Source organism: Corvus cornix, chromosome 18, assembly GCF_000738735.6.
Source record: "Corvus cornix cornix isolate S_Up_H32 chromosome 18, ASM73873v5, whole genome shotgun sequence".
In the NCBI taxonomy this organism is placed as follows: domain Eukaryota; kingdom Metazoa; phylum Chordata; class Aves; order Passeriformes; family Corvidae; genus Corvus; species Corvus cornix.
In genome coordinates this window covers 6,949,806-7,021,894 of record NC_046347.1, presented here as the reverse complement: position 1 = coordinate 7,021,894, position 72,089 = coordinate 6,949,806, and the positions used below count along the sequence as shown (strand labels likewise).

The 72,089-nt window shown below is 41.6% G+C and overlaps 1 long non-coding RNA gene across 1 annotated transcript; it reads left to right on the top strand.

Annotated features, from left to right (window-relative positions):
• Nucleotides 1-43,466: 43,466 nt before the first annotated feature.
• Nucleotides 43,467-53,935, top strand: LOC104694274. The gene is made up of 3 exons (XR_752707.3): nucleotides 43,467-43,773; nucleotides 47,274-47,397; nucleotides 53,198-53,935. It is a non-coding gene; the product is annotated as an uncharacterized LOC104694274 (long non-coding RNA).
• Nucleotides 53,936-72,089: the final 18,154 nt, after the last annotated feature.

Here is a 72,089-nt window from a genome sequence, read left to right as displayed (position 1 = left end):
TGTCCGTCCCTACGAAACTGAACAATTCTTGCCAGCAAGAAATCATCTCCACGTAACGTCAGCCAGCAGAAATACATATTTGTTCTGCTTATACTGTGTGTTTTCTCTTTGAAGAGCATAAGAAAGGCTGCAAGAATGCTTCACTCCAGTCTCCATGCTGGCTGGCAGTGGGGAAACATGCACCCAGCATCCTTTGGAACCACAGAACTCTGGAAAAGTTTGTTATTTCTTGGGACACTATCTTCTTTTTTCATGATAAAACTCTATGCTAACAATCTCTTCCAGCCTGAGCCTGCAAATCCCTCACTGTGCATTTAACTAAGTGAGCAGAACGTGATACTGCTGGTGGGCAGAGTGCTTCCCAGCCAGAGCCACCAAACAGCTGCTTGAGGAGCTCCCAGCAGCCTTGTCCTTAACAGTCAGGATCAGCATTGGAGGAAGGCATACGAGATGCCAGGCTCACAATTTAATGTGATGGAAATGACAACAGAGGCTATTCTGACACACATTCTTCATTCCAGTGAGTGCACCTGAATGCTTAATTGTCATCTGCTGTTCTCATTAGCACTGCTGTGCCAGGGAACAGGGCACTGCCACGGGAAGTGTGATGGATCCTGTGTATCTGAGTGGAAAATGCTCTTTCCTTGTCGCACTTCATCTTAGCAGCAGAAAAGCAGGAGCCATTTCGGGGCCTGAATTGCTAGGAGGAGGAGAGAGGACACAATCTCCTCAAATTCATGGGGATTGCATGTGCTGTGCACTGAAGCCCCAGAGCAAAGAGGCTTCACATGGGTCACACAGGGCACCCATTTGTGCCCTCAACCCTACCCAGGGTTAAGTGTGGCTCCATCAGGGCAGCACATGGACCTACACATTTTCTAACAGGAATCACCACTAAATCTATTGCCTTTTAGTGTACTCTCATTCTCCCTGCTCTCTCAGAGGGTTTCCCCCTCCAAGCCAAGCCGGCACCAAAGCAAATCACACACTGGCCATGTCTTTGCCTCCAGCGTGTTGCTGGACCTGACAACAGAGGCTCGTTCAGGAACAAGTCTCAAATGCAATCAGCTCATCATTCAGAGAAAATAATGCTTCAGAGAGGAGGGCAGGCCCATCCTCTAAATGTCCCAAGTTACTTCTAGCAATGACTAACAGAAAGCAGTTTGTCTCATTAACCTGATCTCAACACCCAGCAGTGTCTGCTGTGAGCTCTGGTGGAACCAGGCATCAAATGAGAGTTTTACCACGTAATCCAGATAAGCCAGATACGCAAAAGATCAAATACCAGAACATACTAAATATACATGCACTGCTTTCAAACATGCAACAGAAACATTGACCTGATTCATCAAGATTGTCTTCGTTTCCTACGTGAAGAGGTTCCAAAACCTTAAAAAGATATCTCTATTCCTTATTAAAAATTCCTTGTCCTTACGAAGGTGTATTACAGGGAGGGTATTCATGGACTTCATTTATTTCACTTACCCAGGGAAGATTTATTAAAACAGGGAGAGACTTAAGAATGTATAAAAATATTGAGCTATTTAGGAGTGTGGCAAAACTACCCTGCACTGCTTCCTCCTTTTACAAAGGCTATTTTCTAAATTTCTAATTATTATTTTTAACTACAGAAAATAAAGTGGGGTTCTCCCAGCCCCACTTCTTTATTCTCTTCCTGCTAATAGCTGTCATTGAGTCCAGTGGCTGCAAGGCTTCAGGAAGCAATAATCAAAGAAAATATTGGTATAAAAGAAGAAAGATGAACATGGAATTTGGATTGTATGTATCTGAAGGGTGCCATTATGAGCCTCCTACCTTTTAAATCACTACATTTTTGTTTAGCTGGTTTACCATACATTCTTCCCTAGAGTACCTTAAAAAAAAAAAAGAAAAAGAAAAAAAATGGAATAAAACCAGCCTAAAAAGTTACAGCATTATTGCATTTCTTTTTCAAAGTTGCAGTTTAAAGAAATTTATCTATTTGAGGATAGAAGGGGAGATGGAGCTTATTTTTCAATTATTTGGGTTGGCAACACCCTACCTGTTCAAAACACATCCAGGCACACTGAAACCTGCTGTACCCTGTCCTGATCTCTCCTGTAGCTGCTGACAGGTGACTTGACAGAAATGAAAGGGCACATAAATATTGAAGTTTCGCACTCCTGTGTCTAATACTGAGGTTTCTTATGAAAGAATAATGTGCCAAAGTTTGTATCCCAGAACTTCTAAGTGACATGGCTGGGTGCACCCCAATGAAGTTCAGTTTGGCAGTCCCAAACTCAGAACTCAGGTCTCCTGTAAGCCTGCTCCCTTTATGTTCAATCCTATGTGATGGTATGGAGTCTTCTGCAATTATTTCCTAGTCCAGAGATTTTTCTGATACACACAAGGATTAATTTTCATTGATAAACCCCTAAAATATGGCCTGCCCATACCACTGTGTGTAAACTACACAATTAACATTTTGCTGTTACTGTGATTGAGCTGAAGTCCTCTGGTTGGGGCTGATGCCCCCAAAACAATTTTCTTCTTATCGAATTAGTGAGAAAGTTGTACCTTGCGCAGAGTAAGAGGAAAAAAAACCCCACAAACAAAAAACTGGGCTGTTCAATGGGGATTCACAAGTCTTTGCCTCAGTTTTTTCCTGGTTGGCATTTAAACAGCAGAAAAATAACATTAACATTTCCATGGGCTATTATGTGCCCCCACAATTTAAACATGATTTAGCTTTTAAAGTGAAACTCTGCAGCTCTCAAAGCTTATTGCGTATGGCAACTTTTAGTGCAAAAAAGGTCAGAAAGAGCATCAGCTGTGGTTCTTAAGTCCCTATCACATGTAAAAGCTCTCAGTTCCCAAATCTGAAAGTGCAATGATGTTTTCCTCTTTCTGTGGTTGCCAGAATAATGTCAGTGTTCATTATTCACTGGAAACTCGCCCAGTCTTTAATGCCACCTTGGGTATCCTGCATTTTAAGATGCACATCCATAATAAAGGATTTACTCCTCAGGCTTTGTTCAGTTCCATCCTCTGCGTGTTTTACCCACTGGAAATCTGCTCATGTGCCTGCAAACCACTGATCTCAACCTCTGACCACAACCAACCATGGAGAAAACCAAAACCCTTCCCAGTTTATTTTGGCTGAAGGCAGGACTGGGAATCCAGGGCAGTCCCTGTGTGCTGACACACTCGTCGCATTAACAACCTAATCATTTAACATGCCTGAGAATGGCTTCTTGTCAGCATTCAAAACTGGGGTTAGATGGATACAGAACACAATAACTAATAAAATGTCACGTTTCCCCATATTTTTCTGGTGATTTCACAGGCAGAAGGACTCAGTGTTTCATCAAGAAGGCACACTCAGCTCAGAGTCAAGGCCAGTGGCATTAGGAGGACATGTAGGACATCCCAGGGAACCCAGACTAAGGGATCAGCTGCTTGGAGAGGTGTTTTCCCCTTAAAATGAGGCAATCTGCAGCTGGTTCCTGTACTACACTAGTACAAGAAGACTGTGATCTTTAAATATATATATATTTATATTTAAAATCCTTTCAGGTTTCTCAACAAAAAGTTCCTCTTCAAAGGTATTTTGTTAGAAACACACTTCCCGCAGCAGGTGAGTGTTTCAAGGCAACTTCCCTTCAGGACAAAAATAAGAGCATTTAGTAAAGATTAAAATGTTTCAATTTGGTTTCTTCTGAGCAAGGAATTTCTCCTTTACTTCAAGTACCTCTGTTCAGGTACTTCTTCTATGGTACAGCTATATTGCTGATGTTAAATATAGCAACAGACCTATAATTATTTAGGTTTGTTTTTTAGGTGATAGGAGATTCTTTGCTTTTTCATTCCCATTTGGTTATTTTTTTTTTTTAAACAATATCCCAGGAAGTGTTGATGCTGGGCCCTTTCTAACCTTCCCACTGCTGTTTCTGGGTAGGAAGGGAGGACCAAGAAGTAGCATTTCATGAAGCCACAAGTTCCCCACAGATCTGCTTCTGTTACTTTACATCATCCCTTGCTGAATAACCCTGTTTCTCTCAAGAAAGTGTTTGCTCTGACCTCCTACAACCTTAGGATAATCTGAGGAAAAAAAAGAAAAAAAAAGAAAGAGAAAACACAAGACAAAAATAGTGGGGAAAAAAGTGAAATGTGAGCTCTAACCTCAGCAAAGTCCCCACTCTGAATTCAGGATTACAGCACACTGCCTGCTCTAAGTATTTCGCTTGCAGGCAGCGCAGAGAGGGACATAAAAGCACTTTGAATTATTTCTTCCGAGATGATGTATCAGAACAAGACAACAATGACTTTAAAAGGAACAGTTTATCTCTACAAAGTATTAAACTTTTGAAACATTTTCCCCTCTAGAGAAAAGCCTTTTAAATCACTGAGTCACTGGATTAAACCCTGAGACCCCACTCTGCTGCCGCAGCTGATGAGCAGCTCCTCTTCCAGGGGAGTTATTCACACACTGTAACAGGGGAAAGGGCAATCCACAGCAGCAAGACTCTCTTATGCCTTCAAAAGAATTTATTTCTTGAGCAAAAATTGTGTGATATGGGGTCACTAAAATTTGAAGGGATGGGATGAGGCAAGGAAGAAAGGGGAAAGAACCTGAGCAAGAACAGAGAAGAGAGGAGATGATGTGACTGTCTCAGAAAATGTCCCTGTCCTGTATTTTACCACAGCCTGTCTGTAACACAGCTGCAAAAGTGCTGCTGGCAGGCACTCGTGCAAATAAAACCTGATTGCTTGAGCATACAGAGAAAGGAAAGAGAGTCACAAGTTGCCGAGCTCACCAGAGCAGGTCCAGTGCAAGCAAATAGTTAAAGCTCAATATGTCAGATTTTATTGCTGATTTGTTTTGTGTGTGTTTGGCTTGGGTTTTTTTTTCCACCTTCCTCCAGGATTTGACTGCCTCTGTCAAAAGCACCCTCCCTGCCCCCCCCCCCCCCCCCCAATGCCAAATTAAGGCTGTGAACAAAGCAGCACATCCAGATCCATTATTAAATGTCCTATTTCAATACATGGAGTGAGTAGTTTGGATCTCACTTTTCCCTCCTTCCTCCCTTCAACCCAGAGTGGAAAACACTGAGTATTGCAAAAACATATTTTTATTTTCAGAAACACTTCCAGTGAAATAAGCATGTAAATAGCAGATCCAGGGCTAAACCTGAAGATTTTAAGTTTGCTTGCACTCCAGCCAGCACAGTCCAAGCCAGCAGTAGAAAAAGCTTCCATGACCAAAACCGCTTCATAGCCATGCTTTGAGTTAGAGCGCATCTGCTTTACTCAGTACCACAAGCTCCAACATATAATAAAACCTATTTCAGATCTCATCCATGAAGGCCAAACAAAAGGAGTTACATGTACTTCTTTTGTTTATAGCAAACTACAGCGGGAAGGTTTGCACAGAGTCAGTACTGAACCTCATTTCATTTTACTCATTCTCAGTTTGGAGTATAAAATGAAATTAGCACAGCTCCATCTTCCAAACATAAAATTGTGTTGATATCTGAAAAACAGCCTGATTTGTAAATATCTATTATGCACAAGGATTTAATTACGCAAATTCATTCTGCATTTGCGCTCTTTGGTTGCCAGAAATCTTTACCACAGGAGCTGAAGCTGCCCCAGCTCACAGAGAGCCTGGGCTAAGATTTGAGCCCAGCTGTGTCACCCCCAGCCCCTTCCCTCCATTCCTATAGGATTTTATCTCAAACAAAATTCCAGATATGGCCAGGTTCAGAGATATTGCTGCAATTTCTCATCTCCAGAACCAGCATTAAATGCAATTTTTGAAAAACAAGAAGGAAGAGATGAAAAGTTAGATTGATTTTTAAGGTAATTCAAAGCACAAAACACTGAGCTTGGTTAATGTTTTCACAAACTACTATGGGAAACATGGTTTTCTGTTTAATGAAGGATGAACCAATCTGGCTGACTGCCTGGCTTCAGCCTGCTGCTGAATGTACTTCAAGCTAGGTTTCAAACCTCTTCATGTCAGGACAGCCCTTCCTATCAATGGGACAATTGCTGTGAAAAAACCAGTGTCTTGCAGGAGGCAGCTGCTTGGAGATGGAACACCACAGACCCAAGTCTGACTCCCAGCTTCCTTTATGCTCAGCAGCTGTGCAAGTTTTAAGTCAGTTGGAAGCCTAATTCATTCCAGTTCAACCTGCACTTTGGCTACCTGAATGCCAGTTCAAATTTGGTTTATATGGCTTTGAGCTGCTCCTGGCAGTTACCTCCAAAAACCACATGGACACGAGCAACACATTACCAGAGAAGCACATGTATGTAAAGGGGGAGGGGGAGGGATGGAAAGGAGGGTTTGTTGGGTGGGTAGCACTGACTCACACAGCTGGAGCCTGTTTTGGGTCATATATGGGGAAACAGCAGCTCCTCTTGTCAGTCTGGAAGCCTCTGAGGGTGGGTCAGGAGTTGAAGGGTATCAAGTCTGTGCACACCTACCTCTGCACGTCCCAAATTAGGATTTAACACTTCGTGTAGCTGGACATCTGCTCTTCAAAATGAGCGGCACTGTTTTGCACATGAAGCACTAACAAAACCTGATCTCATGCAGTCATTAAGACTAAAAGCCAAGTATCACAACTGGAAGGCTGAAATAAAGGCCTTTACATTATTCATGCCAGTCTTTAAAATGCCAGGTATGTCACTAATTATAACAACCAAGTACCAAAAGTGACTGTTAAAATAGAAAAGTAACTCTTGCACTTAATTGAAAATTTGCCATGATGCTCAACTTCTCTGAGTTACTCTTCACTGAGAAATGAAACAGCCTAATTGGCTTCACTTTTGTGTGTAACTAATCTTGGATCTTTTCCACTTCTTCATTCACATGCGCTTGCTGTAGGTTGCAGTGTTTGATTTTTGTATAGGAGAGCTCTCTCTCTCATTTGGGAGAGGAAGAAGGCTCCTAGTGCAAATAATGACACTGGAATTACCGAGCTGCTGGTGTTTGATTTCACAAATGCTAACTTTTTAAACAAAGAGTTTTTTGTCAAAATTGACCACATAGTTTGTCCTTTAAAAGAAAGAGAATGCAAATTAATTAAACATTGCAAGCTCCTGGATACATTAAAAAGTTTTTTGCTGGAGGCAGACTAGAAAATTAGGAAAGCAGAGATGTCACAAGGCTTATTCAAAGAAAGTTTGTTTTAAGTATGTACCTCTTAGTTAAGAAGTAATATCTCCAACAGTAAAATTCTTGTGTGTTAATTTGAGGGAAGCTCAGGGTTTTTTTTTATTTTAGCGCCTATCCAAAAATTCCCAGTGCCAGCAGATATTCCAGACATTCTAGTTCAGCATTTTTAATGTTTTGAATTATGCAGAGAGACACAATATCTTTTATTATAAAACACATTAAAATGCAGCAATTAACAACAAACTGCTAGATTTGCAAATTTGATGCTTTCATTTGAAAGTGGACCCAGTTAATTAAAACACTATTCTATTGCAATAACGTTTTTAACATAAATATATGGTCATCACACACAACAGTTCACACTGGGCACCACAAATTAATTCTGGCAGCAGCACTGATGCTCAGATTCTCATTTTTCACTGTCACATGTGTGACAACAACCCTGGAAAACACTGAGGCATGGATCTGAATATGAGTTTATGTATCACAGAGGTACAGACCTGATCCAGTTTAAAGCTCAGATCGACCAGTACCATGCAACACCCAATACCAAGCAGTACTCAAGCTCCACAAAGCTTTAGTTGGTAAGGAACAGCATTAAGAAACAAAAATTTAGCTTATGCAGTTTGAAAAGTGCCACAGCTAAACCCCAGAGGTACAGGAGCCTGGCAATGCTTCACCCTCAGCCACTCTGAGAAATGATGTAAAGCAGCTCCCTGCTCCAAATTCTCTGTCCAGGGGTGAATTGTACCTTGGCTGGATCCAGCTTAGGATCCTGGTGTGCACATAACTGAAGGAGCTGCTCTGGAAAATACAGAATTTGACTGCAGAGAATCTACGAGCAGCATCCACTCACTCTGATGAGCCGGGGGTTTGTCCCAGATAAGAGGAATTTTCAGTAGGGGTAGAGTTTCCAAAAACACAGTCAATGGAATTGTAGATAAGAGAAACCAAAGCTTCCCTAAGCAGCATAATTAAATACCACTTGGCTTAATTCATTTCCCTAGAAGATGTCCCAGTTAAGTAGATTTTTTAATTAAGGATGTCTTGATTACCTACTGATGTGTCTGTAGGTGAGCATTCAAGTGACATTAAAAATAAAATAGAAGAGAGACATGAGCAATGTGTTTACTAGGCCTTGCCCCTTTAGAAACATGGGATGGTTCAGCTGTCTATGAAAATTAAAGTAGGTACATGCTTTTTCCAGATGGATCTCTGTTGTAATTGCAGACAAAACAGGAATAATGATAACCATGAGGTCAAACCACTCTTCACTTTCAAAAGTGATTCCATATGAACTAATGAGAACTGGACCTGGTGGAACAGAGCAAAATTGCACCTTCAAGGACAGAAAGGCTTGAAAAGACTGTTTAATTTCAACAGTGTCAACATTTTCAGTCCATTTTTGTCACAGATGCTCCTGTGAAGATTTGCTTGCTTTAAAAACGTGGAGCAATTAAAACCCAACTTGTTGGGAAAACTGCCTTGAAAGACTAAGCTACAATCTAGCTTTACCAAACATAAGTTAGCTCTGGTCACTTCACCTCCCTGAATTCCAGCCCACATGCTGATGCCTTGGTGAGGCACAGGAATTTCTGCTCACACAGTTCTGCATCTGTCTTTAGCAATACTTGGTGTGACATTTTCTGTAGAAGACGTGGGCTGAAGCTTCCTGATACCAAACCACTAATTTGGAAGTATTTTCTTTAGAGTTTACTATGTAGCTGTGCTACAACCTTTCTAAAGGTGTGATGATGAGATGCCTTTATTGTATTTTTATATAAATTTTCTGTACCCCAGTGGTTCATCCCTACCTTCCCCACTCCTATTCCCAGTTGGTTTCCCCCAGACCCCAAGCCTCTCCCCCGGTGCTCCCTACATGGTTGTTCTCCTCCCCTTGTTCTAGCTCTTTCCCTATCAATCCCAAACCCCTCTTGTTGTTCCCGAAGGTCCAGTGTCCATCATGTGAAACCTCCCAATTTACCCTTATGTGGTCCCCATCAATCCCCCGAGACCCTACCCCTCTAGATACCTCCCCCTTTGGAAATCCCCTAAACCTCGATGCCCCATTGGGGCATGTGATCCCTTTCCCTCCTCCCCTTGAGGCTATTGGCCCAAGGAAATGTCTATCCTTGTCCATATCCCTCCCGTAGAGATTTCTATTGGTCCCCAGTTAAGCCATCCCCATTGTAACACCTCCCTTTATAAGAGGTTCCGTGGAGCTGCTCGAGGCTTGTCTCCTGTGAGTTGCCTCCAATAAACTTGGATTACCCCCTGTGGCAAGCCTCCTTGCTACTTTTTATCCTCTCCCTCATCCAGACTGCTGAGAGCCACTGTGCCTGGAGCTTCAGCTCCCCTGGGCAGAGCTGAACTCCTGAGGAGCAGCTTTAAAGCCAAGAGCCTCCAGCTGCTCCCCACTCCTGTCGCATACCGCAGGAGCTAGCCTGGGCAGTGGTCAGTGGCGGTCATTGCGACATAAAGGCAAATGTGGTATAGCTCTATACCCAAGAACACACTAATCCTAATTTGGGCTGCACATCCAAGATACAGTGTTTGACATGTGCTTCATAGGACTTCTCTACATTTTCTTTCCCATCTAATAATCAGCCTTTCAATAATATTATATCAACTGAAAACTGCAAATAATTTTTAAAATGTTTCTATTCTTTTAGTCTTTGTAAAATACAGGAATACAACCACTAAGTTTCTGCTGGCACAACCCATTGATCTTCACTTCTTCTAAAGTACATTCTCATTACTGTGTTTCTGCTCCCCAAACACCAAATCTGAGACCCTTTACATCTTTGGTAGTGCCAGGTAGATGTGTGCTGAAAGTGTGAATAAAGACATATCTCACACAAAGATTGCATAAAGCAAAAAGTGTCCCAAGGTGTAACGTGCAGGGGCCTGAACAATGCTACCAAAAGCTCTTTAATGTCATGGATAGGTGACTTTCTTAAAATCCATCATGACTTTAATGCCTCCTTAGTCTGTGGGAGCTCCCCAGTAATGAGAAGCTTTCCAAGACAAAAGGGAAGAGACTTACGTTTTTAAGAAAAGCTGCCAAGAAGTTCGGGTCTACATTACAACCATGTGAGAGAGGGTGGGCACAGATCACACAGCTCAGTTAGGAAAGATCTTGACAAGCCATGAACCATTTGCACAGCAGGCAATAATATCACCAATTATACCAGATAATACCATCATGGCCAGGCTAAGACAAATTCAGCATTCTGAAACTTTCAGAACAATGCCCCCAAAGGGCACATGGCCATTCAGAGAGCCACAACACTGCTGACTTCCACAAAGTCTGGCTCAAATTCAGCATAAGATCCACCTATAACAGCTACAAAAGGCACAGCAATTCTGTCCTCAAGGAATGGGCAGAAATGAGTTAAAAAATAGGAAGAAGCTATAGAAAGTTATGAAGCGTTTTATTCTTTGATGTGTTTTCTTGCAACTGACACTAAGAAAACAGTAAAGATAAAAGTAAAAACTCAGATTATGTTCGGAAGAAATCAAATCAGCCAACACAGCAAATTCTTACAGATGTCTGAGAGGCAGCAGGCTCCAGCAGTACTGATCGCTCAGCAGCACCATGAAGTGATCTAATGCCACTTCAGAGCTGCTGTGACTGATCTGGCCCCATTATCTGACCTGGCACCTGGCATTAGTACATTAGTCTGGTATCTGAGGGATAACAGATTTGTACAGCAGGTACAAATTTTTATTTAAAAAATAAAAATGCCCTAAGCCCTAGGCCCTATCACCGTGTCCCACAGCCGTAGAGAGGAGGAGAGAAGATCCAGCAGGCAGGAATTGTACAGCAAGATTGATTGATTTAATTATTTTACAAACTCTTTTATAGACTTTTTTCTTCATAGTCTAATTGGACAAAGGATCAGCCACCCCTTGGGTGATTGGCTAAAATCCTAAAACATCCATTGTCAAAATATTTTCCTACTGTACTATAAAGAAGACTTTTCAAGGTTGCAGGTGTTTGGTTGTTTATATAACTCTGCTACCTCTTCTGTGAGAGAGAAAAATCTCTCACGGCTTAGAAAATAGCAAGAAAATCCTTTCTAGCAGCATTTTTGTATCCACAGTCACACATCTAGGAGATGACTTTAAAAAAAAAAAAGGATAAAAAATCAATCGTTGCAAATAATAATGCTATGGAATAGAAATGAATAGAAAGAATACTTAGGTGGCTTAGCACCCTCTAAAAAAGGAATCATTGCTGGGTACTGTGCCTCACCACCTATTCCACTTGGCAATGCACACCAAAGCAGCAAGAATCATAAAGAAAACAGTTTCTGAGAGTTTCTGCTGTCTCACCCCCGGGTCAGGGTGCATCCAGTCCCTCAACAGTCACATGTACAGAGGAACCACCATGATTTGCATTGGTTTTTCCGCTATGGTTTATCTTTCTGACTAACCAGTAATGAGCTCCAATCCCTTGTTTTCAGCTTGAACAGGGATGGAAGACAAAAGCAATTCTTTCCAGCCTTAAAATGTTGCTCTTGATTCAGAATTTCTCCCTCCTGTGATTAGTGTGTGGCCATGATGCCTTGAAGTGGCTACCTGAAAACAGAGGCTAGACAAGATTAAGAGAATAAAAGCAGTTATTTATTGAAGGACCTTCAAAGGTACACCTTGAACAGTCAAGAGGCTACACCCAAGATGGATGCTTGGTCACAGGTTTTTCACACTTTTATAAGTTTGGTCCATTTGCATATCAGGGTTAATTCTCCAATTACAATTTCAGTCAATGAAGTAATTACCCCAAGTTTGCCCCCCCATTCAGAGGCTTTAGCTTATGTATTTCGGGGTTTGGGACAACAAGGTGTCGATGAAGTGCAAACCTAAAGAGGGTTTGTTACGTCTAACCAGAATGAGAGAACAATAGCTAACAGGCTATATGAAGTTTCAGCGTTGCATACTAAGCAGTACAGGATCTGAAAAATATTAAAGTTAAAATCTAAGGCCTGTGTTTGCCTTTCAGCAAACTTTTTGACCAGCACCAAGGACTGCTCTTGGAAGAGCTGATTTGCTTCTTTATTGTATTTTGGGTTTGTTTTTCAATACGAAAGATAACAAGTAGTTAAGCAGAATGACATATTGCTAAAATCCTCTCCCTATGGTTTATCTCTCAAGTGCAGACAGATAAACAAAATAACAACCAAGGAAAACCACCTACTGCAGCGACAGATTTACAATGAAATGATTTAATTTTTGGAATTAATGACTTCTGAATCTCTTTTTCCTGTGAGCAGAAAAAAATCTCAAACTTGTTTTTTCCTTCTGTGTAAATGTGCCTTAAGGATATGCCTTAAACATGACTTAAGGATGAAAACAAACCTAAATTCGAAACACGTGTAGAGAGGACAGGGCAAATGGATCTTTCTTCTTGCATGCACAAATTCAAACACTGAAAATATCTTGACACTGGTAGTGAAAGATATGTCTCTCCCTGCCTAAAATAAACATTGCTAGAGAACCACTTGCCTTGAAGGATAGCCTAACCATTAAAAAAAAAAAAAAAAAAAAAAGCAAGCTAAATTCTAAGACCTGGACAGGACCATGAGAACAGCTTATTGTATATGGAAGGGACAATAGCAACTTCATGCACTGCAACTTCTAACTTTGCATAGATTTGAATAAAAAAGTGGAAGAGAAGGTCATGGCATCTCTGAAGGAAAGAACTGAGCAGAGCTGTGGGCTTTTTTTTTTTCTTCTCATACAGGAAACACTAAGAGGAGGATGGCAGGTCCCTGTTTTCCAAGCTAATCCTACTGTAACATACAGAGGATCTTCTTATCCACAACCTTATCTCCAGAGACATAAATATGTCCTTGGACAAGCCTTTCTCCTGTACTCAGGTTGAATTTATCTCTAGAGATTTTCCTGGTGCCTTGGAAAGAAGCTCTTCCTAGAGCAAAGCCAGAGAGTTTTCCAAGCAGACAAGTCATCTCTCCCATCCTCAGTCCCAACCAAGTCCTATCTCCCCTCAAACCAGGAAAAACTCAGCTGTCCTAATCATCTTTCATCATAAATGCAATTAGCAGAGCATGACAGAGCTTTGAATGTTTCTGCTTATTCTTTTTTAAAATTCCTATTTTGAAACAAAGGCAGGCCCCAAACCTGCAGCCTTTATGAATGAACATGCTTATAGTGGACAGGTTTTCCCAGCTGTCAGGATAAAGGCTGCTGCTCTGGAGCACTGAGGGATGATTTATTGCTGGGGCAGAGATATTTATGAATAACAATTACAGACCTCTGGGGGGGCCAGACACATCTACCACTTGCTGGTCTGGACCACTTGGCACTCAGAGCAGATCAGTTTAGCCACATATTACACTGCTTGGGTTTCATTTTATTCTTTCAGCAGCTTAACAATTTGCAAAAATCATGATTCATTTTGTTCTTGTTCATTTCTGAGTGAAGGAGATTGTCTTGGTTTGAAAGACAGGTGTCTGCCAAAGAAGGCAGGAGCCTCCCTTGAAATGAAGAATTCAACCCCCTTCCCTCCAAGTTATTATAATTTTGAAATCAAGGGGCTTCCAGGCAAAGATATGGGAAATAGGAATAACAGTTCCTTACTATTATATATCTATATGTGTATAACAAGGCAAACAAACAGCAATAACCATGGCAGTAACAGCAAACAATCACAAACCCAGTGCCAGCCTTTCGGCTGTCAGGCCCTTTCCCCTCGGGTGCAGTTCCGCTCGCAGCCGGCAGGGGCGCTGGCGGCTCCCGGTGAGCAGGGCAGGTGCGATGGTTCCCCCGCGGCTGCAGGGGGCGCTCCGGAGCGAGCTCGGGGAGCACGCGGCTCTGGTGCCCTGGGATCCCGGGGAGGGATGGAACAAAGGCTTCACAAACCCCTGGGGAGCCGATCCCGGTGTCCGGCCGGACCCTCGGGAACAGCAGGCTGGAACAGCAGGGGCGAGCACAAATCCCGGGTGGCAGATGAGATGTATCGAACTCCGGAGCTGCAGCGGGAACCCCGGGATGTCTCAGCAGGCAGGACGTGCGGGGCCACAGTGTAGCGAAAGCTCGAAGCAGCAACAGGGGCAGGGCGGCCACAGCCCAGCTCCCAGCGGGGCAGGGAAAGGCGGGCTTGGGAATCCCGGGGTTTCTCCCTGAGGCACCCGAGCAGATGGTGAACAGGGCCCTCTTTTAGTAAGGTGGGGTGTTAGGGTCCCGGTGCAACAGCCGCTCCAGTGAGCAGGCTCCACTCACTGTAGAAGGAAGGCAGTTGAAAGCAGAAGCCCGCAGCAGACGAAATCCCTCCACAACAATGGATGGCAGCCTCTCGCAGCCTCTCTCTCCATCCCAATGCCAAGAACAACAGCCCACAAGCCCAGGTGAAAGAGAGTAGCCCACTAGACCCCTCCTTCTGTGGCCAGGTCTTTTGTTTCTCCCAAGCACCCAGCAATTTGTCGCCCTGGCAACATATATGGGAAAAATTCCTCAAGAGAAAAAAGAAAACAGAAGAGGAACTCCAAAACCCCCAACAGAGATGTATTGATCACTAGCACACTACATGCAAAGACTTCTTCCCTGTCTGTGGTTTCTTGATCAGGGTCAAATTGGCTGCTGCCAGAGCAGGGGGATCTCCAGCAGCCATTTCTTGCACAGGTGAAAGGCGCAGAAGTAAACTGGGGCATCAGAGTCCTTGGGAGACTCAAGGGCATCAGCACCTTGAGAGAACCAAACCAAATGATGAAATAAAACAGCCATCAGAGATCAGGGCGTGGAGCCAAGGCAATGTTGAAGCTCCAGCTTATGGCTCTGACACCGTTGGATTTGGGAGTAGAGAATGAGCCTGTGAGTTGTGTCTAAAAATACCTATAAAAGAAACTCACTCACCCTTCTCACCCTTATGTTAAGTGTTCTGTGAGGCTTCACATTACTGCTATGTAAAACTTGCTGAGATCTTTATCTGGAGTGTGCTGTGTACAGTGAGTTCCAATTACTGATAGTATCATTAAAAAATAATTAGTTGGAATAAAAATGCTGTTTGTTGGCAGACCACTTGAGTTGTCTGTAGCATCTTCCAGTGACTCCATTTGAATTTTATGAAATTATCTTTCCAGTAAATCTGCCCGTGTTAATTAGAGAGACTGAGAGAAGCTTCATTCTGGGAGCAGCACAGCAGAGTCTGACCCATGGTGAATGCTCTCAACTACAGCCTGAAGAACCTTGCCTCTGGTTTTTGACACCTGAGGTAAAACTAGGGAAAAAAAAAAAGTGAACACTAATGGCTAATTAGGGTGCCTTCATTGCATCTCTGCCAGCCCTGATACATATTTGCAGAGCTACAATGATGAATAAAGAGCAGTACATAATGGGGGGAAGGGAAGTGTGCTAATGGGGTTTGCAAAAATCCATGCTAATGAACCCTTCAGAAGGCAAATGGGAAATAAGGAGAAGCATCTGCAGCTGAAGTTGTGTTTTGCACATCACCCAGGAGCAGGTCACAGACTTCCCGGCATGGCTTCTTCCTGGAAGTGTTCACCAGCAGACATCTGGCTTTGGTTCTGGTCTTTATCCAGATGTGAAAAGGGACACACTTTGGACTAGACTGAAGTTACCTGCCACCCCTGACGACATACTTCCAAGTCCTAACAGGTCAGACTTGGGAAAACTTAAATTTGTTACTTTGTAGGGAAAAAAAAAATCATATGAACACATTTAAAAGTCTCTAAGTACTTGGGCATATGGGGATGTGCTGTTAATTCCAGACTAGCAACAGCGCAGCAGCCAGTGCAGATGTTTGAGTATAAATTAAAAAAGCAAACCACAAACACTCAAAGTTTCATTTTAAACACTCACTTGAAACATACAGTTTCTGAAAGTTAGTTTTCAAATTATGCTATGACCTGTAGCCTTACTGTGAAAAGAATCAATTTGGGGAAAAAAGAAAAAGAAAGAAAAAAAGGGTGGGTGCATGGCAAAGGTGTCACTTGGAACAAATTCCAAACTTCTGTAAGAAGTGATTAGGAGGGTCAATACATTACAAAGGGCAACAGCTGTGGTTGACCAATTAATTAATTTGCTAAAATATTACATGGGGAAAGTAGAAAACAGAGTGCAGAGAAACAAACAATCATAATTAATTTAAAAATCCAATTCAAAATAAAGAAGAGAGATCAGTCAGTATTCACTCTGAAAAACACTGCTATGGAAACCACTACTTTTTGTGCTGAGGTGAAAAATGGCAATTTATGCTGCAAACCAGCCATCATTTTACAGGTCTGCTGGTTTAGTTGCTTTCTTACCCCTTAACAGGAGCAGGGCAAAGAGGCATCATGTGAGAAAAAAAAGGTCATGAGTCTCATTCTAAAGAGAATTCACAGCACTAAAATAATTCACTTCAAAGAGTTATGTGGTTTCCACACAACACAACTAAGCAGCATCCAAATTTGGGTGATAATGACTATGAAAGTCAATAATTTCAGAGCACTGTTAGGAGAAGACATATAGAAGTAGACACTGAGCAGGGAGTAAATTAACACCAGCTCTTCCCCCAGACTGCAGCTTCCAGAAATGCTGGTTTCCCACCACAAATCTCAGTGGGAGGAGAGGAGAAAAGGGTCACCAAGACAGAAGAGATTTGTCATGTAACCAGAATTGCAATTCTTCATCTCAACTGAGAGAAGCTCTAGAAACCTTCCATGGCTCAGCTTTGCTGTTTGCAGATCACATGAAGTTGATTTGATTAGCATGAAAGTGCAAATTGAGTCGTTCAGCTCAACCTCCCAAATCCTAGATTCTCGTGGATGCTGCACAAACCCCACAGGTTGCCAAGAAACACCTGAAAAAAATGTTTACATCAGTCAGGTTGGTATATTTCTACCTGCTGGAGAAAGGGAAGCAATACAGCTTCTGAACTGCCTGGTGTTACAAGTCCTTGTGCATAAAGGAAGAGAAATAATCTAAACTCAGGGATTTAGCTGTTGGTTTGAATAGTGCATTGTTATCCTTCTGTATGTGAGTATTATTTATCATTCACATTGCTCTCACAATACACCCAGTGCTTTACAAACACCTGTAACAAAGGATGCTCATGGATTAGAAAGAGGAATACACAAGTGATGACTTGTAACTACACAAACTACCATGATATTTTTATACTAAATTTACACAGCAAACACAGCTCACACCTTTTGCTGAAGGCTTAGATAAAAAGTAGTAATTAGTTACTAATGCCTTGCATATTTTGATACTACATGTCAAAGGCAGGAAATGGGTTTTTTATGATTTGTTGAACAAGTCTTTGCAGCTATCACTGTGCCAGGCTGGCTGATTATTTTTCCTTTCAGAACAACCCAGCCAGCACGATGCACCAGTGACAATGGGTTCATAAAAGCAATAGTCTGGAACCACTCTGCTGGAGAGGGGTAACAGGAGCTTTTCAGAAGTGCCCATCATCATCAGCTTCAGACCCTGAAGTAGCAAAGCACAGGAAAAAGTAATTGTAGCTTCTGAATTGTAGTGGTCATGCTCCCAGTGAAATTCTCTGTTGGACCAGTGTTAGTAGGGCACACACCATCCTGTCCTTTTGCTTTTGTCATGAACAAAATACAAACCCTTGGAGTTTACCAAAGTCAAATACGTACTTCCCATAGGAAAAACAATCTGCGTGTGTCTGTTTCTTAAAAGATTTCTCATTATGGCAACAAAGACTCTCTCAAGTCATTTTTCCCAGAACATAATTCAGAGCAGCTGCTGATCTAGCAATGAGTTTACTGGAACTTTTATTTAAAAGCAAGTCTCAAGGAAAACCCTTTCTGCTCAAGTGCATTTTCTCAACCACTTCTGTTCTCCCCACTGTTTATTACTGAACTTCCTCAACTGGAGGCTTCAACACTGTTCCTCTGGCAATGAGCTGACGCAAAGTGGAAAGCCTTTCTAGGACAAAAATTATGAAATGGGAACCAGAGGGGAGAAAATAAAGAAGATGTGATGTAAAAATTAAGTATTTTACACCAAGTGAATCTAAGTATTCAATCTGGACCTTGGAAAACCGTTTGGAGCAGGCCAAATATTATTGATATTGAAGAAGCCAGTGGGATTTGGATTAACACAGAGAAACAGAATTAACACAGAGGAAGCTGAAAATAATTCAAAGACATTCTTACCAACCTCAAAGAATTTCTGATGCACCAAGTTTTGTCACAGGGGACCCTCGTGCCTTATTTTTGTACAAAAGTAGACACCAGCCTTCCCATCAAGACCAATCAACCAAGATCCACAGTCAGTACTGGAGGTAATGGGTCTTCTCATGTCTGCAAAAACCAGATCCAACATGAACCAGGCAAAACTGTGAGGATTTTAGCAGCCAGTTCTGAGGCAGCAAGGCAAGGAGGGGCCAGGGGAGATTTGAGTTTCTCTGCGTTCTTTGGCAGTGTAAGGGGGAGTCAGAGACAGCAGGGACAGGAGAGACACCTTGGCAGCACTGCCAGCTGGCCTTGCTTGGGGAGCACTTTAACCTGCACAGCCACTGCACTTTAACGTGGCATCATTTGCATTCCTAATGCTTCTCTTGAATAGGAACGAACAGAAACACCATAAGTGCTCCATTACATTCAAGCAGGTGTAGGCAGCAACTCCCCCCTTCTACAACACCCCTCTTCCCTCTCCAGCTGCGGCTCCACCGCCTTTCCTGGTGTCCCCAACAAAAATATTTGATTTATATGAGCAAACCAGACACTAAGCCATGCTTTCCAGGATCCTCCTGCCCCCTTCACCACATTGAATGTATATTCTCATAACCATTACACCATGAGCAGAATTCAGGTGTTGCCCTGCAATCACCTCACCAAGGAGGGAACAAGGGAGCACAGTGCAGCAGCTTTTAACATTAAACCATCTTGTGTCAAGGCTGCAATGCAAGTAACGTTTAAAAGCGATTGCCACCGTCTTGTTGATTTACAAGCTTCTACCAAGCTAGATAATGAACAAAACAAAAAGAAGTGGCTGGTTTAACTACAACCAAACACCAGGATATTAAGCAGTGTCCTTTGAATACATTTGGACTTTTTCATTTTAATAATTTCTTTGCAGTAAGAGGATTTCTGCAGCTGTTTACCTTGCAATCTAAAACTATCTCAAAATTTGCTCCATAGAGGCTCTTCTATTTCTCTTCAGTTACCACACATGCAAAATAAAAGATCTTTTTGTTATATCATATTTATTGAATGTCTCTGAACTCAAGGACTGGAAGAAACTATGTAAAATTGAAAAACCCAAATGGTTTATAACTTGAAATGACCTTGCAGGAGATTTCTATATGAAATGCATAATAATCTTCTTTTACACACCTGGCTTATACATCAGTTGTTTGGCTCTAAGCTTTAATTCCTAAAGCTCTCAAGACAACAGCTCTCTGTATTTATGGCTAAGTCTTCACATTCATCTTTCAGCATTTATCCCAAACCTCAAACTCCAAAAATGGAGCTGATTTGGGCATCAGTCAGTGACCCCTTGCCTTGGAAGTGTTTGATAGCTTTGCTTTTTAAAATTGTCTTTATGAAACATGCTGGTAAAACTGGCCAGGAAGCCTCTTCACCTAATCTTGATTATTATATTTACTCATTTTCTGATTTAACCACTGAACTCTTACAGTACAGACATGAAGTGTGTTTAGACTCTTCTTGGTCAGGAAGCCTGAGCAGCCTAGGATAAACTTTAGGAACAGTAAAGTCATGGGGAAGTTAGGAAGGGAGAATTTAAAAGAAAACCCATTTCTTCATTGAAATTTCATGGAAATTTAACAATGAAACTGTGATTTGTGCTTTGAAGAGGAGAACAAGAGGATAAAAAAGTTATCCAGAAATGATAGGAGTGGTTCATCTCTTTTTTGGGGATCCCTTTAGAATGAGAGCACCACCAGTAGTTCCCCTTCCCTGGTCAAACACATCCTCACTCACTGCAGATGGGCTGGGGCTTCCCATGGACCGCCAGGTAGGTCTGACAGGATCTGACACTGCAGATGCTCCCCCAGGAGATGTTGCACCAACACTCAGTATGTGAACATGAAAGGTTCCACATCCCCCTTGCAGCCCTAAGCTGAGGCTCTGCTCTCTTCCACACTGCTACATGTAGTTAGAATTTAGCAAAGAGTCTGTAATTGATTTAATTGCTGCTGTTTTTCTCTTCAGGGAAACATCTGAAACCAGGTCATTAACCCATCATCTTTCTCTGCTGTCTGGGCTTATTCAGTGGCATTTCTCAGAAGTTTTAAATTTTATTTTGTTATATAAATGCTGAAATCTGAAGTACTACTTGTCAAGGTGCTGTGTGTATATCTGCATTGAACAGGGTTCTGTTCAGCAGTGACAGCACCTGAAGTTTTTGAAATGGCTGTTAAAAAACAAAAAAAGAAAGAAAGAAAAAAAAAGAAAAAACATAAACCTCCCCCTTCACAGAAGCCCTATCCCCAGCAGCTGTTGCTCTACTTGTGGAGTAACCATTTGAACCTACCTCTTCACTCCCTTTTCTCCTCCAGAAATTCCTGCTTTTGGCTCTGTGCTACCTCCAGACTTACTGTGTCAGTGGCCAGATGTGTATTTCTTGTCCAGCACTAATTCCCCACCGAGATATTCCTGCAGAAATGTGAGTCCCCATAGGAATTAATGACTTGGACAATAGAAGGGTAACCCCTCAGCCGAAACTCAATTTCCTCCCTCATTACTCAAGCATCAAAGATTGAATCTTGGAAATTTTCACTAAAAGAGGACAATGAATGGGTGCAAACATAACTGAAGGGAACTCATTTAAGACTCTGAATGAATATTCATGGAAAAATATTTCTGCATTGTTTGCCTAGCTCTAATTGTGTTCATTAAAGAAAAGCTTCATTAGTGAAGGCAGGAACACGTTGGGCACAGCAGTGAAAAAAATACAATCCCAGAAATAGCACTTACTGGTTTTTTGACACTGTGCACAGGTTTTTCAACTACTGGTAACAAAGGAAACATTTCAGAGTTATAATGAGCTCAGATGTTCATACTAACAATTCAAATCCCATAAAAGGGATAGGCACAGTTCAAGCTTCTCACGAAACAAACAGTCGCACCAAAAATATTGACGCTGAATTTTGAGGGAAAAGGTTAGATTCTGGGAGCAGCTAATGGATAAATAATAGAACAACTGCCATCCATCAGGGTAGATGTGCGTCATTGCCCAGTGATGGGTGACTTCTGGGTGCTTGTGAATATGTTTCCATCTAATTGCTGAGGCGCAAAGGTACAATTTCTTGTCTTGGTGGCAGCTAACAGAAGAGGGCCCTGTTTTTCAGCAAAAACACCCTCAGTTCCACAAGCCACTAGCACACAGCAGCAGCCTGGCTGCACACTGGGGTAGGCTTGAAACTGGGTACTTACTGAGCAAAATCAAAGTTTCCTTTCTCTGAGAAACGCTCAACCCTTTCACTGCCATTAGCAGGGTATCAGCATTCCCCCTCTGGGTCACAGTTTGGGGACACTGCTCAGCAGTTCCACACCAAGGTCCTGCATTCCTCCTGTAGGCAGTGAATCACCCCAGGAGATCTCCCTCCATCCTGAGGAGAGGATCTGGACCCAAGCCTGGGGTTGTGCTTGATATTGGGCATTGCAGTGCTGGTGTTGCAATAATCAGATTAGTTTGTGGGCTGTTTTAGGGGAACTCAACTCAGGGGACGTTGCAGATCCTTCATCGATAAACAAAGCTGATAACACTTGTCTTCTTCATGGGCCTGGGGGGATTAAACACAAAAGGAGGCACTTTTACAGCCTTAGAACCACACAGGTACCCCAGTGACAGATCACCTTTGATAAATATTTAATGTGATGTCCGGGAATCCAGCCAGGGATTTTATGTAAAGCGCAGTAAGTTTTGACTGGAAGCGTCTGCCTCAAGTGCCCTCAGCCTTTAACCTCAAAGGTTTAAGTGAGGAGTGGCTCACTGTATCCTGCACATACCTGAGAGAGGGATAAGGGTCCTGAATCCAAAGCTGCAACTCATTTATACAAAACAAATTTTGCTACTTCCTTCAGTTTACCAAGAGCATCTCAGGGAGGACCATCCACTATCATTAGCAGGTTTCTAATAAATGGGATAAATGCATTGCATTTTTTTCCTTCTGTCACATATTTCCCCTAGATTTATGTTCCAGTTTTCATCAACACACAACTCAGTGCAAAAAAACCCCTCATTCAAATAGCAAAGTAACATTTTTTGGAGTAGATATTTGCTCACTGTATGTGTGTACCTGTTATATTAATGCGTATTTTCATGCTTTTATACAATTTCTGTGTGTAACAGAAATCAGGCCTCTCTAAAGAATGATACAATGTTTTTTTTCACCAAAATGGCTTATTGTCTAGGACAAACACTACCTAGTCAAAACTTGTCCCTACCCATGGCAAGGGGTTAGAAGAACTTTAAGGTCCCTTCAACTCAAGGCATTCTATGGTTTCTCTCCCTTCTTCATCAGTTTTCCTGCTGAGATTCTAGATTTTCATCTTTTTAGTACACTTGCCATCTTTTTCAGGATTTGGATGCTTTACTTACATTTGCTCACAATATTTCAGGTTATGTCAGTTATGCAGTAATTTGGTAGTGCTAATACCACTTTTGTTTCTCCTCCCTACAATTACCCTAACAGAACACGTCTAAAGCCTCTCAGTGATATAGAATTTACACACAACAGTCCAAAAGGTTCCTCTCAAATATTTATTTATTTTTAGAAAAGCTGTGAAAGGAATTTAAATAAGGACATTACAAAGTAGTGCTACTGCTTCTCCCTTAATTTCTCTCATTATTTTTCCTCACATACACAGGAGGTTTGATCTGGAGAAATCAGTATTTCTAACACATCAGGATTTGGTGGCAGTACCCTAACTCTGCCTGTATCCAACCCCATCACTGACACAGGGCCAGCTTTCCTTCCAGCCCACTTCAGCAGGGACAGAAAAAAGGATGAAACTTGAACATTTTTAATAATATTTTTTACATACTCTAACAGGTGAGAGCTTTCTCTTCTCCCCCCCTTTTTTTAGAACTATAGATGAGAATGTCTCTCTTCAATAGTTCCCATTCCTGACAAATGGCAAAGTTCCCATTTCAATTTATTTTGATGTGTGTTAAGTCGTGACAGGTATCCATCCTTGCCAACTAGCTCTGGCATGAAAATAAGGAGACCTAGGAGAGTAACAGCATTTCAAGAGGTAAATAATACCAATGAAGTTGGAAAGAAAAAAAAAAGATAAGTCTGTCCTTTCTGTTAAAGAATACCCAGCTGGAAGAAAGCATTCTGTCAGATGCAACACAGGCTGAATTAGAGCTCTTCTAGTTGTAAGAGCCAGTCAGCTACTAATAATGAGCAAAGAAACCCAGCGTGGTAGATAGAATGGAATTAATGAATTTGATATTGCCATTTTACTGACTTCCAGAAATAAAGTCTGAAGATCCTGACCTGCACTACCATCTGTCCCCACAGGCACTCAACTCACCTGTTCCCCACAAACCTGCTGGCACTGGCCAGGTTCACAAGGAAAAGATAGCCTGGGGCATGGATCTTGCCCACTGGTGGATTTTGCTCTGCATCTACCAATTGCAAACAACACAATTGAAGAATAAACCCACCAGTGCTACAGGAGAACAAAATGTAGAGGAAATCCTGCTGCTCCCTGCCTGCCTGGACAAGTTGAAGCCAGAAGCAGAAATTTGGTGAAAGCCGGAGGAAAAGTCTCTTGAAAGTAAATGACACAATTTGGGGGGTTTATCTACCCCTTGGATGCTTCAGGGCACTCTCAGATGCCTTCTAACTCCACCAAATGTGAGGAAATCAATAAGGATGTCTATAAAATCAGCTTATGAGGGGGATTTGGCTTTCTGATGCCTATTCCAGGATGTTCCACTCATCTAGGAATTAGTGTTTTATGGGTATTAATGCACCTGGCTCCCATTAATCACCAGGGGGTCACATATGTGGAAAGAGCACATGAAGATACCCTAAGGAGCACATAAACACCAATAAAGAGCACATAAACACACCAGTAACACGCAGGCTCTGGGGCACACAGGACTATTTGAGCCCTCCAAGGTAGTGAAGAGAAGGGAACCCACACTCACAGCACAGTACATAAATATACTGACTGCAGATAAGGAGTTTATAATTATTTTTGCCAGGGTTATACATAACACCACTTTAAGTTGGATTAGGTGTCTCTTCCTGACAGAAATATCACCAGATAAAAATCAATAAAGCTGTTAAAGACCTCAGCAGATATATCACCTAAATATTACACCTGATATTTTCTCATGGCCCCCTCTAAAGTGCAACCTTTTGTCTACTGGCATTTCCCAAATACGAGAAGCTAAAAAAAATTCAAGCCAGCACTGCAGGAAAAGAGAGGCGTCATGGCTAAATCAAATTAGACATTACCTGATACAACAGGAACATCTTCCAACAATTACTTTTTGACATACTAATCTATGAATTGAACACTCAATTGCAACAATTTTAAATGGCTGTTTTAGATGTCTGCATGTGTTGAAAAAAATAATCAGCTACGGTTGGGTGAGAATTTCCACCTTCAAAACAACTTCTAAAATCATATCAGAGAGAAAACAAAGTAAAATTTTGTAGGAGCCATTTTTGTTTTTATAGGTTTTTCCCACTAGATCTAACCTATGGACACTACGGAGCAGTTCAGACAAGTCCAGGTACAGGCAGCCCCAGCCTTGTCCCACCATAATGCTCGGGTGAGAAAATCCATCAATATTTGTAGCGACTCAGACACAGACCCAGACCAGCAGGGATTCGGAATTGTTTATTCAAAGGAATGAGCTGGTTTTATACTCTTTTCTAAGGCACAGTACTTCCTTATATGGCAATCTTCACTATGTGACCTATCCCATGTTGCCACATCAGCAACACCCTTTCTCAATGTCCTTTTATGGGGTGATCACTTGCGGTTCAGTCGTCCGTCAGCTCCCGGCAGGCTCCTCTCTGTAGGGTCTGCCATGTGACACCTCCTCTCCCCAGGGTCCCATGGAGACAAGCCTCTCTGTGCTGCCACGTGCTTCTTTGTGCCCCCATGAGCTCCTTTGTGCCTCCATGTGCTCCTTTGTTCTGCCACCATGAGCTCCTCTGCAGGCGCATTCCACAGCCTGCAGCTCAATTCTATCTTAGCTCTCCTCACGCCTGTCCATCTTCCTTCATTTTTCAGCCCTATGTTCTATACAGTACATTGATTTTTGAATGTCTGCTCCAAGAGTTTTCTTTGTTTAAAGAATTTTATTAAGCTTAGCATGCAGGAGGAAGGAGTCATAAGCATTAGGTAGACCATCAGAAAGAAAAAAAAGTTAAGAGTAATAAAGCATAAAGTGAAATAAATAATGAGGGGGAAAAATCAGATTAAAATGAAGCTCAAATATACAGTCCTCTAATCTGCAGAATTTAATATAATTTATAGTCTTAATGATTCCATATTCCTTCCTTATTGAATTTCCTCTATTTAACTGATATTGATGTTGTCCCAAATGTAATTGCCCTATATTGGTGCCAATAGAAGGAATCCCAGCTTCAGTAGTTTTCCAGAAACAACTTCCTATTATCATCCCTCCAGCTTCAATAATGCAGTGCTCCCCGTAACACAATATGGATGGGTTCTCATTTGTATGCACAGTGCCTCTGTTACAGGAGCAGTCCAGGATCACATCCAAATGTCTTATGGGCTTTTTATAGCTACAGTACATTTGATTTACTGCTACTCCAGCAAACTGTTGTGCTTATTACCATTGTAAGCCAAGGTATTTATATCCTTTTTGCTTTTCATGTCCCTTGTATTATTGCAATTTTAAGAGGCTCCAGTGAAAGATCATTGATGAAAAAAAATCAGACTCATCTTATATTTTCAGCTTATAATTATCTCATTTGAAGACAGAGAGTATTTCCTGGCCACAACGTAGTCAGAGCACTGTTTTTAGTAGTGATACTAAAATTTATGCAAAACACTCCTTTTTACTATGAAAAACCAAAACAAACAAAAAACAAAACAAAACCAAAAAAACTCCCAACCCCACCATGAAATATTTGAGTCATTGAGTAACAACAGTTCCTTAAACACTTAATACTATGGCATATTGGTATTCCAAACTAAATTTCAGAAACTTGAACTGCGCTTCAATTGCATTAATGTTTATCTTAGATTTACTGGAACATCTGCACCCACAAGGGAAATTATTTTGGTAATTAGAAGACAGGCATGCTTTTTTTTGACTAGCTGACAGGGTCGAGGATTACAAAGTAACATGTCCTGACACAAATATTTCAATAATAAAAGACCCAAGCAAATCCATGAAACATCTTCGCACACCTATACTGACTCAGTTTTTAATTAGCACACCTTGACTTCATTATTACATCTATTCTAATTGATGTTTTCTTGTCAAGAAGCCAAGAAAGGAAACCGTAGAACAGATTAACCAACAGTATCAATAGTCCATGTATTTGGATGCAAAAAGGTTTATTCTAGTAAAAGTTTTCCAGATAGTAAATGTAAAGAGAAATGATTAAAAGTTTTCAGAGCAAGATCTTTTGCTTTTTTTTCCCCTCTCAGTCATAAGAGAGCCATGGATCCAGCCAACAGTCAGGGAGATCATGAACTCCAAGTTGCCAGAAAAGACACAATGATTTTGAAGGAAAGTCTTCACTCCGCGGTGATTACAAGACAATAGTCCCAAATTAAGGCCTGATGGATGCTTCAGAGGGTTTGCCACTTCCTCCCTTTTCCCCTTCAAGTGTAAGGAATGCTATTCTCACGTATGCCCTGATTACATATTCAAAGCTTCTACAATGGTTAGTGGTTAACCAATCCCCCTTTGCAGATTTTCATTTGGCTTCAATTCATAGGCAGAACCCATGGCCAGGAGCAAGATACACACTTCAAGGTTATTTTCAGAGCCCTCATAATTTCACCTCAGATTTTGATCAAAAATTGCCTCATATTTTTTCAGGAGAAGAAAAACCAAAAAACTACTCACCTTTGGAATTGCTGGTATCCTTGAAGAAATCCTTACTTTAGAAAATAATTATTATAGCAAGGTCTACACCTCAGTCTTTAAGAATAATTAGGATCTGTAGGGATTCCAAATGATATTAAGATGCGTATTTATCATAGCCAAGTTAATTAACACTCTTCATTAAGGACAAAATAATTAAACTAGTCACGTTTAATGAAATTTCAGTGATAGTTGATGTCTCCAAGTAGGAAATCTAAAATACATTAGTTGGACTGATTTGTTGCTAGTCAGATTTTTACTAATTAAATGTCCTTTCTCAATTTATGTTGAACTCCCTTTTCCATTTCTATTGCTATAAAACAAAGGCCTCATAAGCTCCCAGCCACTTCTTTTGGTGTTTGCAAAACTACCTGAAATTTCACACCTTGTGCAATTTCTAGAAAAGCATTTATTTTTACATGCATATTTTTTGCATTAATTTTAATTATTCCTAGACATTCAAAAGCTTCTCCGGGCTGTACCAAACCCATCTTCCTCCCTCTTTCTCCACTTTGTCTAGTGTTTCCTGAGCTCTCCTTGCTGTGGCAGCATCCCAGCTGTTGAATGCTCCCATTCATATCCTTATCAGAGCACAGAATTGTGCAAGTGGGGACCACAAAATTACCTAGACAAATTGCCTCTATCCCATCTGGTATTTATTCAAATTAGGTATCAGCGTTAAAAGCAGACTCAAAGTCAACACTGCTTTAATTTCCATCAGCTCTGCACCATTTCAGGTGTGGAATTGCATGGACAGATCCTATGGCTTCAGCCCAGGCATTTCCTAATGAGCTCCAGCAATCAGCACGTGCTGATCTGTCCCCTGGCTCCTTGGATGCCTTCTAGATATGGAAAGAAAAGATCCAATTTGGAGAATGTGTTACAATTAAGCCAGAGCTGAAGAACTCCACCCTCTCCTCTTTTTCCTCTTGTGTAGAGACAGAATTAAAAAGTGATTTTTAGTCATCAGCTGACACCTTCTCTGCACAGCACTTCTGCACCATATGGTGCAGCTCCTGCTCGGCGCAGCTGAAGCCAGGGCAGACCAGGGTCGGTGGAAGCATGGTTTGGATCCAAGGTCATTTGAGATGTGTAATTTCTCCATTCAGGCAGGCTGGCTGGCCTCCTGTGAATAAGCTCTGGACTCAGATCAAGATCCCTGATAATTAGGAGATAGATCTGTTCTGATTGTTTCTTCTTCCTCAGCTGTAAAAAGCAGTGGCCCAGCAACTGCTCATGACATGATTCTGCTTTACTGGAAAATCATCCCTTCAAAACGACGACTGGTGCAAAAAATAAAATTCAATACTGCTGCAAGACAGCCATTTCAGACAGGCTTATTGATCTGCTGATTATCTTTTTGTCATATACAGATATTTTGGGTTGTCCCACAATGTTCATGTATCTGTTGGCTTTTAAAATCATGTTTATCTCTGTATCAGTACAAGATAGAAATTACTAAATAGAGGAGCACAGCATTGATTTAGTGGCTTTTACTTCCATGTAACTGATTTGTTTTCAAGAGCTTTATATATTTCAACAAAATTTTTCTCTGTGGTTTAAAAATATGCTATTTCTGCCTCCCTGTTGCACGGCACTAATAAGTGGGCTAAGAGGACATGATACAAAGCAAATGTTATCACAAGAATCCTTGTACATGCTCTTCACAGTAGAGAGAATCATAGTTAAAGCTCAAACACTGACAAAAAAGATTAAAACCCAAAAAAAATATATAAATCATTGTGCTCATTACTCCTGCCCAATCATTTTTGTGTCTGATGATGAAGAAGGTCCCCTTGGTACTGAGATGTGTGACCATTACTGTGGTGGCTTCCTTTGAAGGCTCCTAAGTATCTACCAACATGATATGGTCCCTTTATCTAAATTACAAAGTCTGAAGGATGATCTGTGCCACAGAAGTTGCCCAAGCAAGAGAACAAAGCAGCTAAGAGTACCTGCAGTGAGCCCAGGAGGGAAAGCTTACAAAGGGCACCATCAGTTTCTCTAAGAGAGAGGAGTTGGGGGCCCAAGTGCCAGAGGAATGGAACTGGGACCTCCAGCTGGAGACTGTCACACTGGCCAGGGCAGCAGTAGCACAGAGCCTCTTCTGACCCTGCAGCTGCTAAACACACAGCAGCATGCACACAGATTTGCTGACGGGAACACTTCCATGTCCCCTTTATTTATTGGGCTGTGTCTCTGACCCTCCCATCAGGCTGAGCATTCCCTGCTTCCTCCTTACACTGCTGTCACTCAGTTTATTATCCTGATTTATTCTTTCATACACATATATATAACCAAACAACCCAGCAGGTTGGCAGTATTTTAGTGACATGGAAACCAGAGGGAGATATTAATACATGGAGATCACATATGCTGGTATTTAGGCTGAGGACTCACAAGTTCTACTGAAGCACGATATGAAAACAAGAAATGCTCTTACAAGGATGACCAGGAAGGGAGAGGCTGGTTAAGTCAGTGCTTTGGAGAGCAGACACAGCTATGACTCCTGATGCACCTGAGAACCTTTTCATTTGTTTTTCTCTATTGACAAAGCACTTCCTCTGGGCATTAGAATCATTTTCCAGGCATAGGCTTGGAAAAGAAGAAATGTCTCCTCCCCTCCACCCACACTTAAACCTGAAGTCTGAAAATCTGCTTCTGGAGTTGACTTTATTTCAGTCACCAAAACCCAGTTATGTTGCCAAGAGTTACCAATAAGTGACATTTTAATTATTGCCATAACAGCAACAAAACCAAGGTCACAAAGTCTCTGAACAACATGACATACACCTCCATTCAGCAGGACCCATCCCTGCCAGGGAGAAAAGAGTGTCACCTTGAAAGAATTCTGTCAAAGGGGGATTGAAAGAGCTGCTGCAACCAGGAAGAATTTTTCTTCTTCTCCTTGTTCAGCGCAGGGCTGCACTCTGAGTCTCCTCACTCAGGTTCAGAAAATATTAATTGGCTGCTGGGAACTGGGCTGGTAAAAGGACAGTCACACCACTTAGTTTTAGTTATCTCCTTCAGTGCGTTGGTTGGCACCTGCACCTTTGTGGCCCTGAGCAGAGCTGCTGGAGGGGTTACCTGCCTGCTCTGAGTGCAATACATAAAGCTAAAAAAGCACAAACAGCCACTCTCCAGGTGCACTTCATGAAAAGGGACGTATTAGATAGAGATTTATAAAATAAATACAGTTTTACCAAAGCAGTAGAACATGATTTTTGATTTCATTTCCCCATGTTAAAAGCAGTGAGTGAAAATCTCTTCACTTAAGATCTAATATCCAGGTACTGCACAAAGACATTTCTTACATAGGAGAAAACCTCACCCCAATAAGACAACAGCAAAAACCCCATGATTGGTTATGAAATTGGACATTGATAAATCTGAAGGTGATACACAATCTAGAAAGGATTAGCCTTGTCTAGCCTTGGGATAGACAATTCACTGTAGCAAAGACCTTTTACAAAATGTAAAAAAGTGGAGCAGGAGCCTAACACCAAAAGCAGAATAAAATGATGGTGACTCTTTCAGCATATCCTGGTAAGCTTTAGTCCACACCAGCATGAAAGTAACCCTGTTGGGCACACAAACACCACAGAGCAGAAACAGGCATCACCAGAGCAACAGCCCCAGCCAAAGCTGAGGGGCCCCATCCCGGCAGGACAGTCCTACAAAATCAAACTAAAAATACAGTATGAAAAGGCAATGATGTACCTGTGAGGAACAAGTGTCTTTATAAGAAACACTTTAGGCTTCACCTTAATCCCTTAGGCCTAGCTCATAACTATGGGCAGAGCTCTACCCATCCAGGCTGTGTTTCTAAGTACATTTGAGGTTCAGGATTATTTCCTTCACCTCCTCTCCCTTAGTTCAGGTCCTGGGTACCTCAAACTACCCCAGGCCCTTCTTTCTGCAGCTCTTTTCAATTCCCCCCAGCTGGCAGGGTCCAGGTGGGGTTAATTGGGGCGGTGGGTGGGTATCTGTCACCCATGTGGCACAGCTGTTTCTCCTCAAGGATTCATTCCCACAGCACCCAGGGCACAGAGCACAGGCTCAGTTCCTTTCACATGCAGCTCTTTTTGATGATATTTGGGTGCTAGGAGCTCATTAAACATATTTGAGCTTTAAATTGCATTTGTGTGTTGGAATAGAATGGCTGCCCAGAGTCAGCCTGCCGAGAGTGCTACAACACTCAAGGCATCCTTGAGTTTGTGTCATTCACGGTGTCTTTGTGTCATTTGTGGCATCTTTTAGTTCATGTTTCTGTTGCTCATGGGGGTGTTGAAACCAGAGGACCATCCCCAGTTTCCCCCAGTGGGAAAACTGTTTCCTGGCCCCGTGGGACCAGGGGGCTCTGCTGGCATGTTGCCCATGCTGGAGGAACATCCCTTCTCTTCCCAGCCCTTTGGGTAGCAGGGCTTCTATAGCAATCTGCAACCCCCCAGTAACCAGCAGCAGGGTTTGATTTATTATCCTACTCTCTGGAGAAGCAGCTCCCAGACCTTTGGGCAGACCTCATGTGGGTGGCACACCCTGTGTGGGGGTGAAAGGAGACAAGCTCTGCTAAATCCACAGTGATCTCACCTCTGCCATCCAAAAACTGCCTGGAGTGGCTGTGAGTGACTCCAGAAGTGCATGAGGGCCTCCCTTTATGAAGTGCCCATCCTTCTGGGACCTTTGCAGTGAGGCTGAGGAGTGGCAGCCCAGGCTCTGGGTTAATTGGGATAATTACAGGCTAAATCCTGGCCCTGTGTTAATATTGTCACACCACCTGGGGTTTTATTTCCTTATGCCATAGCCTTCTCTTGGCTGTTTCACCTTAAAATTCCACAAATGTAGTAAACTCTAAAGATCTCTGCTGGTTTGGCAGTTTCCCTGATCTCATAATTTCTAACACAGACACAGGAACAAACGAATTCTTCTCTAGACAGAATATTTTTCTCCCATGCAGCACTTTAATTTTTGTAGCTTAAGTGCTGGATGTCCTTCCCAAATCCCACCACGTGGCACTGCAGCATCCTCTGTGACTCCCTAAGTCAACAGTCTTCCCAGCAAGCCAGCCAGCCCAAAGAATGAATTCATATGCAAAAATTACGTTACTCCTATAAGCAACTTGTGTTATGAATAAAGCCTAAAGACAGAACCCAATTCTCCATGCAAAGCCAATGTGCAGACTCCTAAATTAAAAAGAAATCTCAGGCAGGTGGAAGTGCTGTTTTGGGACCTTTCTGGTGTTGCAGTTGCCAAGGAAACCTCTTCCTTTGTGCCCAGTCAAAGGCTCTGGCTGTTTGGAGCCTCGTCCCAGCTATGGCTGAATGTGCTGCAGCATCAGGATTGAAGGGAAACTGCTAGAAATACTCTGATAAAAGAAAATACTAAAAATAAGGGTTTCCTCATGAAAACATCTCTCCCTAAAGACAAAAAAAGGGGGAAGGAGTAGCTGTTCTTGTGAAGCTTAGGGGCTGTGGGTGCAGACTTCCATGGCAGGTGGGGGCCTCACCTTCAAAGGGGAAGGGAGAGGCTCACAGGGACAGCTCTTTGTGTGTGGTGCACTCCAGCAGTTAAAGGTAATGCATAATAAACAGCAAAAATTTAAAGGATATTTCTGACTTAAAAGTCACGCTCCTCCCTGTAGTGTTGACCTGCTCCAGTACTTAAAATAACTGTCAGGAAAGAAATAAAATTAGTTCTTGTTTCATTACTACTTTTCTTCTTGTACATAATTACCTAGTCCAAGGGTTTTCTATGAGTTCTGTGTAGACATCAGGGGAGTCTCAAATGGAGTTGGCTTTTTTATGTCTAGAACTGAATTATTTCCAGTGCTACTGATTAATTTTTTATGAGGAATAAGAAAAGCAATTGCAAACCCACTAGAATGACGAGGACATCTCTCAAACCTTGGCTTGATCTTGGTAAAACTGCTTAGTTGCTGCTAATATATTTACTTTTCTGACAGTGATTTACATTAGAATCATGGCAAAACAATCCTGGTTTAATGGATTAGCCTTCATTCCTTGATGCATTTTTAGTCTAAAATTAATAGCACCCTCAGGTTACTTTGGTTTTTTGTAAGTGGTTTGTATTAGCTACAACATATTGATGTGACTTCAGTGCATTTCTCTTGCCCTTATTTTAGTACAGGCTGATGTAATGGTCACTCTACATCCACCTAAAGTCAAAGCCAGGACAGGAGATTTACAGAGACACGGGACATAAGCAAAGTAGGAATGAAAAGTGATACCCAAGAATCTGAGATTTCTTTTCAAAATAAAAGGGGAGTAGAAATTAACAGTTTAAAGAAACTCATCCCACGCTCTTTGGACCCAAATGACCACTTAAATCTCTTAAACATAAAGGTATGCAGCAAAAAAAGTGTAAAATTGAGCAAAAGAGTGTTTGAATCATGGTGTTGCTGTGGGATGAACTGTGCCACAAAGCAGGATTCCATGGATCTCAATAGTTACTCTATTTTACCACAAATTATTAATGCCAGTTTACAGGACTGAGTACCATCACAGAAAACCAAAAAGAAAGCCACTTGATTTGATAATTTCCTACATATCCCAGGAAGGGCTATTTAAAATGGATGTAAAACTGATCAGGAAAATGCATTTTTGGTAATACCAGAAATCTCCAGTAGACATTATTGCCATGTATTTTAGGGAAGGAAAGAGGAAGCAAAACATTCATCATTCTAAATGCCATATGGCTTTTGAGAGTAAAAGCACTAGAACAACAAGGAAAAACCACCCAGAATAGAGCAATCATTTCAACTTTTATTGTGGAAAAGGTTCCAAAGCATTTTTAACTTCATTGGCAAGATGCAGGTGCAGACAGAAATGGTTCTTGTCTCTTCCAAAGGGCAGGAGCTATGCCTTTATTGCAGCAGTTTCAGAATGTCTGAGAAAATTTTAGGGATTATTTGTAACAGGAAACAAAAGACCAGACAGCTAGTGCTAGATAAATAAAATGGAGAGGTAAAAATATTTTCTAGAAGGAGTTCTTCAACTTTTGTTTATTCCTTAAGAGAAAAGCCCTATGGAAGGAAAAATTTGTTTGAAACAGTCGTGTTGATGAAGGTGAAAGCCAAGCCGGCAAGTGCTCCAGTTTATGTAAAAATGCCAGGAATGTGACTGGAGAAGCTGCTTCCCACCAGTGGATCCAGCATCCTCTGCTTCCTCCCTCCTGTGCCAGCTGCTGATAAAGCACCTTCCCTTTGCACCTGTTCCCCTGGACATCTCCTGAAACTCCCCACTCATCCAAATGGATTTTCATATTCCCATACCATGTAAGAGAGCCAGGAATTTCTGGAACCACTCTAAACCAGCCCTGGCTCCCTCAGCACTCTCTCCTTTAGTGCCTTTCTGAGCCCAGCTCTGTGCACCATAAGCTGGGGTGAATCACCCCAAGCTCAGGGATCACTGCTCCGGTTTTGTGTGCATTAAAAGAGCTCCGACACAAACCCTGCTCCAAATCACAGGACTCCTGGCAGGTCTTGTTGGGACAGATGCAGGAGTCCCCCACAGGTAGCTGTTTTTCCATGCTGGTTGGGCCACACTAGAGCCTGGTGCACACGTCCAGTCCTTGGCAGGAGCACACCCAGGTCCATCTGCTGCCTCCACCAACTAGCCAGCTGCCGTGGCAGATGACAGGCTTCAGACTGACACAGGAACACAACAAAATCAGATCTATAAAAAGGGTCTGAGCAAAAAAAAGTGAGAAACATGGAAAATAAACCCCTGAGAAATATGCTTAGTAAGATTTCAATTTTTTTTTTCTCTAAAGGAAATAAATAACTCTGTATAATCACTGCGGTGATCAGGTCCATCTCATGGGAAGGAAAGAAGAACTACAGGAGGAGTAGTCAAATCAGTAAATTATTTTTTACTATCTGCCACAGGGAAAGTACATAGTTATAAGGGAGCCATTAGCTTCTAAGAAAAAAAAAAAAAATTAAAAATCATGCATACCATTCTCCTGTGCTCTCTTTTCATTTCCAGGGAAACTCTTGTCTTTTGAAGGAAGCAGTGTTGCTTCCAGGAAATCTGATTTCAGAAAAATTTGATGTCATATCTCTTATTTTCTTTCTGTTCATTTCCTGGAATGATGATGTGTCACAGAGCAACTACTCTTGGTACCAGCAGCAGTGGTTGGGATCTTTGTTGTCAGCAATGGATTAATAGAGAAATTCTACAGTTTTTCTAGCTTCCTGTAAGACATTCACAGCAAATGCCCATTGCTTTTAAAATTACTGTCCTTGATGGAGATCCTTTGCATGGATATGTTTCCTTTCAGCTGCCTCTCATCTAACCTGTGTTAAGGAAACAGTGATGCTGTTCATGAAGACTCCAATTCTGATTTTTAAAAGAAAGATTGATGCTGGTTTTATTTTTGATATACAAACATCTTGTGAGATGCTCAATTTAAGTAAATCAAAGGAGGAACTTCAAAGCTGGCACTTAGGACACTTAAAAATGTCACTGACATTTTACATGTGACAAGACTGAGGTGGAGATGCTCTAAAAAGACAATTGTAAATTGCCATTTGATTTTGCTACAATTTTGTCATCATCCCCCAGGACTGACAGGGAAAGAAGTAGGAGATCAATATAGCTCATGGATCTCTTTACCCAGTATATTGCTTCCACTTAGTTAGAGCTGATAAATACTGCAACTGAAGTGCCAAGGAGGAAAAATGAGAATCTGCAAGACTCATTGCAAATTAAAATGAAGAAGAGCAAATAAAACAGACAAAAAGATGGCTTAGGACATGTTTTAAAATGGGCTCAGATATCATTACTATCATCCACTATGGATGAACAGTCAGAAAAGATATGAGTGTGCATTTGTACGTCAGAAAGTTTTTGAAAGTTGTCAGTTATGTGTCATCAGCGAAGAGTGGGCAGAACAGAAAATGAATTTATATCCCCTTTCTTCTCCTTTGGCATGAAACACACCAAACTGAACATAGATCTGATTATCTGTCTTGGAACCTCAGATTCCTTCTTAGCATAGAAATAGCAACAGGTCCAGAAACAACTGCTCAGTCACACCCAGGGGAGTGCCCAGGAGCAGCACCACAAGCACCCAGGCCATGGGGTGCTCTTGCTATTTCTGCTAAAGAACAGTGTCCTCTAAGAAATCACCTCAGGGTTTGAATGGTGACAAGAGATACAAGTGGCAGAAATCAGAGATCTGTGTATGGCAACACCATGGCAGGGGCTTAATGATCCCTCCACTTATTTCAGCTGCCACATAGAGAAACACCACTGAGTGTCAGGATTTCAAATGAGTTATAATTTCTTTCTTTGCTTATGCAGGCAAGTTATATTCTGTTCTCCTGAGCCAGGCAAACAATTCCCAGGGATTTTGCTCTAGTAAGAACCCAGTCCCAGACTCCGAGAGCTATGGGACCCTCCAGTCTAACTCACGGTCACAGCAAATCAAAGAAAGAAGAAAGTCAGAATGATGTTTCTCTCACTATGTAATTTGCTTTCCCTTGATGTCCACTTATTTATAGAAACATTACTTTGGCCTGTGCTGTAGAAATTAAAATTTCCCCATACCTTTTCATAGTGTTGAAATATAAATAACTGATTGAAGCTGGATGGTAAGACTGGAAATAGTCCCCAGCCCCATCCAGTCAAAGTAAAGACAGAGCATTTCTAGGTCAAGATTTACCTCATCTTTCAGTAAACACTGAAGATAAGTCAGGTGAATCTCTTCTTCCAAGTGCCAACTATAAAAGGACCATAAGGCAGCAACTCACTGAGCAACAGACATCTGCTGGTGGGTTCCTGTCAGGGGAACCTATTCCCCATTTTCCTGAAGGAGTCATTCCAAGCGTAGTCCTGCCAGGGAGACTTTTTAGCAGGACACTTCTGCTGACACCTCCTACATGCCACTGCAAATGTCCACCAGCTGCAGCAGCACATCCCAGAAAGCCTAAACTGGAGTCCTTTCAGTTTCTACAAGCTCACTGAGCTTGACTCAAGCCTCATTTCAGAGAGACATTTCTCTACTTTGCAGGATAGGCCACCTTGCCATTTAATGGTGTCTCTAGTTTTCCAACTGCTTTAGTTCCACCCACCCAGTTTGGTATGGAATTACACCAGGAGTCACCTGGTATTTGACCAGTGCTGGTGGTGACATCTCTGCTGAGCATCAAGAGGTTTAATGTCAGCAGGAGCTTTGCAGCAGCCATGGAAGGATAATGTCAAAATGCTCCACACCAGCTGCTCTGCCTTCTAGCCAGCAGCAAATGAATGTTTAAACCATGTTTCAATTTAATCAAATGGACAACCCTCCTGTAATGCATTGCTTTCCGAAAATAGCTGAGTGACCATTATGTTTTATGTTAACTGTTAAAACATTATGGATGCATTATACAGTTAGAGTCCAGTAAATAAGGATTTCCACATGTATTTATCTGATTGAGCTCATCTTGACAATTAAAAGGTGGAAATACTTTCAGTTTGACAAACAGGAAAAGAAGAAGCATAAACGTATTGGGACTGACATTTTCAAAAGTCCAAAGTAAGCATGATGCCCAAGGCTGGGAGCCAGGCACTAACATTTGTATTAGTTGTTGAAAATCCCAAGCTCTTTTTCTCTGAAACCATTGGGGATCAGTGATCCCCTCTTTCCAGAAAATTTCCTCTAACAAAGTGAGGTTTTACCACTTTGGGTAAAACAAGAGCTATAACAAAAAGGAGCTTTATAGGAATGGGCATCCATCTGTGGCAGTCTGGTTTTTAGGGAACTGACTGATGGACATGGCACAGACACCAGTTTAGTGACACAGCTTTGGGTTTTCAGACAGGGACACGTGATCTGTGATTTGGCTTGAGATGTGTTTCCAATAAATTTTGGACAGAATGCCTCTATTTTGCCTCTATCCTTTTTGAAGCCAGATTCACACTGGTACAATACAAAATCAATTTGACCCAAACAGTCACATTTTTTGTGGTCTACTCCTTGGTATTCAGGCCAGCCATGCTCCCAAAGGCCTGACTTTATGAACCTCTCAGGGAACAGGCATGCACAAAGCCCCTGTGAAAGGCTGCACGACTTCCAGAGTGCTGAAAAACTCTTTAATATGTGGATTGTGACCAGAATCAATCACTGGGATATTCATCTGATGCTATTCAAAGGCCTCATAAATTACGTGAGGAACTTTCATTTCAGGATTTTAATGAAGGTATTTATTGAAAACTGTGCTGTGTCTTCTGGTTTTAAAACTCTTTTTAAGTGATAGAGTGGGGCTATAATCCAACCTAGCCCCCAAAATGGAAAAAGGTGCAATGATAATGAAAGTGCACTAAAAAAAAGAGAGAAAAAAAGAAACAAAAGTGTAGTCTAAAAACCTCAGAAATTCACACATAAGAAATTTTAATTTGTTGAGGTGCTTCAAATATCAATTTTCACCTTAAGAAAAGCAAATAGAAGATGTGACTTAAGGTATTTAAAGCTAGAGTAAACAAAGAGACTAAGATTTTTCAAATGAAGCTAAAATCAGTGAGAGGCAAATTCCTTCGGGGTTTCTTTCACTTTAATCTGATCCAGCCAAAAAACATCTGATAGTTGCTTAAAAGTTAAAAGCAGTAGTGGTTTGATTATCAGTAGTACTGGGGGACCAGGGCTCTCAGTGAAGCCCAATAGAGCCTGATTGATGAAAACCTTTCAAAACCAGATTATAAGGACCTCAATTGGCTCTTTTAATTTTAATATTTGCTTATTTTAACTTTTTAAAATCTTTTCTTATTTCTCCATTTTAATTTGCATTCCTAATAGCACATTCAATTATCACTTGCAGAAGATGTCTATTATTTGAATTATATTTAGTAAAATAATCCTTTTTTCCTTACTGTTCCCATTGAAAGCAAAATTAGGTTTGTACTGTTTTTTGCTTGAGATTGGTCGTGATTGAAGAATCTGGTGTGTGGTTCAAAAGTGGTCAAGCTTCTGGTTTGCCTTAAAATGCAGGAAATACTGCAGAAAATCTAACCTGTTTTCAGAATGGAAACTCTTCTTTGGGTATCTAGAAAGTGGCCACTGATCAGGCAAAAGAGAATAGAGCAAGTCTAATTCTAAGTAGAAGTATGATTATTTGAGCTTTTCATGGTAGGAGAAAGAAAAGTCACTAAAAGTTGCCCAGAGTTAAAATAAGAGTGATTTCATGCCAAAATATGACCCAAGGCCCCACTCATCTTGACTGTCCTTTGTGAGAATAAATTGATGTTTTTATAAGGCTTTGGAGAAAAATAGTGTAACTGCTGGCACAATTATCCCCAGAGAACAGGCTGTACCCTACTTCCCTTTCAGCTGCTGATCAGCCTGTCTGCAATAAAAACACCCCCTCCACAATCTGGGAGAGGTCCATGAGTCCACACAGGCACAGTGTGGATCCCACGCTGCTGGTGAGGACTGAATTCCTAACCCAAGTTCTTAGATGCCTAAAATCAAATACTTCATCCAAGACCTGACTCCAGGCCTAAGAAGAAGTTTTAACCTAAAGGACAGACAACAAATCCAACCACATCTGTCATACCCAACTCAGGTCAAAGATTTGAAACAGGAAAACAACATGATAGATTCCATACATTACCCATTATTCTCTTAAAATCCCAATACTTCCCAGAATTATTTCCAACTGCCCCCCCCCCCCCAAGAAGTAATCAGAACAGCACTGCAGTCCAGAGTTTGAGGAAGATGCAGATGTTGTAGTTAAACCACCCCAAATCAGAGAAGCAGAAACATCAAGGGAAGAGACATCAAGAAGGGCTTTGCATCATTCCATCTAATTTTCATTGTAAAAATGTAAACTTAGGTCTCAAGTGTCTTATTAGGCAAGCTCAGCAAATGGGAAGCTTGAGCAAATGAGTTTCACTTTTGCTGGCTGAGATTGTTTTGGCATCTGGAAATATGCTTTGGATGATTGGAACATGGTTGGGAATTTGAATGGGTTTTTTTTCCTCCAGTCTTGAAATAACCTCCTTGAGAAATGTCTTCAGACCATTGCATTTATATTACTGGCCTCAGATCATTTACATCTAATCTTCCAGTGCTGTTAACAAAAGCTGGGCTAACATGTGCAAATGTAAATAACATTTTTTTTTAATGTGAAATCCCAGTTTAACTACTTAACAGATTTCAAAGCAGGTTTAACATCAGCAGTGTCTGCCACATTGGTTATTAACCTGCTTTCTGTAAGAGTTATGGCTTTAATTTATTCATCTGTTTTGGCTGCAGCAAAGCCCTGTTTACCCCCTTCATGCACTGAAATACTTTTTGAAAGAAACTACTTCAAAAGTGAGGTGTAAGCCAGCAGAAAGAGGATTGGGTATAAGAAATAATCAGTGGATGTCTGTGCCTCACACATGGTTCCTGTGATCTCAGAGCGGCTGGGTTCAGCCTGTTCCATCTCTCACAAAGCAGGTTTCCTGCACACTGTTCAGCTCAGCACCATCACATCCTGTCAGAGTGTCCTGTGGCAAAGCAGCTCAGGAAAAGTCATCTGGGTGCAGGAGGGGATGGAATTCCAGCGTGGGAGTCCATTACGCAGCTCCCAAAATAGGCTGTGGGGCTGCGCAATGGCCACAGGACACCAGAACATGAGACCCACCAGGGTATCTGCCAAACACTGACTTGCTCAGACAGTTACAGACAAAAAATGAGCCGTGGGGAGGGAAGTGAGGGAAAGAAAAAGAAGAAAAATGTGCTCCCATTGTTTCAATCTTTATTATATTCTTTTGATAAGCACCCCATGCCCTCCAGAAGTTGGATTTTCCATTACATGAAGTGGAAGGGAAAGAAAGAGAATTATGTGAAATTCACTAGATTTTTTTTCAATAAGAGAGCAAAAAGAACATAAGGGCAAATCCAAAACAACTCACATCCACATTTCTCAAATTGAAAATTTCAATGATTTTGTATTTTTTAATATTCAATTATACATCATCTCATGGGAAATCAAAATAAAAAGCAAAACTATTTTTGCTGTCCATGAGAAACAGATCCACCTACTTCAAAATATTTTTCAGGCTTTTCCTTTACAGAAAAATCTGGAATTTGGAGGGAAAAGAGGATTCAAAGGAAGTTAATGCTTCGTAGATGGGAGTTCCCATTCTCCGCACAAACTGAGTGATCAGAACAATCCTCATCAAATCAATCAGAAATATTAAGAAACCCTATTTAGAAGAGATAATTTTAGAAAAAAAGCACTGGATGATACATTCCTGGTGCTCACTGCAAAGCTTCCCTGCCCTTTGGAATGTGATGGTTTATTGTAACATGTAGGTTTCCATGGCAAACATCTTCTTTCAGTATAAACAGGGTAGGCTAAAAATGTATCTGCTGGCAGCAGTTAATGCCCAAGGGCTGTGGAGATCACCTTCCTTGTTTCAAACTAGTCACAGCTATTTATTATAAACAGATGTTAGAATGGATGCAGAATTTTAAACTCCTTAAATGAATATCTCATCTACATTCAGCAGGGCACAAAAGCTGAAAAATTCACTGCATTATGCAAATATGCACTTTTTTTTCCCAAATGTATTCCACCTTCTTGTGAATAATTCTCATGAATGTTTACTTAATGTGGCAAACTGAACGAGCAGAGGCAACTTAATTGTATTATTTTGTACAAATCTCCAACTTGTTAGTACCTGCATCTGCCTTGCTATCATAACAGGGTAACTGAGCAATAGCAAAAAAAGGGGGGGTGCTCCATAGGAAGTGGACAGTGAGGATGGAGCAAGAATTTTCCTGTTTAGCACAGATGACATGATTGAAAGGGAGGAAAAAGCCCCAGAGGGTCACAAGTGAGATTCACGCAGTGCCTTGTCTTTCACTTATTTTGGAAAATACATATAATGATATGATTAATTTAGCTTCATGTAAATCCAAAAAAATTAATTACAGTTCTCTTTCCCTATTCTTGTGTATGGGGCAACCACAGTTTGCACAAGCCAACACAGCAAATTGGTTGTGGTGCAATTATTAAAATACAGACCTTGCCATTATTAGGTCAGCATCACACCAATTGAATCATGTCACACCCCACAGGTAACAACACTGCATTTTATTTCTGTTTGTACAATACCAGAGAAATTAGGACCTGCTCAATTTAGGGCAATGAATTTAATTTCTCTCTCGGAGATTTTCACTTACAGTTCCAGAAATCACAGAAAACACTTTTAATTTGCACTTTTGCACACAAAAAAACCATAGCAGGCAAAGTGATTACATGCAGATTCAAGCAAAACAAAACAAACCCAACAAAAAGGAGCTTCCACAACTCTCCTAGACATAAACAGCAACTAACTCCTTTTAGCTTCATGGATGAATGACTAAATTGGTTTAGGAAGTCAGCAGTTCAAGAATTAATTGAGGATAGTTTCCAGTTTACGCTTCAAAACTTGTCTGCCTTTTTAATCACCACAGCCCTCATAGACTTGTTTTTCCTTGCCACTTTCTTCACCAACCTGGAAAGTTTTGCTCATTGTTAAAGAGCCACATTCTGCTTCTCTCCAGCTGAAATACTGGCATTTCTGAGCAGAGCAGCACCATCCTGGGCAGCTGAACAAAAGACAGATGAGACAGCACAAACTAAAAAAGGTGCTTTTTGTTCCACTTCCAGTCCTGGGACACCATTCTGCTCATTGCTGGAAACAACAGACACCAGTGGTGGAAAAAGACCAAGAAATCAAGCAGAATATTTAATAAAGGAACCATTTTCAAGCAACAAATTTATTCCAGCAATCAAGACTGCAGGATGGAAATAAGATAATGAAGGAAATACTTGAAGAGATGAAACAGCCAAAGTAGCCTGAAAAAAGGCTCCCAATGAGATGTGTTATTTTGTTAGTGCTTTTCATCATCGAAGAGGCAAAAAAAGTGGAATTAGGCTCATAATCATCATTGGCCTTTACACACAGTAAGATGTAGTGGGCATGTAAATGCATCGTTGATTACTTTTACTTTTTAATCTGCTGTTACTACTGTCAACATTTCAGCTTGTTTGTGCTCCTGTCAGACAGCAGTACCTAGAGCTGGTCAAATGCTGCCAAACTCTGTTTACAGAACGGGTTAATGAATTCTGAGCAGCTGTTTGGTTCAGCCGTGTTTGTGCCCCGTGTTGTTCATGAATATTCAAGAAAACATGTTTTGTTTGCACAAATGGTTGGGGAGTGGCTGTTCCTGTATGAATATATTCTCATGCAAACAAAGATATTCCTGGGGGAGCCAGAATGTTTGCTAGTTAACCGCTAACTCCTTGTTTAAAAAGTTCGGGGCATTTAGTCAGAAATCAGAAACACTGTGACCTGGCTCAATTAACCAGCTGGATGCCACCACACACAAACAGCAAACAGTAAAAAGGGGACAAAACTCAGGTATGGCAACTACAGAGTTGAGCAAAAAAATTCATGGGAAGAAAAAATCAAAGCCTTTTGTGACCAGAATAAGAGAGTTAAACAGTGACTGCTGGTCCGAATGGATGAACAGCCTGGTACTCATGATGCATCTCGATTTGAAATCAGGTAACCATTGTTGTTTGCATATTTAAGAAAGGAAAAAAAAAACCAAGCTAGGCTAGCAGATGTTCTCCTTAAAACTCTTGTCTTAAACTAATCTATTTCTGGGTTACATATGGCACAGGAATCTCTTTTTTCTTTAATGTTTCTTCCAGCAGAAAAAGCAGATAAATGATGTATCAATGAATCTCACTTAAAGATGAATCAGCTGTAACAAATGTGGGCATGACTGCCAAGCACAGAGCAGACAGGGAGTGGTGTGGGATTGGGATGTGCTGCCTGGCCTGTGCTGTGTTTACCAAGTCACAGACACCTTCTGGCTGTTCTGAGAGTTAAAACACTCAGCCAGGATGAACATATTGGGAGTTCTGTTTGGGGAGGATCCCATGGAGCTTCAGACAAGAACCTCAGAAGTTCAAAACCAGAGGTTATGAAGTGCCTGCATTTGTATGATCCCTCCATGAAATTTTTCTATGCGGGAAGCTGGACTCAGAAAAGAGAGAGACAAAACACACACTGGGGCTATTAATTATGTAGATGCATTGCTCATTAGCAAATGATTAAGTTGTATATTTCTATAAATACAAAGGAAGTGGCACAGCAATATAAGTCAAATATCAGAGAGTGGCAACACACTGAACTGACTCTGGCTGGGGTGGCTCTTTCCTGTAGGTAAAGCCTGTAGGTTTTATTTCCTATGATTTCAGGAAACCCTCCCAAAACTGACTTTAGCATGTTAATCTGTTGCTAAGAAGCAAATGGGTGCACACAGTCATGTCCACTGTTCTCCTTGCTGTTCTCCACAGTGTACAAATTTTCTGGAGATTTTGGGTAATGACAGAAAGAAGCAAAATACACTTTACATCATTTTTAGAACAGCACCCATTTATCATAACATAAACATTATTATCTCAGTGTTGGTCAACTTGTAATGATTTTGAAAATTACTGCTTTTAAGATACTAATCAGGTTGCTAGGGAAGTAGAATTAACTACACGGAACATATCTGGTACAGTAATTATAAAGCCTTTCTGGCCTCACAAAGCCCTTTTCTATTTCTCTTCCGTTATGCCAGCAGCTGTACATTGTGATATCCTCCTGGCCAGAGGGAAACTTCGAAGAGCATTACACAGCTCTGCAGAAAACCCTCCTGCTGGCACATATCTGACTCGTAATACACCCAGTTAAAAATTATCTGACAGAATTTAATTAATATTATAGCTTCTGCAATTAGATAATGTTATTCACACCTCGGGATTCCAAAGCGCATACATATTGAGCAGAAATTAATATTTATACCTATAAGCATAATTATTCTGAAACATGAAAAAAAGATATGAAGATATTATTTGATTATTGACCTAACAAGACCCAACTCAAAAGCTAACTACTTCACATATTTCAGGGCATGGACTTAATTTGTGAGGAGGATGGGATTTACCATCTCATATTATAAACCAGACAATTTAGCTTAAGTGTTGTTCAAAATGCCCCATCCTTTAAAGCATGAAAAGCACTTCAGCCTCAGAAGTTATAAGTATTCTTCTTCAGGGTAGACACTTTTATTAGTTTATTCCTTCCTGGGCACTCATCTTGGAGAATTTTACCCATTTACAACAGACTTATTTCCTTTTTAGCTTGGGGAATAACTGGACAAGGTTTTCCAGCTTTTTATCCATCTCTGGCTGGAGGGATTCAGCCGCTTCAGCTTCCATGCAGTGGAGAGCAGGGCAGTGAGTGGTATTAATTTCATGCTACTGCAGTGGGGAGCAAAGCTATTCTCGTTCCCCTTTCCCTACTGCCAGGACAGGAGAACAGAGCAATTCCTGCCAGGAAGTCCTGAACACTCCCAAATTCAACCCTGGCTGACCAAAAACCCTGCCTAATGAGGCTCTTGGTGCTCTTGGCAAATTTTCTGTTGTAGGAAACACTGTCAAAGGATCACGAGACTATTTTGAGGAGTTGAGGAGGCCACCTGTGAGCCAGGAAATCAATTGCTCAGACCCAATGGAGTTTCTCCTCTTTAAGCCAGCCTCCCTCTATTCCACTGCAACAATTGGATGCTTCCTCTCTTGTCAACATCCGCTTTTAAAATCCTGCTCTCTCTTAAAATCCTGCTTGGAATTTTTGTTAGCAACCTGCCCAAAACAAAGCTGACAGAAAGGGACAGCAAGAAGATTGAACAACTGTGAAAACACAAACTACCTGCACAGCCCTGGCTACAGAGCACAGGGGCTGCCCTCAAGCAGTGGGAGATGGCTGGAGAGCTCTGGCTCTGCACCTTGTGGGTGCCTGTCCTGAGGGCTGAGAAGAAGCCAGATCCAATTGCAGGCTCTCTCTGCAGCTGAATTCTTCCTAACACCTCTGTCTGTGCTGGTTATTTGACAGTAGAAAAGGGTCAGAGCTCTCCTAAAAGCCCCTTCCTCAAAAGAGTGCTCTCAGTGACTTCACCCAGCCACCTCCTCCTGTGACATCCCCAGCAGTTGATTGCCTCTGAGACCCTTCTGCCGGCTGGGCTGGACTCACTCAATGCACTCAAATCATGGAGGAGAGGAGTGGGGGATGAAGGAAGAGACAAGTATTGGTCCTTTAGGAAAAAAGGCTAAAAATGGAACTCTTGCCATTATAGGAAGAAATAGATTTTCTACTCTTGTAGTAAATAAAGTCTCACAGGATGAAAAATAGCACTATCAATTTCTATTTTAACAAATTCCATTCCAGGAAATTTATTTTTTTATCCAAAGACACATCAGAGAAAATTAAAAGTCATTGATCTTGTTCACCTATCTCCCTTTCTTTTCCATCCCAGTTTCACATTTCAAGCGCTTACCAGGAGAATTAAACAGAGTCATTAAGGCCGCACAAGAAACCAGTGGTCTGGCAGCATCTTTTTTCCTAAAAGGAAGCCCATCAAAGAAACCTTTGATAGGCAACAGAGCAGCCACCTCCCAACCCCCAAAGCTTTCATTTTTTTGGGAAAGCTGTGGCCCTGCATCCTTCTCAGCCCTCTTTATCTCCAGGAGTCATACATGTGCTGACCTGAATTAATTCCCCAGGGCCTCCTGTGTCATGTTGTTAATTTGACCTTGTTACCCCCTTATGGCAGATAAGAGGGTTGAGGATTTCTTTTTAGTCCTTCTCTCTCAACTGACTCATTCCGAAGAAAAACAATGATTTGTTTCTGTCACCTTTTTAATGAGTTGCTCGAAAGAAGGATGGTTTTCAGCTTTTTAAAGTTAAAAAACCAGAAAACAGGAAGAATGTCCCACTTTTCCAACCAAAAATCAGACCAATTTAAGCACTAATACAAATTTAGAGAAGCCGACCCTATAAGAGAACTATTTTCAGTTCCATCTCTTGAATTGCACAAGAATGCAGTTTTAATAGTTTCTTTCTAAAATTACTTTATCACAAAGAAGTGGTGTTGTCACAGAATATCTGCTCATTTAGGTAACTGCTTTGCATACATTTCTTTTTGTTTGTTTGTTTTCCCCGGTCCCTAACAGAAACCTCGATTACAGCACTGAACATTTGGGCAAGATCTCAGATTAACTGGAATACATATCCTTAGAGAAATCAGCTGTGAATAAAGAAGTTCATGACAATACTGGAAAAACATCATCCAGCTGAGTAAGTTTTTGCATTTTGTGGTATTTTTAATCTCCCCCTACTTGTTCTTGTGAACATGTCAAGATGTTCCTTTATCAGGTAAGGGGAAAAACGGGCCAGGTTGCTGAAAAATGCCTTACACAGCCAGCTGGTGATAAAAATGGAACAAGAAAAGTCTGAAGATCAGATTTTTTTCTTGGAAATTGAGCTGGATCATATTAGACCCAGATGATTCCATATGAACCTGAGAAACTCCTGTGATGCCATCAAATCAAATTATTCCAGCTTCTGGCAATAACAACCAAAAAAAGAAGCCTTACAGTTAAAGTGAAGAAGAGGAAAATGAGCAGTGTCTGTTCTGCCTTTTGCAGCTGGATTTTTGTTGAGGGCAGTTCACTGGGAGATCCTGTGATACAAACAACAGAGAGTTTTTAAACTCTCAGCTGAAAGAGGAAAATTCCAGTTGCACATTTGCCCCAGAAAGCTTTAGGGATTCTTGTAACCAGCCTAAAATTATTTTATTTTCCATTACTCTGAATTATTATTTTGAATATTTTCTACTGCAAAGGTGAAATGTTTCATTTTGCAGCTAGATAGTAGGAAAAGTATCATGTTAATTCATTGCTAAAAGTGAATATAAAATTCTAGTTGAGATTAAAAAATACTTTTTTTTTTCTACTAAATTATATTGCAGAATATGGCTGGAAAGTATTTGCATATTTAGTACAAGGCTATATAAGGCCACAGCTACTCACTGAAATAAATATGTCAGATGAAATTCCAAGGAATATGTTATAAACCTAAAAAGTGGTACCAGGAGCATGGAAATCACTGGTTTGTAACCAAATAGATGATTGAGGAAACCCAAAACTTAATTCTTTTGTCTGAGAAGCAATGCTGAGAAGTGGTTTAAAGTTGTGGAAAGTATTAAGTAGAAATCCACAAGGCTGAACAAATATCCAGGGCTGTTCCAATAAACAAAATGAGTAAAATATTAGCAAGTGTTTTTTCCACCTACAGCTTATCTGCGAAGGGAAGTTAAGGCTCAACATTTATTACAGCCAAAAATATAAAAGTTGCAAATAGCATAGCACCACGTAAATCCAGGAAGAATGGTCAGCTGCCACTGAAGGTTAAAACATCCAGTCTGCCCTCATGGAGACTCTGTGAGAAGGAGGGATATTAAGCAGGAAAATTCTCTGTGTGATTATGGAGTCACATAATCTGGAATTAATTATTTACGATATTAAAAAAAATAATTTTGCCTCTTATTTCAGCATGTTACGAGGCAGCAGCTTCTGTCTTTTGTCTCAGCAGTGTGCTGCAGATGCAGCCTCCCAAAAATCTTTTTGATACAGAGGTTACATTGACTTCATTGGGAATTGGGTTCTTAAATTCAGCTAATCCAGGCCTGAGCCAGGAAGGACTTCCTACCCTTTGGGCAGAGGCATGTGCTGGCTCATTGGACAGAGCAGGACAGAGCACACCATCCAGTGAAGCTCGAAATGCTGCTTTGCATGCAGGAGTCGTGTGGAAGAACTGGGAGAGAAATTCTGTAAAAAATTTATCAAAAGTGTTGAAAAATCCCTCTCTCGAGTGAGGCTGGGCTGCTCGCCTCTGTCCTTACTGAGGGTGAGTTCATAGAAATGAACAAACATCATCTGTTTTATCTCTGGGTTGTGTTTTATCTCAGTGCAGTGTTTTACTGACAAAATAAAAACCAAATCAAAGAGAAATGAGTTATCCACGTAGCCCTAGCTTGAAGCCAGGTTTGATGGCCCTCAGAGGAGTAATAGCCCATTTTTTTCTCCACCAAAAAATAAGTATTCTGATATTTTTGTGACAGTGTCTCTGTGGCACATCCCCCACTGCTCATCCACAGCCGAGCAGGGGATGACCATGGGGCACTGGTAGGACCCTGAGCATGAAGGAGAATCTTCCTTGGAGAAACCTCCTAAGGGCTGATAGTTCTGCTGGCCCCACTGCTGCCCCAATCCAGGCCCTTGGCAGGCTTGGGATGTTGTTGCACGGCTCAAGCGTTTCAGGGGACTTTTCAGGTCCTCTCAGTTCTTTCAGGGTTGCCTGACTGAGGCACCAGTGGGAGGAAGCACCTCACATACAAGTGAGGCCTTGGCCATGGAGAAGGCTGCATGAGCCTCCCCAGCCCTTTGGCTGATTCTTTTTGACAGTGGAAGGAAATGAGAACAGCCTGTGTGATGTGCAACCCTTTGCCATGTGGTTTAGTGGGTGCTGGTTGGATTGGGTCAAAGGTTGGGCTTGATGATCTTGAAGGTCTTTTCCAACTGTAATGATTCCATGATTCTATTCTTTCCCAGCCTTAATGATTCTGCAATTCTATTATTTTCTGGCCACAATGATTCTATGAGTCTGTTCAATGTCTGGTGAGACCACCTGTGTGAGCCTCATGCCAGCTTCTCCTGTTTGGGTCCACAGTGCCCTCAGCCATGGCATTGAATATGGGCATGTTAGGGCACCTGTGGCACTGAAAATTACTTTCCACACCATTTTTGGATGTGCTGCTCAGCACAGTTCTCACTGCAAAACCTGCTCAAGAAACAGCAGATTAGAGCAGGACCAAACCCACGTCCCACACAACTCTGCACATGTGAGTCAGTGCAGGAATCAACCAGCAAAGCAAAAAGCCCTGGAACATCACTGGGAAACTGCACTGCTGTTAAACAGGGATTTGCACTGACTTCAAAATTAGCCCCAGTTCCCCCACTGAATAACAGAGAATGAATGGGGGAGAGTACAGTTTTGTTGTAATACCTGGCTTTTGCTGGTACCTGTATTCAGAATTATTCCTTTGGAGTAAAAAGGCCTCTAAACAGGTAACTGTTCAGGTTTATTAACTAACAGATAATTATGTATTAAAATGCACTGAAAATGCATTGTAATTTTTACCTGAACTGCAACATAATTGCAGCCTTTGTAGTATAGAGTATGACTGTAACACAATAATGAATTAAAGATGAGAAGCAACCCTATAGACCAGTTTTTGGTTTGAGTAGACCTCTCCGCACTATTCCCCTTGTGAATCCACTTTCAGGAATATGGTCTAACTTTCCTTTACACCTGCTGGGCCCAGAGTGGCAGATTTGGGAACCATCAATCTGCAAATAAGGAGCAGAGTGAGCCTGTTCTGTGCAGCCAAATACAATGTGCCTGTATTATTACCAATTTCCTGAATAGCCCTAAGAGGGGTAATTTCTCCCTGCTCTGCATTTCCCCTTTCAAAACAGCTTCCTGGATAATTTGAGGCTGGCAGTTTTCTCCACCACAGTGCAAACATGAATGGGACCTGCTGGTGTAACAGCGCTGCTTGTTAGGCAAATGTGTAAAATTATATTTTTTTAAGTGGAAGAGAGACTATAAAAAAAGTTAGGCTTTTTTCCCCCCCATTTGGTACAAATATTCCAGTGTATCCCAAACAACTCTTCAGCTACAAATTTAAAAAATGTGCTTTGCCAAGAATTTTAACTGGTTGTGCAAATCTTTGCCATCTGTTGCACTAACTGCAGAGACAAACCCAGCATAATTTGCCACTGTGGCATAATAACATAAGATGGATGATTTATGTGGCCCTGAATGTTCTTTACTCAGAGCTGTGAGCTTTTGTTGGCCTTTGCACAAATTTCAAATACAAACTCAAACATGGGGCTTCTCCCTCCCTCCACTGCAATCTCCTCATGTCAAACACAAATCCTCTAATATCAGATACCGTATCACCATGCATGCAATCCCCAGCTTGCAGGGTAACAAATCCAGGGGAAGGCTGCTATTATACTCTGCTGTCTTGGAACACATATAAATAATTCACACCTTTCCTATAAATATTTATCCCTGTAACCACAATACTCATTCAAATAAAGGCGTTGTCTTTATCCATGTCTGTTTTCCATATACAAGCCTAATAATCAGAATTTTCCACCTGTTTCCTCCACTTAATTTATATTTTCTTAAAATTCAGATGTAAAACTTTTCTCACCAAAAACTCTCTCAATTTTCCTTTGTCTCTTTCCTTTCAACTAATTCTTTGGCTTCAATGGAACTGCTGTGGGTCTACATGAAAATGAGAGAGAAGTCTGGGATTGGATCCCTCTATTAGCGTCCCACTGCCTTGGGGTGATTTTATGACAGTACTTAATTCCCTGTCTGCTTTGTGCCCAGAAGTGGCTGCTGGAGCTTTAGGATGGGCCCGGCATGGGGGGGGGGCAGGGAGCCCATGGCTCCTGCGCGGTTCGGTTCCATCCACAGCTACACGGATTGTTACTTCGTTGCCTTTGCTCGGTTAATTTTCGCCAATTTAGGCAAGAAGCTTCTGGGGTTGGTTTTTTTTTTTGGTGTTTTTTTTCCCTTCCGCTGGCCTGGAGGCTTTTCAACGGCAAATCCTCTCAGCAGTGTTTTGTTGTTTTTTCCTTCTCTCTGGCCCGGGGAGCCTGCCAGAGAACCGGGGAGCCTCCAAACCCCCTGGGAAAGACTGAGCCAGCGAAATCCATCAAAATCCACCAGTTTCGCCTTCTGTGAGGAGGAAAACCAACGCCAGAGGTTTCCCACATGCTCTGCTCCATGCTGCTCTGTGAACTCCTTGAGATAAACGAGATAGCCCAATCAGAACTAATAAAGAAATAAAATTTATTATGCGGCCGAAATATCGGTCTCAAAAGGCACGATTGAGAAAAGCAGCTCCGAGCCTGGGGTTGGAGCTGGGTGAACACGCATAGATCTGATCTCTATCGCATCAGACCTCCCAAGTTCACAAATGCTGCTTCGGCTGGTTCCTTCTTATACAGTTCTTGGGCAGAGTCCGAATTAATTCTATTCTTCTTGCAATTTAGCATATTCATGATGTTTTCTTGTCCCGAAGTTGGACTGCACAAAGCATTTCCTGGGTCTGATGAATCATCCAGCTTCGGTGATGAATTTGTCTGTCTTCGATTCCTGGAACCCTCAACGGAGTTCCCGGAATGTCCAATTCCTTATCAGCTGAGATGTAGATATCAGAAGATAGTGATCAAGTCATCATAGTGTTAATGTCCCGGTGATAAAATCCAACCCCACCTGGGGTGGAATACTCATCTATTGATTACTTCTGTGCTGAAAGAACTTCCTTTTCAACTGCTCCAGTGTTGTAAAATTTTCCTCTCAGCCAGGCTGGTGGGGTGGGGGTGGGGGGGGGTTGAAACTCTGGCTCTGTATAGTTTCATTACAGTTCATTTTCTCATACATAACAGCATGAATTACAGACTTCATTTATAACATCCTCTTCCCCTTGCCGGAGACAAAAGGAACCAGTGACCATTCTGTTTTCTGGGCCAGGAGGTCAGCCCGTGTATTTTTCTTCCGCAGGCGTTTTTGAGATTTTTTTGTTGTGCTGTGGGTGGTTGTGTGTGTGTGTGTAGGTTAAGTTTCTAGGAATTCATATCTAGCATTCATTCAATCCTTTTCTGTGCCTTGTAGGCACCCTCCCGCTTTATTTTTTTGTTAATAAACAGTTCTCTTTTTTTTTTCACTTTCACCTGCTGGTATCAATTTTTCTCATTGGCAGAAGAAAAGGGAGTTATTGAAGCCCCTTCTCTTTAGAGGAAATGCTCATTCCAGGGTGTTTACTCCTGAAAGTTGTCTCCAAACTGAGACATCCATGGTTTTTAAACAAAATCATCATGATATGGTAAGCACAGCTGTATGGTGGAAACATATCTGAATGGTAACCCAGGAAATAGAAAATTTCCATGAACTTTCCACACCTCTAAATGCTAAACTCTCACAAAATTATTTTCTTTTCTTTTTTCACTTGTAGTCTCTTCAATTATCTCTTGAAAAGGAGAACGCCCATGAAGAAAAAACCAACCAAACCAACCAACCAAACCGTCCTGAAATATGGCAGCTTTAAACGCCAAAATTAGACATTTATCTCTTATTTACCTCAGGAAGAAGAAAGGGGAAACAGAAGAGAGAAGCAATGGAAGCTATGCATGCTCCTAAGCAAAAACAGAATAGTCAATCAGTTACAAAATGACTCCCTCCAGGCTGCAGCAGTTTGGTTTTGCCAAAAAGCCATCACCAAAAAAGCATCCTGGGAGAAGAAAATTCCTCTAAGTGGCCAGCTTTTTCCAGAGGAGAGATATTATGAAGCATAAAAATTATGTGCTGCTTCTGTTTCATGAGCATTACATAATTGCTCGGCTAAATAGCCAGAATAAACAGAACAGGCATTTTTACTGGGCTTTGGAAGAATAAAGCCATAAAGAAAATAACTCCATGAAATTTACAGGAGAGACCCATTTCAGACCATATGCTGGGAAGGACCTGCATCCAAATGTATGAGTCAATGTGTTAGCAAAGTGTTGCATGTGGAGTTCGTGAGCTTGGGACTGTTGGGGGCTTGGGTTTCTCAGCACTTTCATGCTGGTCTGCTCTTATCTTCCAAAACATGACACATCTACTTGACTTTCTGCAGCAGGAATTTTTCCCCCTCTCTTCACTGTGAATCTGAGCAGAGAAATTAAAAATACTTGACTTGCCCATGGTGTAGACACTTCAGCATCTGTGGAATTCTTTTTTAAGCTCCAGAGCCTTAATTGATTGGTTTAGACTTGACAAGTTGAGAAAGTTGAGGCTGTTCAGCTTGGAAAAGAGGAGGTTGTGTGGAGACCTCAGAGCACCTTCCAGTACCTGAAGGGGCTGCAGGGAACTGGAGTGGGACTCTTCATCAGGAGCTGTAATGACAGAACAAGAGGGAATGCTTTCAAATTGAAAGGGGGGAAATTCAGATTAGATTTACAGAAGAAAATCTCCATTGTGAGGGTGGGGAGGCCCTGGCACATGTTGGCCAGAGAAGCTGTGGCTGCCCCATCCCTGGGAGTGTCCAAGGCCAGGTTGGACAGGGCTTGGAGCAATGTGGGATAGTGGAGGGTGCCCCTACCTATGGCAGGGGGGTGGAACCAGATGAAGTTTAAGGTCCCTTCCAACCCAAACCATTCTATGATTCTATTTTGGAATCATGTGACTACGTAGCCCAGTTATAGTCAGCACTGACTGTATTCTCTCCAGGTATTCCATAATCCATATCCCCAGCTTTTTTTTCTCTGTTGTCTTCAGACTAGGCTCTTGTCTCTTAATTTATTTTTATGGTGTGATTTATACAACTTATAAAAATATTATTTCAAACCTGCCTGCAAGCAACAGCTGTATGACTGCATAATTACCACTAAAAGATGGCAGTGCTAGGAGAAGATATTCTCACACAAAAAAACTCATCTGGCATAATCACTCATTTATTTGTTTAATAGCTGAAATTAGTGAGAGAACAGAACAGGGACAATAATGAGGGTGTTACAAACGAGTTTGCTGCCTCACTCTGCCAAGCTCTACCCACAAGCTCAGCATCCCCCAACTTGAACAGACTACCAAGTACAGCTGGCCCAAAAATGACTGCTCTGTTTTACAAGCTACAGTTTTTCTTCCATACTGAACAGTGGAACTTTTCAAATATATCTTCTTTTTTTGTGAAGCAAACTGCACAGGAATGTTCACTAGATATGGAAAAAGGAATAACCGTGAGGGGGGATGATTTGAGAAATGTTTCTTTTAGCAGTCAAAATTCCAGGATGAACCTCAAAAGCTCATCATTAGATTGGGAGCTGGAGAGTAAAGGGTGAGCTCCCTTGGGCTATGTAGGGGCCACATGTAGCAGTCACATAAGTCACATAACTGGGTGCTCATGCCCTGCCACCAAAGCATTGGTGTCCCTGTGTCAGCTGTGAGCCCAAATGCTGGTGGCTCAGAGCCAGAGAAGGCTGAGGACCAGAGGGACCAACTGGCTGAAGCTGTCTGAGAGGCAGCAAGGTCTGTCCCTCCTCTAAAGGCACCAAACATTGTTAAAGGCAGGACAAGACACTGAGAAACTTCCCACCACCCCAACCAGGAATTTAGATTTATTTCCATTTTTCTACCTTTCTGGCTTGACATGACACTGAGAACATTCCCACAACCCCAGTAAGCAATATGGGTTTATTTCCCCTTTTCTACCTTTCCCAGCATCCTACAGGATATTTCAATGTCATTTCCAGCTGCCCTCCACTCCTTAAGGTTGGCTGATTCTGTTGCTGGGAGAGTGGGCTCTAGCTTTTCTCTTGCCAAAAAAAAAAAAAAAAAAAGTTTTCAATAAATTGTAATGCAAAAATATGTGTGCTCATGTTCTACAGCTTCTGTGAGTCAATGCTGAGGATGACAAACATAAACAGAATACTTGACTTGTCTAATTTGGGCATTAAGCCTTTTATCTCAACACTGAGTATCAGAAGAAAGAGAAAACATTCAGTCTTGTTTTCTAACATGAAGCCATTTCACTGACAAGCAACTCCAGCTTTGTCTGTACCTCTGTTACAACTCCTTGAAATCCTAACATTTGGTCTGGATTAAGGGAATTTTATTTGCAAAACTATAAATACTGCTTGAAACCGCATTACATGTTTTCCATCCATATTTACCAGCAGAAGGCACAGTAAAACCTTCCTTACACCTGGCCAAAGGCTTCCCAAAGCCACTGCCTATTAGGTGACCATGGTAACTAACCAGTACAGGCTTATCCAAATTATTTTGGCTGTTGCAAATATTCACAGCATCAATGACAAAAATACCCTGAAGTGTTACTTAGAAGCCAGGCTTTTACTGACAAGGCAGAGCCCAGGATCTGGCACATATGCTGAGGAGGAAAACATGCCAGAATCATGGTCCCCTCCCTCCTATGTGGTTCCAAGCCTTGGCACAGGGCTCACTCCATTAGCATCACACTCCATCCTGTTAATTACTTCTCGGATTAACACTCCAGGTACTGAACTGGGAGAGACAGTGACAGTTTCCAGCCCCTGAATTAGAAACACAAGTGTTTACCCACCTCAAACTTGCTCAGATGGACAGGAAAAAATTATTCAGAGCTGACATTGCATGGAGGGGGAAAGGCTGTGGGATACCAAGTGCAGAGGAAATGATGGGAGGGGATGAACAGAGCCCTTCTCAGCAAAGAGCTCCTGCAGTGTCCTGTGGCTTAACTGATAAGTGACCCAGGGTCTGGTTACATGGGGATTTTTTAATTCTAACACAAAAATAAAGGAGAGATTCACTTGCTAAAAAGAATAGTGAAACTCAACATTTTCTGCCACGAGGCAGCACAGAAGAGAAGGATGGGCACAGGCCAGCCATTTAGGCTTCAAACCAGCTTTTGAAACTCTGCTCAGAATTAATGAGTTAGCAACCAATACACACCACATGGCCACATGGCCCACACCAAAATGCTGCCACCCTCTCCAAGTGGGACATTGCTTATTGTGGTTTCCAATGTAGGTCCCCTGATTCTACTCCCTTCAAAAAACAAAACAAAGAAAACAAAACCAACCCCACCCAGACCCCAAACTCAGCTTTTTCATCCTTTCAGACGCTTGTGTTACTGCTCACAAGGATTAGTTCTTGCAATCACAACTTCCACAGTGCCAGGTGGGGTTGTACCTGTGGGACAGGTGCTCTCTTATTTCCTCCTAAAAAAAAGTGCTTGGTGGCAATTCATCCCAATCAAGATAAAGTCTTATGCCTGGAGGGTGCTGTTGGATCAGTCATTACTGAAGGACATCTAGAAATGACAATAAGTCATGTCAGAGGTAGTGCCCTTTTCCAAATGGGTGGGAAGGTTTCTGTTCAGAACTAAGAAGAATATTTGCTCTTTAACTCACATTTCAAAAGTTGCCAGAATTCACGGATATTTTTTGTTAGAGAGGGTATTGCTTATCTTGTCTTCCTTGTTTTTAAGATTTTTCTTCAGCAGGCTTTATGGCAAAAACAGGGAGAAAAAAGGTAATGGAAACAGTACTGCAGGAAAACAATAAACATGAATAAAGAATTACACCTTCAAAGAAGAACATGTGAGGTTTGTCTAACCTGAATACTGGGTCAATCTCAAACCTAGCAGCTGAAAGAAAATATAGGAAGCAGAAGGGAAAATCCAGCAGGAGAAAATAAATATATTTTGGACACTTAGTCCCTGATGTCAGATGTGTGACATGGTTGTGTTTTATTCCAGGCAAAATTTTGTATCTATGACGTTTTAGAGTGACAGAAAGTGCTGTGGAAAGCAGAGTAAACTCATTTCCTTCCTGCCCTTGCCTTCTCTTGGCTGCAGAGCTGGGTGGGATCAATGCTCTGCTCTCCACTGAGGCAGAAAACAAAGGAAAATTTCCTGGATCCCCAGCAGAGCCAGGAGCCAGTGAAGCTGCAGGAGACAGCCAAGTTTGCATCTGCCTATAGAACCTCTTTATTCTGCCAGGTAGTAAAGGGACCCTCTGGCTTCCAACAGAAACACCTGAACTCAGGGTCTGTCCTTGGATGTGTGAGCATGAAACACTGCAGGTGTTTTCTGGGATAGCATCCATGGAAGTGAAGGCACACTTTGTCTACCAAAGGAAGTTCCTGAACTACAAATCAGGGGCTGGGGCAGTTGTCTGGCGTGCTGTGAACCCACTGATGCCTCCTCTCACAAGGACCCTGGATCCACTCTCCTGCCTTGGAGGGACCCAATCTTTGCAAAGGTTCCAGCCTGAGGCAGGTCTCACATGCTCTGATTGACTTGAACAGGGTGCTCTTTGTATACAGCATGCATAATGCCACGCTTGTGCTGTATTTTGCTACTTTTGCCCATTTTCAGATACTTTTTAACCTTTAACTGAAAAAAAATAAAATCACACTGATACAGTGTGTGCAGAGTAATTTACCACACTTTGCAGGTGGCACAGTGGGAAATAAACGGATTGCTTGTTTCTAGCTTGCCTTAATCCTATTTATGGACAAAAACCAGCAGATATTCTGCTAAATACATCTTCATCTAAGCAAACACTAAACTTATGAATGTGACAAAACAAAAGCAATTCCTAAATTCGCACATTTAATACATTGTGGGAATTTTTTTTTTCTTAGCAATTTAACACAATCATTATCACATTTGATACATGGCTACAGCTTGTGGGATTTCTCTTTCATTTTTAGCGCTGAGGGAAGCTCAGGAAGACCCTGGGTTATGTTCCTGATTGGCTTGAAATGTCTCAGTGTTTTCAGAATCTCGACTGTCCAGGAAAAAAAAAAAATCTTCAGTATTTTTGTGCTATTTCCTTTTGGTAGAGCAGAATGCTGAGGGCAGAAAGATGGGGAGTGCACTCAGTTACCTCCATGCATGATTGAGAGAGGAGCACAAACTTGGACAACAGTGACCAAAGAAAACAAATTAAGCAGCAGCAACGTACATGGCAAATGATTGGAGAGACAGAAAACCTTTCCTTCCTCCCCCAGGTAACTGTAAATTAAGACTGGGTGGAAAACATGGCAAGGAGACAAATTGCCCATTTCCAAGGCACTCACCAGGCTGGGTCCACAGTCCAGAGCAACAAACCCTGAAGTCAGCAGGCAGCCCTCAGTTCTGATGCACAATCTATCCATCCTCCTTGTTTTCCAGGGAAAGCTACTGGTGAAGAAACCTACCTTTAAGTTAGGAGAAAGGGCAGAATTAATTGCTGCTGCTGTAAAACCTTTTTTTTTTTCAGTGTTTGTTCTGCAGCCTTGGGATTTGGGTCACAGGACAGGACCTTGGATCACAGGACACCTCAGCTCCATGAATTCTGATTTTCAACGTACAATTTCTGTACTAGTTTCACCAGTCAGCTACTATTCCACATCGGATTTTGGTCATGATTTCTCTGGGGAAAACAGCAAGACTCTCATGGTATCAGAAACCCCAAAATCTTGACAAAAATTGTGAGAAAAATCAGTCAGAAAAATGCTGTTTGCAATCTGTCACCAAATAACTATTCCAGTAGATGGAGTGTTTGCTGTATGGAAATGGGTATGAGTTTTTTTCCTTTGAGTCAATAATTAAGGCCTTTTGCAGGTGTTTTTTCTTACCTTCTTCCCTCCTCTCCCCTCTGATCAACTGTCCTCTGAATCTAATGGATATTTTCAAGAGAAAAGAGTGGATTTTGGATCTGATACCTCATGGCAGATGGTGTAAAGGACTACCAGCAAGGAGCACTCCTTACTTAGAAGTGTCCTTACAGAGGACACCTTCCCATCCCTTTAAATGGCTTAACAGCTCTGCAAGAATAACAAATCCATTGAAAATAGGAAATCGGAAAGAAATAAAGCTGTGTCAGGCAACATTAACACTCCCATATGCAATTTGACCTTGGACAGCTCGTCAGATCTCTTGTTCAGCTCATTCATCATTATTCTGAGCTGTCACCATGAACATCCTTTCTCATTAATTATACATTAACCTCATTCATGACTTTTAATCTATAATGGGTCAGGATGTTTAAAAATAATTAAACAAGAATGTGCTAAGGTAATAAGGATAATACACGTACTGGAGCTTAGGACATCTGCCTGCAAATCAAAAATAGGTGATGCTGAACAATTAAGTGGGAAACAAAAACAAGAAAGGAGAGGTCTCCAAATCTCCAACCTTGCATTTAGAACAGCATTAGCTTTAAAAGGTTCCCAAAATATTCGGCTTGTAGACTTCTGACAATTTCTTTTAAACTTAACTTTCAAAGTAAGGAAAATATGATCTGCTGTAAGCAGATTAGGGGATCCAACTGTTAGGAGCCAGCTCAGATAAAATAAGGATGGGTTCTTGACAATATCCAGGCTCTCTCCTGCTGTTGAGCTGCCCACATTCCTGGATGGGAGGGTCTCCACTGGGTGGGACAGTGTTTGACAGAGTTTTCCAAGCACACTGTGTCCCTGCAGCTTGATGCATCCATCTCCTGGGGGTCACACCAGTTCTCAGTGGGCCCTCTAACCTATGCAGTGGCCTGATTTCCCAGCAACCTGGGATTAGAGCAATCCTCTGAATCTGTTGGTCACTCCTCTGCTCTGCATACTGGATTCAGCAGAGGATTTACCTCTGTGCTTCCAGCACTGATAATATTTTAATTCTGAAATTATCATATATTGCTCCTTCCTGTAATTAATTGAGTTTTCACATCACACAGCACTGGGGCACCTTGCTTTTTCAGTATCACAAAGGACTTTTCATACTGTGGCAGTTGACTGCAGTAAGCTGAAAGTGCCAAGGTTTCCAAAACAGGCTTGAAGCAGAAATAAAATTTTATACCCCAGGAAGAATTACTACATGCCACACAACACAACATTTCAAGCTAAAATAATGTCTCATCAAAGATTTAGGGAACAAGGATTAGTTTTTTAAACCCAGCTAAGTCAATGAATCTTGTATCCCATATACTGCTATACATTATGTCCTGGATGGATTTCACAATGCAGCTCGAGGCTGTTCTAGAGAGGTTGATTCAAAGGAAAAAAAACTCAGCAGAGAGGACATTTCACTGACCTACTTTAAGAGAACTTGTGAAACCCACCAGCAAAAGGATACACAGGAAGGTGGTCAAAGAATATTGCACTGCCTGGGAAGCACTCAGTGAATTTTAGAATGGTAATTTATGGAGTTCACAAATGATAAATTATGGAGCCTGAGATATATACAGAAGGATTTACCTGAAAGAGAAAAAACAGAAGAATCTGTCCCAGCTGTAAGTGGATCCCATTTGAAGTATCCAGACTATGATTTATTATTTCCTAAGACTCTAAAAAACCTTTGTAAATCAGTTTTTACCAGATCCAGGATTTTTAAAGGACTCCAAGGAAGTTAGGGCTAGCATCTGGGGAGCTTCAGTAGAGGCTATGTACCCAGCTATCTTGGGGAGCTTGGTAAATCCCTGTTTCTTTGAACAGCTCAATTCTGCTCAGCTCTAGAAAAATACATGTATGTCGAGTATTTTTAATAGGATTTTAACCTCAAAAATAGCCAAATCCAAGGGTAGGTGCTTACTCTGCTTACCTGATGAGGATTCTGTAGGACTCTGCCTGTGGCATTGAATAACACCTTTGGATAATTCACTGGTCATAGGTCCCTGTTGTGTGACACTCACAGAGTTGCCTGGAAGGTGTTAAAACCCAGACCTGCTTTTCCCTCTCCACTGCAGCAGCTCAGGCTTTTAACTCTAGCCACTCCTGGGGCAGGTGAGCCCAGGCAGTCATCATCACATATTTACCTTTTCCTGATGATCGCCAAGCACTCACAGCCTCTAATTAAACTGTAAGGGCTTGGTAATAGGTCGAGAGGAATATTTTCTGCCATACCTCATGTGAAAGAGCTGTTTCACTTAAACATGAGCAGCAAGTGGCTTTAAACTTAAAGAAACTGTTTTTGAGTAATCACAGAGTACCCATGTAGTAAAAAGTATGATTAGGTGGGCCAGACTCAGTTTGTGTTGAAACAGGAAAGGAGATTACTTTTTTCATTCAAAACACCTTTACACTAATGTATTTCTTTCTGAAACTGAAGTGGGCATGCTGGACTCTTTATTCCCACATGGAATTCCAGCAATTGGCATTACTGATGATTTAGTCCCCGAAATTTATTTTTTCCTTAAATTTCTTTCAGAAAATCCTATTCCATGTACTATCAGAATCATAACTAAAGGACTTGTCAGTATTTGTAATACTTCCCAGCTGGCACATCTAGCCTGTATTTGGGCAATGTAAAATCAACTCAGTATCAGTAGAGCAACAGTTGTTTGGGTTTTTTTTTTAAGGGATGTTAGTTTACCTCTTATAAACCAACTCTAACTCCCATTGTCAGGAAATGTTGTCTTTTACTCAGAATTCCAACTTTAGGTGGGGGACCAATGAATAGAAATTCATAAAGGCAGAATTTCTCCTCTGAGGGAGGCATTGGTGTTTAAAAAAGGAAAAAGTCGCATCTATAAAGAGGAGGAGTATTTCCAAACTTTACCTCTGTGTGGAAAATAACAGAAATATTATTAAATAAATATTAAAAATAAACAGCCACACCTGATAGCATAATTAAAGGGTTAACATATTCCAAGCCCCCAAATGTCATCCCTTCTCTGAAACTCCCATCATGACAGCAGTGAAACACTTCCACAGCACCTGGGGAAAAGCCTCACCCAGAAATTTACTGCTGAAAGTGAACAGGAGAAATTGTTCCAGGCAAAATGTCGGTCGTCCACAGAATTGCTACACCCTTCCAGGCTTATTCCTGCAACACCAAGGAGAGATTCCCTTCCCATCCCAAGCCCACACTCAGACCATCTGTGACCTGCTCTCTGAGTGCTTCTTCTGTTTGAATGCAGAACATTTTTCTTAATTATTTCTGACTTTTCATCCAGCATGCTATAAGCTTCTTATGAAGAAAAGGAAATAAATAATTCAACTTCCACTTATTCCAGGAGGGGGCTGGCTGCTCTAATCTGTCCTCTGAGAACAAACGAGCTGGCTGTTCACATTCAGCTTGTTAGAGCATGACAAATAAACATAGGCACGATACTACAGTGACAGTAAGGATGGGGAATACCAGAACTGCATTTTGGGCTGGAATCTGATGCTGGGATCATTTCCAGTTCCCTCCCTGGGGCTTGGAAGTTTGGTTACACTTTTGCCTGTAGCTGCAAGGCAGAGACTGGTACCAACTGTCAGTGCAATGTGGAGTGAGGAGGGAGGGATGGAGCCAGGGAGAGTGTCAGAGTGTGGATTAATTCCCCATCACAAGTGTGCTCCAGGCTGCTGTGTGCAGTGCTTGGAGAGAGCCCTCCAATGAGCTACAAGTCTGACTGAGAAATGTGTTTCCTTGGCCACCCAGGAGTGAGACTGTCTGGTTGAAGTTTAGGGAAGTCTGTTGGAAATATTAATGTGTTAGGGCAGCAGGCTGGGAAAGCTGCACCTGCTTCAGAGGGGCCTCTCAAAACACATATTACTAGCTGCCTCCAGGAATGCTCCTGTTTTACTTGGAACAAATGGGGGATGGAACACTTGACACAGGTTTGGACCAAAATCTAAGTTTTCTCCTTTCCCAGGGATGGAGTCTCTGAATCTCTGTCTGGCTTAATGAATCCAGAATTTCAGGATCCTTACTGAAGGATGACCAGGGCCTCACCCTGGAGGAGCCCACAGGTTGATGGATCAGGTGAAAGACAAGAAATGAGCTTGCACGCCTTGAGTCCTAAGTAAGAAGACTCTTATCTAGGCCCTGGCGCACTGATTATAGTGGAACAACAGAGAAAAACTTCTGACAGTCTCCCTGAAACTTCCCTGCATCAGTACCTGGCTGCTGGCCTGGAGCCCTGCATAGCTGTGGAGGATCAGCCTTGCAAGGAGGGTGGGTTTGGCATTGGAGGCTGCAGCCTATTTACACCACCACCAGAACAGGGCCCATTGTCCTAATTTGAAAATGTTTCAGCAAAATGTAAAACCTTTGTATTCTTTCCTCTGAAACAGTAAAATATGCAGTTGGGTTGGAACTGGCCTCACACACAGGAGATATCTGACTTGCTGAGATTGTGAGTTGCATGTGTCACCAGACAGAAAGATGGAGTGTGTGGAGAAGAGGAAACCATCCATCTTGCCACCCTGACCTTTCTGATAGCCAGCTAGTGGTATGGGATGAGCTCAACTGATCACTTCAGACTTTATTGCTCTGTTAGTCCTTTTTGACTGACAGAGCACCTAATGGATAATAAATTACTGCCCTCCACTCAGATTGGGGGCTGCCTGCTTGTTGCTAACGCTGAGTTTTCAGAACCTACTATCACTCACTCCCAGCTTTTGCCATTTAGAGGGATGCAACTTCAGAGACAATACATAAATACAGAGGACTTGAATCTCAAGGGGATGTGTGGGGAATTAACAGCACAGTGCCCTCTGAATTTCAGTATGACACAGGCTGCCACATCCCTTGGGTCTTTTTGAAAACCTTGCAGCTTTTCTTTTGTGCCTGCTGCAAACCCAGAGTCCTCTCTCTCAGGCATCTGGGGGTGGGAGAGCAGAGCTATTTTCCTTGTCCCCTCCACAGATCCTTGTAGCCACCACAAGGTCTCTTAGTTCTTCACCCACGGAACAGTTAATTTTTCGAACAGTCATCTTTCAGTGCTCTTGTTAAAAAAAAAAAAAAAACAACAAAACAAAAAAAAAAAAAAACAAAAAAAAAAACAAAAAAAACCTGTCCCTCTGGGGTTTGGTGCCTGTCTGCATCTCCAGCCCCTCCAACACTGCACAGACTCAGAGCTTTCCTTACACACTCTCCTTTTCCCTCTCCACTGAGGGAACAGTGAAATTTCCAGAACCTGTTTATTTATGAAGTCTGTGTTACTTGTTCCTATAACATTTATTTTTCTCTTTCTTTGGAAAGCACAGAAGTTCAACACAGACCCTTAGAAATGCAGCTGCTGTTATTTTTCAGCTGGGTGCTACTCTGTGGAGAGGTCTTAAAAGGGAGGCTGGAGTGTAGGAAATTAGAAGCAAGTTTGCATCACTGTAGAGAACAATACATGAAAGGCTGTAGATTTTAATCCAAGATTTTTAATATGAATATTTCATCCTGCAGCCTTTGCAGCTGAATGGAGATTTGGAAGTCTGTTTATGTACAGATCCAAGGAGAAGTAGACAGTATTTACTCTTAGGATGGAAAGCCTGGTGGGTTACACAGCAGCCCAACTTTATATCCTCAGTTTAGCAATGTGCTATGGCTGTTGAAGACAGCATTTATGTACCCCAGTGAACTCTTAAGTGTGAGCTGAATGTTTAGCACATATTTCAGTGCTATTTTCACAGCACGGTCTATAGGAAATGTGTTCCCTTTACCCATGCTTCTTACAATTCTACATCCTTATATTACAGCTTATGGCTTAAAAAGAAGGGAACTATGTTGCTTCACTTACCAGTACCAAATATTGTTACTGAGACTAATTGCTTATCCAGAGTTTGCTTATATAAGAATTAAACACAGTATTCCATTAAAATAATTAAAAATATTTTTCTATAGCTTTGGTCTCTACGCTTCTCTTCTAATGTTCAGAATCACATAAAATAGTAATGAGCATACATAGCCTTCTGCTGTTTTCATAGACAAGGCAGTAAAAGAGACAGTTGCTGTTCCCTTGAGTGCCAGCCCACGAATCAGAAAGTCTAATCAGCCACAGAGTCTGACACACTCGATAGTCCCTGTATTTCATTACTGCTATATTATAACCTTTCCTATTTGAATTCTGTATTCTCTATTAAAAGAAGCAAGAAATAACAGATAATCAAATGAGGGCAATAAGAGAGGAGTTAAAGTAACTCTCCTAACTCCCCCAGCCTGATGCTTTGGAATTCTCTTTCCAGTGCAAGAGCTGCTCTGAAGATACCTGGAACTGGTACCTGGCATAGTGCAGCCCTCACACTCTCCTGGGGCTGGCTTGGAAGGGTTCAGCTTTGCTGGCCTGGGCAAGAACCAGCCCTGGTTTGTGGTTCTGCCTTGCAGCAGATGCTCAGTGCAATCCATGGGCAGGGCTTTGTTCACTGCTTGCCCTCCCCACTCATCTCCTGTGCCTGTGCCTGCAATATTGAGGTTCCCTTGGTTCAGAATGGGGATGGCAGAGTGACACTGACCGTGCCGTAATTATGCCTCTCCTGATGGGAGAGATCTTTTAAAGTCCTTGCCAGGAATTCAAGAGACAAATGGGACTCTCAGCCTTCACTGCTTCTTGATAGTTGTTTATTAAGTCTTATCAGAGAAATGGAGTCACTAGCATGACCCAGACATAGCACAGAGCAGAGAATGCAGGAGAAAGCTGAATTATCAAGACTACACAGCCTTTTAAAAGGTAAATTAACCAATGGTTACTAAAAATGTATATTATTTTCACTTTCCTACCAATTATTCAGTAACACAGCCAGGAACTGCGGAATTCTTTGTCTAGTCATCCCAAACTACTTTTACTGCAGAATATGGAGTAGTAGAAGAATAAGGTTTGGAGAACAACACCAATCCTCCATTTTGATGGTCTTTTGCTTTTATCTATTTACTACATTAACAAACCCAAAACCTCTAAATTTTTCACCCTGTGACAATCTTACATAGTAGTCTATCACCTAATTTACACCAGTGTAGTTTCTAGTTCTTCTCTAAGAGTGGGCAGTTTTTTCCAAGGACGGAGGTCAAAACCAGTGTTGTTCAGGGGGGTAAAATCCTTCAAAACAGGCAGAGAAATATTCTCTGCACTCTGGGCTCCCACAGTAGAGGGCAGATGTTCTGCAGCTGAGTTGTGGGGCAATGCAAAGGCAGATTTCCTGGGAGAATCCCCTGCTGGGTGCTGCCAGCCTCTGGCTGTCTCCAGGAGGGTGATGCAGAGTGGCTGGTGTGACATCAAAACAACATCTGCTGACACTCTGAAACGGGAGACACCTCTCTGTGTGCATCAGCCCACACTGATCTGTAAATTAGGCTGTGACAAAACAAATTAGGTTTAATTTTGCATAGCTGTCCAATGGCATTACTACATGTGCCATCACCTAATTCTTTAAATCAATAATTTGACTTTGCCTGCTTGTACCTTATGAAATTGTGATAGTTCAATACCTGTATGCAGTTGCTAAGAGTGGCACAGATGTATATAATATCAAACAATAGGTGTCACTGTATGTCAATAAAAATGGGTTATATTTACAGGTATTGGTAGTTTCAACCTCCATTGCATAAAGCTGCTAAGTCAAAAGAGTAAAGCCAGAGCACTCACTGACACACAATGCTTTTCTAAACATGAATCCTGTACCTCCTTGTGTTTTTTCATCTATAAAATTACACAGAGAAATACTAAAATAAAATAAAAGCCAGTTTAAATAAAATTAAAAACCTGTTTTGCTATGGCTTTATGCACATTGGTCACACAAGAATAGCACCGCTACCCATAACTGGGAAAAGCAAAAGGGATGTGGAAAGTTTAACAGAAGAAATACCAGAGATGGAAACAGTTCTGCTTAGACTTCTTTCCTTCAAAGAGATGGGCAGTATATTTATTCTTCTCTCCTTGGAATGATTACATGAGGGATGGGCCATAGGAACTGACCAAAAGGAAAGGACATGGTTATAAGCACTGAGAGAAATGAGGGAGAGGCATTACAGGCAACATCCCACAGCAGTGAAAGATGGGGGCAGTCTGCAGGAGGATGGGATTAAGTATCGAAGCAAAATTTGGGCTCTAAAGTTCTATTTCAAAATTCTTAACACTGCTTGAAATGATGCAAAAATATGAAAACTAGACTGTGAACAATATATGAAGCTCCAGAGCAGTGTGGTACCCTTTTGCTCAGCTGCAAGCAAGATCTGTGGAGAGCCAGCTTTTGGGTGATGAACAAAACCAGTGAAGTCTAACAAATGAGAAAGAATTTAAACATCCATTTCAGGGTGAGACACAGAGGAAACCAGACAGGTTATTACACAGCAGCTGTTCACCAGCTACCACTCTACTCCTTAATATCAAGAACACAATTCATGCAGAGAAAACCTCTGTGCTCAGTGGTCGTAGGAGCCCATTTGTAGCCATAACACAAGGCACAAAATGCTTCTTCGTAACTAGCTGATTCAGTCTGAAAAGGTGGACAAGCATTTTGATGCATAGTACTGTCACCAGTCAGTGCCCAGCAGGAGCAGGAGGTTCCTGATATTTTGCATCATACCACGAGTTTGGGAAACATAAATTGCTTCAAGCAAAACCTAAGTCTATAAAAAAAAATGAAAGCCATATGGTAGATTTTCATCAAACCTCTTTCCTCCAAAATGTGAAGGAGACCAATTATCATTTCGTGATAGAGAACACCTGAACTGCACACATAAATAGGGGTTATTGCAAACAAACCCACCAATGCTCTGGAAAAGATGCTGAACTTATACCATGCAGATTTGATCAGAACTGCTCAGTAAAACCCCACTATTACAATGAGGAGGGCAACTCCCCCCTCCAGCCCAATGCCTGAGGGAATCACCAGGAATTTTCTGTTTTGCAGGAAGAACTGTGCTTGCTTTGGAGAACATCTTTGTGATGCAGATTTAAACATTTCTGTGCTTATTTAGCCAAGAACTGCAAGTTTTGCATGTAACCAGGATCCTTAAATCTAAGATTTCCTCTTCACTTGAGGTCATCTCTCCTAATGTCACCTTCCAGCCTCTGGCTGAAGAAATGATGAGGAGGTCACAAGAAGAATAATTCGATTGAAAAGTAGAAACAAGAGAAAACTTGAAGGAACAATCTGAGGAATAACAACATTGCTTTATCACAGATTCCTTCTAGCGTTAAAGGAGCAAGTGAGGCAGAATACCAGATGAATTGCTTAAGAACATAAAGTCTTTCAACATGCCCTATGAGGTCTTACCTGCTTCTGTAGAAAAATAAAAGGAAAATTATACAAATATCTCATAAATCATAGCTGAGGTGAATATTTCAAAGATTCATGGGAGTCTGGTACCAGGTAGGAAATGGGATGGTTTGCATTGTGATGCTGCCTGATAGCTCAGAGGAATTTCAGCCACTGGGAAATGTAGATATAAAAACCCAGTGTTTTACATGTACTTTTAAAGCACTGAGATAAAGGATGCTCATGGACATGATGACATTGAAAATGCAAAATCCTAGCGTCTGTGAAGGCACAAATATTGATGTGCATCATTAAACATATGTTGCTGACTAAAGCTATTATTAATGACAAGTTATTCTCTCTGAAAAATCCCAGTTGCCTTGGGCTTTGTCTGAGCAGAAAGCAGAGAAAAATCTGAATAAAACCTTGTGAGTTAGCCTCATGTTAACAGGCTGAGCTGTAACACTCAATAACAAAGCCAAAAATACAGGCCTAAATTCAGCCGTACTTGATGCTGAATGGAGCAAATTGCACAGTGCTCTCACAGAGGCAGGACCAGAAGGTGTCTTGTTCTCCCAGACTGTCTTCACAAGGTACAGATTATTTTGATCCATTCTCTGCAGCTCCCATTTTGACGGAAACTTCAGAACTAGCTAGAAACACCAGATGCTGCATTTTGGGAAGCTGGGGGCTGCTGGTGAGGTTGAACCTCACTTATTTCACTGCCAGTTCTACCCTTGAACCCTCCTAGAGCAGCTTGGGGTCACCTCCTATCAGAGCTGCTGTGTGCCCCAGGTGAGCTCTTGCACCACATCAAGATGTAGCTTTTCTGGGCCCCAAGAAAAGATATTGTTCCCCTGGACTGGCACAGAAACAAAGACAAATAATGATGCCTTCAAATGGTCAACAAAGTCTCTGGTTATCAAAGGTACTGAGGAGAGCCCTGCACAGACTTGATCACAGGTGCCTGAACCAAGAAGGTTTAAGCAGGTTTTGGTGTATTGCCAAAGTCAGGTTTTTAAATGCTCTGTTTCTGGTGCCAAAACTCACAAGATTAACTTTCTGTAAATATTTGTTCAGCATTTAAATTCTTTTTATAAGCATTTATATTGTAGCTTTCCAAGTTTTTTCTGCTACCAGGAAGTCTAAAAGATTAATCACTTAAGGTATAATTCTGACAATTGAATAGTTCTGGAAGGTACAAGGGGAATGAAAAAACCTGCATTTTGTGAGAGATGAGAGCTGGCACTGCTAGCAGAAATTTTGAAATGAAAGATTCTAAGATAGATGCAACAATATTGCTGCTGATTGTCTGGTGTGGAGTATCACTGCCAGAAAGGTAGTTTGAATAGGAGTGGGAGATGGGATGACAAATGGGTGTGAGAGCAGAGGGAAAAGCAATTAAATTCTTCAAAACTGTTGTGGATGAATCAATTTTATTTTTTCAGCTGTCACACATGTGATGGGTTGAACTGCCCTGTCTGTTCAAGGGAGCATATGGGCATTCCTCAGCTGAGGAAATTCAAGCCTTTGAGGACTGCATGGGGGGAACATGCAAGGGTTGGAATCAGCAATGAGGAAACCCAACCAGGAGTTCAGCAGAGACTGAATCAAGCTCTGGAGGCAATGCAGTGCTGCTCTGACAAAATTAAATGGCAAACACTAGAGAAGTGTGGAAAATATGAGTATATTTTACAGTCAAAGCTGTTCTCAGGTCAGAACTAGGAAGGCAGCAGCTGGAAGACTAGACCAACATTTATGTGTCTGTCTTTGCAATGGGAACTGCTCTGACTTGTTGAGTGTCTGTGTTCTGTCCTTATAAAACACTGAAGTCAAGCAGAGGCATCTGAACTGTGGGTGTGTAAATCTCCTAAGTAAAATATCTCACTAGCAATGAAATCTCCCCTAGAAATGAAATAGGCTGGAAGAGAACAGATTTAAGTCCTTGAAGCATAACAGAATAGCAGTATTTATGGTTAATTATCAGGCATTAAATGATTAGATTAACCAGGTCCTATTTATACAGCCGTTGCTTCTCTTCATTCAGCTACAGTCAGTTATAAACAAAAACACATCCCATAAAAGGGTTTCAGTTGTTTAACAGGCTAAATGAATGGCTGACCTCACTATAATTAATTAGGGATCTTTACTTAATTGAACATTTATGGTTACAGGAGCGATGCAAACCTATACCCTGGCATTCTTTGATGCTGGCTTAATTCCAAAGGCCAGTAAAAATTAGAAGGAATTTTGATTGAATCTCTGCAACTTTATGAGCTGGGCTCTGTGGTCACACGTAAACATGGTTAAACTGCATTTCCAAACCCAAAATACAGAGGGCTATTTATTTTGTGGCTATGAACTCAAGGAAACCAGGCAGAAGTCATATAAGTCCAGGTAATGGGAAGAAGAGGTTCTGCACTCTCTACATATACAGGGCTTATGTTCAGAAAGCAAAGGCAAATATGTAAATTAAGTTCATAAGAGAAAGAAAAGAGGTTAATCAACACTTTACTTACACACAAAAACTGGGGGGAAAAGCTGATTTAGTTAATTCCTTTTGCATGTGCTGTGGGAAGCAGTAGGGTGTGCTCAAGAGTCACTTTCTGAGCTCAGCTGCAAACAGCCGCCTGAACGTGTGATTATCAACAGGGAGAGAATAATTTTCCTACTCCCTGCAAACCATCCCACCCTGGTATGACTTTGTTCCAGCTCATTAACACTGTGTTTCTAGAACTGTGCCCAACTCAGTTAATCCACAGCCCTTTTTGCCAAAGCAGTTCGTGCCCACGAGTTACAGATAAGGCCACAGCAGAACAGCAGGAACTCAGACCTGGAGGAAGGACCAGAGCACAGGAAGCCAAACGAGTGAATCTATCTCATGCCTTGTGAGGAAAATACTTCGTACACCCAGAGAAAAAGGAGCCAGCTTGATAGTCCCAGGCAAGGGACTGAGACCCTCTGCTTGCATATGCCCCTGTGGTGCTCTGTTGCATCCAGCACTTAATACACCAGAATCCAAGACAAACTCTAAGGAACCTCGAGGAAGTTTCTTTTCAGAAAGGAGAAAACCTTCTCATGGTAAATCCCCTCTGGAAACAACATATTTTTATCTCAGTCTGGCAAGTAGCACCTGAGTCTCATTGTTTCTCTGAACACCACAAGCTGCTGAAGCTGGGACTACCAAAGCAGATAAGATGCCAATGAATAAATGCTTGTAGAGTGCACTGGAGCTGAAAAGCATGGTGTATGATTACTAGGAGATGACCAGCATTTAAACAATATTTGCTGTTTCATAATTTCGTCACTGAAAACAAATCTCTGGTTTGGTTCAAAGACTGCTGAAGTCCTTTTGTTGTTTTCATCAGACTTCAGACCAGAAATTTAAATATTTGCTGGCACAAACTGGTGGATGGGACTAACAGTTGGAGTGTGAGGAAATG